General features: G+C 35.4%; 4 protein-coding genes across 4 annotated transcripts; 1 reads left to right on the forward strand and 3 right to left on the reverse strand.

Moving 5' to 3' along the window:
- The first annotated feature begins 11,955 nt into the window (after positions 1–11,955).
- On the forward strand, positions 11,956–15,723 carry LOC133322850 (6-pyruvoyl tetrahydrobiopterin synthase-like). The gene is made up of 4 exons (XM_061531803.1): positions 11,956–12,040; positions 12,354–12,433; positions 15,306–15,451; positions 15,514–15,723. The coding sequence occupies exons 1-4, from the start codon at positions 11,973–11,975 to the stop codon at positions 15,721–15,723; spliced, it is 504 nt and encodes a 167-aa protein (XP_061387787.1). The 5' UTR covers positions 11,956–11,972.
- Positions 15,724–17,901: 2,178 nt separating this feature from the next.
- LOC133322848 (argininosuccinate lyase) lies at positions 17,902–20,805 on the reverse strand. The gene is made up of 3 exons (XM_061531801.1): positions 20,058–20,805; positions 18,245–18,645; positions 17,902–18,183 (listed from the first exon to the last, which is right to left on the reverse strand). Exons 1-3 carry the CDS (start codon positions 20,803–20,805, stop codon positions 17,902–17,904), a joined length of 1,431 nt encoding a protein of 476 aa, XP_061387785.1.
- Positions 20,806–24,825: 4,020 nt separating this feature from the next.
- LOC133322843 (tetraspanin-6) lies at positions 24,826–28,444 on the reverse strand. The gene is made up of 4 exons (XM_061531798.1): positions 28,345–28,444; positions 25,619–25,807; positions 25,135–25,551; positions 24,826–25,059 (listed from the first exon to the last, which is right to left on the reverse strand). Exons 1-4 carry the CDS (start codon positions 28,423–28,425, stop codon positions 24,826–24,828), a joined length of 921 nt encoding a protein of 306 aa, XP_061387782.1. The 5' UTR covers positions 28,426–28,444.
- A 10,141-nt stretch (positions 28,445–38,585) lies between these two features.
- On the reverse strand, positions 38,586–47,766 carry LOC133322844 (CD63 antigen). The gene is made up of 4 exons (XM_061531799.1): positions 47,671–47,766; positions 39,074–39,439; positions 38,762–38,992; positions 38,586–38,695 (listed from the first exon to the last, which is right to left on the reverse strand). Exons 1-4 carry the CDS (start codon positions 47,737–47,739, stop codon positions 38,618–38,620), a joined length of 744 nt encoding a protein of 247 aa, XP_061387783.1. The 5' UTR covers positions 47,740–47,766; the 3' UTR covers positions 38,586–38,617.
- Positions 47,767–68,430: the final 20,664 nt, after the last annotated feature.

Genomic DNA, 68,430 nt, shown 5'->3' on the forward strand with positions numbered 1-68,430 from the left:
TGGCGATGCTGGTGAACCGCCCACAGCTACAGAAATTGAATTACTAAATGACAATTTGTTGTTTCGTAAACGTGGCAGTCGACCTCAGAAGCTGGACAAAATGTTATCCGACGCCGAGAAACGTAAACGTATTAGTAAAATTGATGAGGAACTTATTAGCCTGAGTTCGGAGAGCGACAATTCCGATGTTGAAGAAATTGATGCCGAACCCAGTCAGTCGACCAAGCCAAGGGCCATAAAACCCATGTTACGGCCCGATCAATTGGCCGGCGAGACTTTAAAGGCCCAAAAGCAAGAAAATGAACGCATCGCACGACTTGAAAAGAAACATAATATGTTGGATAAGGTGCTCAAGGAGCGTCCCGATGTGGATAAGAACAAGGATCTCATTTTGGACTATATCAAGGAGAAGCAAACCTTCATCAGAGTTGATCCAAGTCTTGTGAAATTACTCAAACCGCATCAGTTCGATGGTGTGCGTTTCATGTACGACTCATGTTACGGTGGGGTGGATGCCCTCAAAAAAAGTCCCGGTTCTGGTTGTATTTTGGCACATTGTATGGGTCTTGGAAAGACGCTGCAATTGATTGCCCTCTTACACACTGTGATATCCTATAAGGAATTAAAAACCACAAAAATTTTAGTTTTATGTCCTAAAAGTACGGTTATGAATTGGGCCGATGAAATCATACGTTGGCTGGGTCCACTAAGGCAAAAGAATCTGAAAGTTTATACCTTTAATGATACCTCGGATATAAATGAGAAGTTGGGGATACTACATGAATGGTCACAGGCCAATCATAATCGGGCGGGATGTTTGCTAATTGGTTATGAGGCATTTCGTACGCTGGTCTTCTATCATTCCTACAAGAATCGTGGTAATATAAGTGCACATCGTTTGGAGGATATAAGACAGAAGGTTAATAATTATTTACTACAGCCTGGTAAGTGGGGAAATTACTTTAAAATTTTGAAAAAAACGTTTTAATATTTTTTATTTCTTGCTTAGGTGCTGATTTGGTGATTTGCGATGAGGGGCACATTATTAAGAACAGCAAATCGGCCATTAGTATGGCCGTGGCACAAATTGTGACACCACGACGTATTGTACTAACCGGTACTCCGATACAAAATAATCTAAAGGAATGTAAGTTTAGTAAATATTTTAAAAATATTTTATAATTGTAATCGAACATCTTTCTCCTAGATTACAGCATGGTGAACTTTATAAAACCCCTATTTTTGGGTACGGAAAAAGAATTTGCCAACCTCTATGCGAATCCCATTAAAAATGGTCAACACAAAGATTCGGGCAAGACCGATATTAAAATTATGAAACAACGATCATTTGTTCTACACAAAAAATTATCGAAATTTGTACAGGTAAAGAAGAAGGGCAGCATGATTAAGCAAGAAAATAAATTTCTAATTTATTTTTGTTTATTTGCAGCGCAAAGAAGCCGAGTTATTGAAAACATTCTTGCCACAAAAATTCGAATATGTTTTATTTATACCCATGACAGAGGTGCAAAATAATCTATATCAACATATTTTGAATGCCATTAAGAATCGTGATGAACATTATCGTGGTAAAGGTCTTATTACCGATTACACTTGTTTGCGTAAAGTAAAGTTTTTTAGATATTGAAATTTAATGAAATAATAAAATTAAATACTAATATTTTTTTACAGATTTGGACGCATCCAAAAGTATTAGAAGATGCCTGGAAAAATGCTGTATCGGTATGTATTTCAAGCAATATTAATATACACAATTTTTGAGATGTAGACCCTTATGTAGTTGTCCCCGAAAAAAATTATTTAAAAAATCTAGGCCTTTGAAATATTGTTTCCAATATTATTATTTTTTCTTTTATTATTCAGCAACGCAACAAGAAAGAGATTCGCCAAAAAGGCAAGGACCATAATTCCGATGATGATCAACCCGATGATATCTATGACAGTCAAACGGGCCAAATGTCGGTGACAAATGATTGGTGGCGCAGCCTGTTAACCAAAAACGATTTGGAATCAATAATGCCCAGTAATAAGTTGCGAACCATGTTTAAAATTTTACAAATGTGCGAAGAGAAGCGGGAGAAATGGTAGGCAAAAAAGAAATATTTATTTTTTTAAACCAAAAATTAAAATTTCCTGCTTTTTTCAGTTTAATATTTTCCGCTTTTGTTGCTGTGCTTAATGTGGTGGAATATTTCTTTAAGAAAATTACCGAAAATGATGAAACTGTACGCAAGGAATTAAGTTAGTTTGTTTTTTCTCCCAAAGAAGGAAAATGGATTTAATGTTGGTTTTATTTTCTCTTACAGATATTAACACCCCCACCCAATGGCATTTGGGCAAAGATTATTATCGTTTGGATGGCAAGACACCCAAATCAATACGCCATGCCATGATCAATGAATTCAATAATCAACTCAATGAAAGGGCTAGGGTATTTTTAATTTCCGCCAAGGCCGGTGGCCAGGGTATTAATTTAATTGGTGCTAATCGTGTTATCATATTGGATACCTCATGGAATCCTTCAAATGATCAACAGAATATATTTCGTGTTTTTCGTCTGGGACAAAAACGAAATTGTTATATTTATCGGTTGTTGGCAATGGTGAGAATTTGTTGTTTTTGTTTTTGATAACCCCTAACAAGGAAGGATTTAATTTTCTATTTTGTTTTTTTCATTAAAGGGTACCATGGAGGAAAAAGTCTATTCACGTTCGGTTACCAAACAGGCCATGAGTTTCCGTGTTGTGGATGAACAACAAATTGATAGGCATTATAATATGGCGGAATTGGCAGAGTTGTATATGTAAGTCAACAGGAGGTCCGCTGATTAAATTACAAGATAATAATTTTTATTTTTCTCTGCCTCTTTATAGCCTCACCATACCCGACAAAAGTAAACGACCCACGCCCATTTTACCCCAAGATAATATATTGGCTCGTTTGCTGCGTTCCTATCCAGAATTGGTTTATAAATATCATGAACATGATAGCTTGTTGGAGAATAAAGTTGAACAGGAACTTAGCGAACAGGAAAAGAATGAAGCCTGGACAGCCTACGAGAGGGACCTGCAAATGAATTCGGAATTGAATGAAAAACCAAATATTGAAGAGTAAGTTTTTTCCAGCCCTATTTTTCCCTTTTGGGAATTTTAATAATTTCTTTGGGTTTTTTTTATTTTTCAGTTTACAAAATAAATTTAATGCACCAAACTTAGCCAATTATATGTCACCATTTTCTGGTCTAGACGTGAGTACAGCTAATACAAATATTAATAATAACAATAACAACAATAAAAATGTGAGTATTTTTTGGTTTTTTATTTTCATTTTTTATTATTTTAAGTTTTTTGCAAAAACAAAATTTTATATTAATATAAATACTAATGAAATATTTTTATAAGAAGCTCTAAGGTATATATGTATAAGTATATTTAGCCCTGATTCAGTCTATTTTCGCTGTAATTCAAAATCCGTAAGGTTGAAGTGATTATCACAAAAAAATGTGCCGCTCTTGATTGATCATGAAGACAATATATTGCATAGAAAATTAAATCGTTCTAAGTTCCTGTTCAACTTTATTTACAGTCATTAGAGGACTGCCTGAAGGTTTGGACGACTTGGGAACACCTGTAATAGCTTTGGGGACGTTTTACAATATTCCAATTACAAGTGCTGATATAAACCAAATGTGCTATATATAAATCGAAGAAATTGTGAAACGTGATTGTCTTATGAGAGAGTATTATAAGACTCGCAATTTAAAGGTCTCTGACATATTAAATGGTCTGGGTGGAAATCGGAATGCCCGCGTGTTTCTTAATGATCATTTTTTTACCAGCAGCTGCAAATTCTAATTTTATGTGCAAAAAATTACGTCGTTTCAACGTTGTGAAAAAAATTAAAATTTTAAATACCGATAATCTCAAAGGCTTGGTTGTCAGTTTGTTGATGGTATTTATGACACATGTAATTTATCCGGAATGATCGTATAGACTCAAAGGTGGTAGGTGGTGTTGGCATGTATATTGGTTATGAAATAGTATTCAAATATTCGGTGCTGGGAAAATGCGAATCCCTATTCATTGAATTAGTATCAGGTGATGCAAAGATTTTAGTTGGAGTGGTATATTTACCTCCGCCTGGCGACTTTTCCTTTTTTTGAACATTTTCATAATAATCTATTTTTGGATGTGAATTTGGCTGCGGATTTATGGTTAATAGGAGAATAAAAGACCTTGTTGCTATAATCCGTATAAAAGCGATGTTCTTGTACAACAGTTTTATTTGCGGCCATGCTCCGACGAAAGTCAAAGATAAACAGACCAAAGACATTTTTATGAGCGTCTAGAAGCTGCATATGACCGCTGCCCTGGCCATGACATTAAAATTCTGCTGGGGAAGGGAATATATTTTTGGTACCACAGTCGGAAAATTTAGCCTTCATGAAGAAACATCCGACAACGGCATGAGGTCGATTGACTTCGCGACAGCAGCAAAAAACATGGTAGTTAGCAGCACCAGATTCAAACATCTCGATATACACAAGGCCACCTGTATTTCTCCTGATCAAGCAACGAGAAATCAAATTCATCATGTTTTGATAGACGAAAGGCATTCATCCAGTGTATTAGACGTTCGATCGATCCGAGGAACGAATATCGATTCGGACCATTACCTTGTGGGAGCCAAGGTACGCACCCGTCTTAATGTAGCAGCAAGGATGCGATCTAATGTAACACGGAAATTTGACGCCGAAAAGCTGCAAACACAGCAGATAGCAGAAGCCTACTCCGCTCAACTTGCCCAACTGCTTGACGAAAGCACCCCTTGTCCCGATAATAATATAGAAGCACAGTGGCAAAGAATTGCCCACTCCATACAAACTCCAGCAAAAGCAACACTCACGATCAGGAGTGTCGTAATGCTACCGATGTAAAAAACGCAGCGTATAGGGCAACCCTGCAGCAACACGTAATGTGATGGAGAATTATCGGGTGAAACGGAGGTAGGAGAAATGTGTTTTCAGAAAAAAAGAAGAAAGAACAAGAAAAACGTGAGCAAATCGAGATGTACAGGAGTGAGAATGAAGTCCGAAAATTTTAACAACGAGTAAAACACCAAACCGAAGGCTTTGGTGCAGGCACATCCTCCTGTAGAGATGAAGAAGGAAACCTGGTGACAGATACAGACAGCGTGCTGAGGATCTGGAAGGAACTTTTTAAAAAGCTTCTGGTATCAAGTAGTGGCGATGAAGAAGATAACCCAGAACCAATAAGAGATGACGGTATAGAGTGTATACCACCTAGCCAACATGAGGTCAGAGTAGCAATTAATCGGCTTATAAATTAATCGGAACAATAAAGCAGCAGGTGCCGATGGGTTACAAGCCGAACTAATCAATACGGCTATGCAGGATAACATTAACTAGCCTACGCCGATGACATCGATATAATGAGTCGAACATTGCAAGCGGTAACAGCTACATTTGAACGAATTGAGAAAGAGTCTGCCAAAGTAGGATGAAGATGTCCCAGCTCAAAATGCATATAAAAGCGATCCAAGTGATGGTTCACGCTGAAGGAAAAGGCCACGAATCCGATGGAAACATCATGTAGAGGACAACATATCGGAAAATGATCTTTTATATTATTTAATGAAATAAAAAAATTATATTTCATTTTTAATTATTTTAGTTTTATTTTTTAATTAATTTTTTAGTTATATATATTTTATTTTTAATATTTTTTAATATATATATATATTTTTAATATTTTATTTTTAATATTTATTACTTTTAATTAATTTATTTTTTAATTATGTTATGTTCATTATTATTTAATTTTTAATAATTTTTATTTTCAAATATTTATTTCTATATTAAATCCCTTCCCAAATCCTTCATATTAACTTTTAATATTTAAATTTTTTTTTAATCTACTTTTCTTTCAATAGATGTCCAGTCTATTTGGCGGCCGAGGCGGCTTTGCCCAACCCCTGCAACCTCTACTGCAATCGCTGTTGGGACCAAATAGTACGCCCTCCACAACCACCCAACAATATTTGGAAATGTTTCAATATTATAAAAATCTAAATGCTTATGCTGATCTCAATTCAACCTATTCAACACTGTCGGCGATGGGTGCGGGTCGCATGCCCACCTCTGCAGGGCCATCCTCCGCAAGTGCTGCAAATCCTTTGGCTGCCTTGGGTGATCTAAGTATGTATGGTCTGCCCTCGAGTGCATTACAGGGGTTAAGTGCCAGTTCGGCGGGTAGTATGAATTTGGCAAGTAGTGTTTTGGCAGGAGCATTACCTCCACCACCGCCACCACAGCCAACACCATCCTCTGCAGCAGCAGCAATTGCAGCGGCGGCCGCAGCAGCAGCTGCTAACTCATCAATGTATACCTCTGCCGCCGCTGCCTCCTCGGCATCATCTTCTTCTACACCATCGTCCATGGTAAATGCGGTTCTATCATCAGCCGCAGCAGCCTCCAGTATGACCAACACCACAAGTTTTGAACAATATCAACAATCGTTGCGGAATTCCTATCCCCAGCTGCCCAATATGTATAGTTATGCTGGTGATTTTGGTATTGGTTCGTCGGGTTCGACCATATTGGATAAATCAAAGTCGGGGAAAAACAATAAACATCATTCGTCGTCGTCTTCGGGACATAACAGCAATAAAAATTCTAGCAATTTACCAGGGGGTAAGGGTAATAATAATACCACTCCAACCCCAGTTAGCCTGTACTCCTCGGCCTCGTCTTATTTAAATCAGCAGCAACAGCAGCAACTACAGCACCCATCCTCACATCATTCTCATTCAAGACCCAGTTCTAGAAATACTCCAACAACGGCGGAATCGAATAAAACGAAAAATAATACAGCGCCCAATATCGCTGCTTCCTCGTCCACGCAATCCTCATCTGCCTCCAGTTCGACATCCAATACAACAAAGTCTACAATTTCGACATCATCTACAAGTTCGTCTGCTTCCTCTTCCACAACAACAAAGTCGAATAATAGTGGTCATGATTCGCCCAGCAATACAAATAGTTTAATAAATTATCGGCGTTCCGAATCTTCGGCCAGTGGTAATCCATCGACAAAATCCCAACAAAGGAGACAGGGAAATACGGATCAAACAAAGGGTAATAATAATACAACTAGTGGAGGTGCGAGTTCGAGTTCGGTTATTGCTTTGGGTACTCCACAAAAATCCTCAGTGTCGCAGAATCAGAGTTCAGCATCAGCAGCATCCCACTCTACAAATTCTAAACCTTTATCCAAACCAAATACTTCATCGGCTAATCAAAAATCTCAACAAAAACAAACCACCACTTCATCAACCTCATCCTCCACCTCCTCATCGATCTCCTCCTCATCGACGTCCTCCTCCAATTCACATAATCTGTCTAATAATTCCGGCAAGTCATCGTCAGCTAGTCTGGGTGGTGAAACAAGTCGGACCATGAACATGGGTATTTTATATCCCAAAAATCAGGACAAATCCTCCACCTCCTCAAAACCCAATTCACCCATGAATATGGGTATTGTTTATCCCAGATCCTCCGGCTCAACAAAATCCAATAACAACACCACCACGAGCGCATCATCATCTTCATCCACCACCTCTGAAATGCAAATAATACCCACCTCTTCGCCGCCCGGAACCACCAGCATATCGAAGCAATTAAATGATCTGTCACCCAGTATATCATTAACAGCTGTTACCAAACAAACGACGCCAGCGGGAGGTACAAATAAATCTGGGTCAGGGGGTGGTGGGTCAGGTGCAATAAATATCAAAAGTCTAAGTGGTAGCTCCACCACCTCCTCCGCCTCCTCGATACAAATTAATAAGGTTTTACAAAACAATACGACCATACGTAGGACCTCAAGTCCAGTTCAGGTGGCTGGGGGTTCAAAACAACAATCAGGAAACCCCACCAACGCAACGGGTCAAAATGCCAGCAATATTTTGGCCCGCTTCAAGGCCAAATTACCACAAAATAACAGCAGCAGCAACAATCCACCACCCCTACATCGGGCCAATACCACATTGGGAATTACACAAAAAACACCCACTGTCAACCTAACCTCCAAAACTCCATCGGGTCTAATTATTACCAATGTAAAAACGCCCATCAAACAACAACAAAATTTTGGCAACAACAAAGGAATAACCCCTACAACAACAACAAGTGGCAGCAGCAACCAGGCGGCCGTATCCACCCTGGCCAAACAACAGGCTGCTGTATCAGTGGCCAAATCCAATAGCCAACAAAGGATAACCCCCACCTCCCCCTCCATAAATTTACAAAAATCCTCCTCTAACAATAACCTGACCTCCATATCCTCCCTTAAGGGTGGCACAATTATCAAGAAAACCAATCTAACCCCAGCTGGACGTCACAAACTACCCGTCTCTCTCAGTAATTCGCCCTCGTTGACGGTGACCTCCAGCAATAAATTACCCATAATTAGCAGTGTCAAATCGATTTCACCTGCCATGGCGGCCAGTATGGCCGCTGCATCATCGTCCTCTGGGAAATCGACAACAATTTCCAAAATCACAACATCCTCCGGTTTGGTCAATAAACCCTCGGTGGTAAATGTGGCCAAAACATTGGCCCAAATGCAAAAGCGAATGTCCTCCTCAATGTCCGCCACAATGGTGGCGGCCTCCTCTTCATCATCACAATCATCGACGACGGCAGCAGGAGGGAGTTCAATGCGTAACACAGTCAACATACGACCTGTGGTAATGGATTCTAAACAGAATTCTGCTAATATAGCGGGTGGTGGGGGTAATGCTGCCGGCAGCGGGGGTGGTGTCTATATTATTGAGACAAATATCAATGATAAAAAAGTGGCAATAGGAGCACCGACCAAAAGGTAAGTCAAATAATATTTAAATCTACAAAAAATATTTTTCCACGGCCTACATTTTTTAAATAATTTTTTTGGTCCGAGTCTACTAGACGTCTTGCGCGTTGATACCATCAGCTTGGTCTTCTCGCCGTTTACTGCCAGACCCACTTTGGCAGGTTTGAAGCCGCATTGGTATGGTCCAATGATGTCATTGACCATTGGCTTCAGTCGTTCACCACATAGCACACTGGATAGCATTTTATATGCGATGGGAAGGAGACTTATTCCTCTATAGTTGGCACATATTGTCTTGTCTCCTTTCTTGTGCACGGGACACAGGATACTGAGGTTCCAATCATTGGGCATGCATTCCTCTAGCTAAATTGTACTAATCAGCTGGTGCATGCTCCTGACCAGAATCCGACCACCAGTCTTGAATAGTTCGGCTGGTAACCCATCGGCTCCTCCTGCTGCTTTATTGTTCTTGAGCCGATTAATTACTTTTATGACCTCATCTTGGCTAGGTGGTATACACTCTATACCGCCATCTATTATTGGTTCTGGGGTATCCTCTTCGCCGCTAATATTTGGTATCAGGAGTTTTTCAAAATGCTCCTACCAGATCCTCAGCACGCTGTCTGTACCCGTCACCAGGTTTCCTTCTTTATCTCTACAGGAGGATGTGCCTGCATCAAAGCCTTTGGTTTGGTGTTCTACTCGTTGGTAAAATTTCCGGACTTCATTCTGACTCCTGTACATCTCGATATGCTCACGCTCACGTTTTTCTTGCTCTTGCTTCTTTTTTCTGAAAATACGTTTCTCCTCCCTAGTTTTCTCCCGATAGTACTCCATCGCATTACGTATTGCTACTGTCCGCAGGGTTGCCCTATACGCAGCGTTTTTCATATCAGTAGCATTACTACACTCCTGATCGTACCACGGATTTCTTGATGGTGGTCTTTGGTACCCAAATGTTGCATTTGCTGCAGTTTGTAGGGTGTGGGCAATTTTCTGCCATTGTGCTTCTATATTATTATCGGGACAAGGGGTGCTTTCGTCAAGCAGTTGGATAAGTTGAGCGGAGTAGGCCTCTGCTACCTGTTGTGTTTGCAGCTTTTCGGCGTCGAGTTTCCGTGTACATTAGATCGCACCTTTGCTGCTACATTAAGACGGGTCTGTACCTTGGCTGCCACAAGGTAATGGTCCGAATCGATATTCGCTCCTCGGATCGATCGGACGTCTAAAACACTGAGACTGATGTAGAAGAACTTCACTTTTATATGGATTATAGCAATTCGCTAATCTACTGGAGTGAATCTGGAGACGAGGTCTTTTATTCTCCTGTTAACCATAAATCCGCAGCCAAATTCACGTCTCGTTTCATGGCAGCTATAATATATATATATTTTTTTAATAATTTTTTTTGGGGGACAGGCGTGGGTTTTTTAATAATTTTAAAGTCTTTTAAAAAATCAATATTAACCCAATTTTTATTTGGTTTTTATTTCTTTCCAGTGGCGGTGGTACAACAGTAACCAAAGTATCTGCTCAAAATCCAAATAAACGCAAGAATGCCGATCCTCTGTCTAAGGAAATCACTATCGAAACTAAACGTCTAAAAAATTAATTTAATAGAAATTTATTTAAAACAAAAAATATATATTTTTAAATATATGTTTTATACTTGCTATTTTTTACGATAAACTATAGCTTTCGTGTAATAAGCCGAACGGTAAAAAAATTAACTTAACACAATATTTGAAGTGATTACATTTTGGTTTTATTATATATAAATATAAATTATGGAATAACCTTAGTATTTAAGCTCTTAAAACTATTCACTAAAATGTATTATAAGATTATCGGTTTTTTAAATCAAATTAAAATTAAGCAACTTAGGTGAACAAGGAATTGTTATCTATTTTTGTTTTCTTTATTTCTCTTTTATATTATTAAAATTTTGTATGTATAAACTATTAAAAAAAATACTATTTTTTTTTTTTTTTTTGTAAACGTATCAATAATTTTCGTTTATGTATTACTATATAAATATACATATATTTATGTATAATATTAAGTGTATAAAAAATATGTGCAACAATTTTAACTATAACAAATACCTATGTGCATGAACGGATATATCAATAAACAAAATACACAAATGATCGAATAGTCATTAAAGAAAAAATATTTAAAAAACCCAGCCTGTCCCCGAAAAAAATGATTTAAAAAATCCACGCCTGTCCCCGAAAAAATAAAAAATCCACGTCAGTCCCTAAAAAAATGGTTTAAAAAATCCACACCTGCCCCCAAAGAAATAAAAAAACCCACGCCTGAAAATCTTTTTTAAGCTCGGCTTATGGAACAACCGTTCTGTAACAAGCCAAGTAAGGTCTAAAATCGATCTATACATCCCTATGTGAAACGTCAACAATAGCCATTTGTTGCTCTCTTTCTTGCTACAGCTGTTCTTGTTAGCCAAGACTGGCGCCATTATTCTTCACATGCATTTGTAAACACCGGTTTGTTGGTGGAACGTTTTTCATTTTGTTTGGTTGAACAAAACAAATATGGCAATGTGGCATAATGCAGTCAGCCAGCCAGCCATATGTCAACGTTGGCGACACTATTGAGTGAGAGAGTACCAAACAAAGAACAACGTAAATAAAATTTAATTCTGGAAGCAAAAAAAGCTTTAAATATACAGACAATTTTGCGGTTAGTAAAAAAATAAACCACAATTGCATTAAACCAAGAGTAGGAGGAGAGGTAGGAAGGTCATTTTAAATCGCTTGCGGTTAAAAATAAGAAAAACATGTTTTCCAATTGCAGCTGCTGTGTTGGTCGGCTATTAAACACAAGAATAGTTCCGCGTGTTTCTGTTTAGGCAAAGAGAGGGGAAGAGAGATAGAGCAACAAACCACAAACAAATCAAATCAATAAGCGGTGAATTTATCTGCTTGAACCTATCTAACATTTGTCTAATCAACCTCCAAAGTCCATTAGTGCGTGTGTGCTGACGCTGCTCAAACCGTATATTCCATACACAACGACATTTCATTTCTCTACGACATGTCTCAGCAACCTGTTGCATTTTTAACCCGCAAAGAAACCTTTAGCGCTTGCCATCGCCTGCACAGGTAAGAACGTAAATGTAAACAAAAAATATTTATAAATAAATATTCAGATATCAATTATTCCAAGGTTGCTGGTGGTAGTGGTGTTGTTGATGACGATGATGATTTATTTCCACGGAATTTCATATTTTTAACTTTCCTTTGTTCGGCACGACGACTGCACCACCACATCTAGTATTTATTTGTTAAAGCTCCTTTCACTTTCATTATTTGTTGTTTATTTCTTTGTGTTGATGGTTTTTTTGTTTATTTTATATTATCTCCCCCAATCCCAATGTATACAGTTTTTTCATTTGAGTATTTTTTCCATTTTCAGTAAACATTTGAGTGATGCCGAAAACCGTGAAATTTATGGAAAATGTAACAATCCAAATGGCCATGGCCACAATTATACGGGTGAGTGATAATACAAAGAAACCTACCTAAAAATGCCACATAACTATTAGGTCATGTCAGGTTCAACAACGAAAATAAATCAAGTTCAAAACTCCACATTGATATGGCAACAGGTTTACCAAGCTAATCTAGCAACCATTTAGTGTAGTCAAATATAGATGGCGTCATATGGTTCTAGCACAATGGTTTAGGCTTAACTGAAACAAAGATTTTTTCAATAGGATGTTTTAAAACAATTTTTTTTTCAATGTCCAAATAAGGCATGCATTTTTAAATATTTCTTCAAGGCCCTTAACAGGCGTGGATTAAAAAAAATTCAAAATCCCTAACAAGCGTGGATTTTTTAAAATAATTTGGATATTTTAAATAATTTTTTCAAAGTCCATAGGTTAGGTTAGGTATGTACCGTTGTTAGTAACTACCGTCCACTCGGAGACTAATGTCCATTGTGATCATCCTTTTTACCTGCAAAGAGAATAAAGAGAGACGGGAAGAGCAAGGAGAAAAGATAGCGAGAGAAGTAGAGCGGAGAAATGGTTATTTTAGACATGCCACATTTTTGACAAAGCCTATGATCTGGTTTGGGGCTATTTTAGAGTAGAAAGTTAGATTATCAATTTCATATCTTCCAAACTGTTTATGTCTTCTGCCAAACAGCGATGGACATTTACAGAGGATATGTTCAATTGTTTCTATTTCTTCTTCGTCCTCACATAGACGAAAGTAATCCTATCCGCTGGAGTCCCACTTCGAAGTGAGAGATCTAATCTTGCAGTGATCTGTTATGATCCCCACAATAATTTTGATCTCTCTCTTATTGTGTGCCTTATTGTCTTCTTAAGGAAGTTCGCAGTCTCCTTAGAGGAAGAGGTCTTTCAGATAGCTGTCGACCAGCAACCATTTATCCTCGCTGATAATCCCGTCAGGGTCAGCTCGGTCCATGATTGCTACTCGTAGATCATCCGGAACCTCTTGTGAAGCAGCAGAGTCGCTGAGCTCCGTTGTAGGTTTCTGGCCTACCAGACAGCGTGTTTGGTTTCCACCACACACTCACCGCTCTTGGTAGGTTTCTCGACGCAAACGAAGCAGAGCTTTGTTGTTGTAGCAGCCCTATTGCTTTTACACAATGGGCTGAGGTGACAGACGTTGGCCGAGTAAGACTCGGGTCGTTCCGGATCGTAGACCCCTCTATCGTGGAAACGAAGCAGAGCTTTGTTGTTGTTGTTGTAGCAGCCCTATTGCTTTTACACAATGGGTTGAGGTGACACACGTTGGCCGAGTATAACTCGGGTCGTTTCGGATCGTAGACCCCTCTGTCGTGGATGCGCAGAGCTTTGTGCAGCTGACGACTGAGTGAGTCTCTTCGCAGCAGGTTGTTGTTCCTCCAAGGACCTCATTCTCTTGACAGCTGTGGGTTGTGGTCAAGATTTGCACCCGGGGTTGCAACCACCGCCGACCTGCTTAGCGCTCGCTACCTTCGGCTCATCCACTAGCAACTGCCCAATTGTCACAGACTTGGGTATCGACAGAGGGTGGATTGCCAGATGGTGGTTGTGCCTTATCGGTCTTCTTGGAGGCCTTTTTACGGACTCTCCTTCCGGCCGACTTCGAGAGTTCCCTACCTTTCGTCTTTGTGGATGCTGGTGTCTGGACGTCTCAGTACTCGGTTTGCCCTTGGGAGGTGCTGAGGGCTTAGAAGTCTCAGGCATCAGCTTGCAAAGTGCACTAGAACCCCCGACAGAATTCTCCTTCTTTGAAGGGACTACCGTGGTGGTCTTCGTACTGGGTCGGGGGATCGTTTCAATCATGAAGAACTTCCGTATAAATTTGAGGTTCTTCTCGATTAAAAGGAACTCCTTTCCCGTGATGGAGCCGCTGTCCGGTCCGATGAATCGGTTACAGTAGTACAATGCTCTTCGGTACATCTTCTTGGTAGCGATCTCCTTGGCATCGACTTGCCTAGGAGTTACTGGTACTGATGAAACATCTATCTTATCGACGGGGGTCTCATCAGGACCAGTATCCGTTTCGATAGCCAACTGCCTGATTAATTTCGCGACATCACTACAGGCCGTGGAGATTGAGTGCTGATCTTCAATATCGCCAGGGTGTACTTCCCTAGTCAGCAACTGGGAGGACTCTCCATGGTTCGGTGGGGACACCATGGTCGCTACCGTGTTTGTCACCTTAGTTTTAATCGCTGTAGTTTCCATGATGTCTTCCTCGTCTGACAAGGGCGAGTCATCCCAGAGCTGATTCGGGATGCGGAAGGTGCCGGTTGCCTCTATTAAGTTGAGGAGAAGATCCGACTGCCTCTCCAGCATGATTACTAAAATTCGGCTGTATGTGAGGGATTGAGGTCGACCATGGCATACCCTCTTACCATGACAAAGACTTGGCAGCTAAGCCTGAATAAGCTTGTTGAGGCGCCCAGGTATTAACAAGGCTCCGTTCTAATACAGTCGGGACCCTGACTGCAAACCGTAGAACTCTGATAGGCACGAGGTCGCATGACACCCCAGTATTAGGGAGGTCATTTTAAAAGGTAGTAACCCAGACCTTTGAGATGGTTATTTAGTGGCGCTATTCTCGCCTCGTCGGCCCATGGATCATAGGCACTCGGTCAGACTGCCCCCCTGAGCCCGCTGATTGTCCGTGACTGTTTATTTGTTATTCACAGCTACCCAATGAATAATATTGGGCTTCCAACTATCCGCAAACCTGTGGACGCGTCCGTTAGCATTAAGCTCTGCGGGCGCGGATTTTTTAAATATTTTTTTTTGAGGCTTGAATTTTTTTATTATTTTTTTATTTATTTTGAAAACATTTTTATAAATAGTTCTTTTTTTATGTTTTATTCTTTTCTACATAGTCGAAGTAACTGTCCGAGGCCCCATTGATGTTCGCACTGGCATGGTCATGAACATAACAGACCTAAAATTCGCCATGGATGGTGTCATCTTCAAACAATTGGATCACAAGAATTTGGACAAAGATGTGGAATTCTTTCAAAATACGGTAAGTAAAATGGAGAACCTGTTTTTTTCATTTTCAATTCATGTTGATTAATTTCCTTGCAGCCCAGTACAACAGAAAATCTCAGCGTTTTCATATGGGACAATGTACGTCAGGCCCTCAAACGTCCCGAACTATTGTATGAAGTGAAAATCTATGAAACCGATAAAAATTCCGTTACCTATCGTGGTCCATATTTACAAAATGGCCAGTATATGTTGAATAAACGTTCGGCCAAGACAAGTTGTACAAACATTTCATCGGATTCGGATTAAAAAAGAAAATATACACGAAGACATTTATGTGCAAGCAATTGGATATTAAAAATATTTAAATAATTATCATCACCACAGCAACAACTACTAATTGATATGACATAGCTTTGTTGTTGATATTATTATTACACATTTTTTATATGATTTTTTTGCAATTATTACAGGAAAATATTATTATTATTTTTTTAATTAATGCAAGCAAAGATATGCATGTGATTTATATTGTTATAGAATTACACTTATGATTTATATATATGTACGTTTATCTGTAAAATTAAGGAACCATTTTTTTGTATGATGAGTGTATCATCTCCTTCACCTATTATTCCTATAATAGATATGCTTCTAGAAAAACAAAAAACTACAATAAAACAAAACAAATATATTTTGTGTGCTAACATGAAGAATATAGAAGCCTATGATTTAAACAGCAAATTGTATCCATCCCCCATAAAATTGCAATGGAGATCAAATCACATACTCCTCAAGATTCAGTCAATATCCAAATCAGCCTTCTAACTGGAACTTTTTCGTTTAAAATTTCTGCTGTGTCTGTGCATCGCTGATAAAGATCCACCACTACACGTTCTCTCAGTGTCAAGGTTAATACAAACAGATGCTAAACTAACACCACCGAATGAGTAGTTCTCTGCCATTGCAAAACAAAAACAAATGATCACGCAATGAATTTGATGAAGATAAGGTTTAAAAAAAAAAATCATTTATTATCAACTAAAATTGGAACACAAAATTATGACGCAATATGCATGGCGATTAAAATTGGGTTATAAATGATATCCAAAAGATAAAAATATTTTTTTTTTGAATCGTATATATTTGAGGCGTGGATTTTGTAAATATTTTTTTTAAGGAACCTAACCGGCGTGGATTTTGTAAATATTTTTTTTGAGGGTCCCTATGAATCGTGGATTTTGTAAATATTTTTTTGAGGGTACCCATGAGGCGTGGATTTTATTAAATAATTTTTTTGGGGGTCCCTATGGGGCATGGATTTTTTAAATATTTTTTTTTGAGGGTCCCTATGAGGCGTGGATTTTATTAAATAATTTTTTCAGGGTCCCTATGAGGCGTGGATTTTATTAAATAATTTTTTCAGGGTCCCTATGAGGCGTGGATTTTATTAAATAATTTTTTCAGGGTCCCTATGAGGCGTGGATTTTATTAAATAATTTTTTCAGGGTCCCTATGAGGCGTGGATTTTATTAAATAATTTTTTCAGGGTCCCTATGAGGCGTGGATTTTATTAAATAATTTTTTTGGGGGTCCCTATGGGGCATGGATTTTTTGAGGGTCCCTATGAGGCGTGGATTTTATAAAATAATTTTTTCAGGGTCCCTATGAGGCGTGGATTTTATTAAATAATTTTTTCAGGGTCCCTATGAGGCGTGGATTTTATTAAATAATTTTTTCAGGGTCCCTATGAGGCGTGGATTTTATTAAATAATTTTTTCAGGGTCCCTATGAGGCGTGGATTTTATTAAATAATTTTTTCAGGGTCCCTATGAGGCGTGGATTTTATTAAATAATTTTTTCAGGGTCCCTATGAGGCGTGGATTTTATTAAATAATTTTTTCAGGGTCCCTATGAGGCGTGGATTTTATTAAATAATTTTTTCAGGGTCCCTATGAGGCGTGGATTTTATTAAATAATTTTTTCAGGGTCCCTATGAGGCGTGGATTTTATTAAATAATTTTTTCAGGGTCCCTATGAGGCGTGGATTTTATTAAATAATTTTTTCAGGGTCCCTATGAGGCGTGGATTTTATTAAATAATTTTTTCAGGGTCCCTATGAGGCGTGGATTTTATTAAATATTTTTTTTTGGGGATGATAGATGACGTTGTGGATGGATCGATACCAAGCAAGAGCTCTGATTGGCTTTAACATGGCGAAGTCCAGGCTTATCTTGGTCCCTCTTTCATCTCAATTGTGGACACTGTCCTCCCCGCGGTGCCACCAGGGGAGCTATTTTCGTCACCCGATGAAATAGTGAGCTAATATGTGCCGCGAGTTCTCCCATAAAAAAATGGGTTGAGGCGTCGGGTTAGTTGTCCACACTCTGTAAACCCCTCTTACTATGAAAAAGCAACAAAAAAGAAAACCAAACGCCCCCCTTGAAAAAAATATAAAAAATTGCTTTTAAGAATCTACGTTTTTTTTTATTTCAACTTCTTAAGACCACTCAAGAATTCATGCAACAATTTCAACTGTTCCGTCACTGAAATCGTGGCAGTGCCTCCAATCACATCATAATGTTCCACATTGTCGCCGTAATCGGCCACTTTGAAAATATCCACATCAAAGTGAGGGCATATCTGCTGCAAATCGCCTAAGGGAATTTCATTAATGTCCAAGGACATGCGTTCGGCATGGGCCACCACGGCGCCAATATAATGATGGGCCTTGCGGAATGGTACTCCTTTGCGGACCAAATAATAGGCCTAGAAAAAAATCAAATTAATACCACTTTCAAATGTAGCTCAAAGTTCCTCGCACACTTACCCAATCGGTTGCCAACATATCGGCAGATAGAGCCGATTCCATATGTTGCATTTTCAATGTCATGCTTCTTACCACTCCATTGGTGACCAGCAGCGATTTCTGCAGTTTATCGAAAGCCTCAAAACAATATTGTTTATCGAATTGCAGATCCTTATTATAGGTGGAGGGTATACCCTTGATGGTCATCATAATGCCAGTTAGACAAGAAAATAAATTTCCCGACATTCCGCGCACCAATTCCAAGCTGTCGGGGTTACGTTTTTGTGGCATCAAACTGCTGCCCGTGGAGAAGTCATCGGCAATTTCAATGAAATCAAATTCCTTGGTGGCATAGATGATCAAATCCTCGGCCAAGCGGGAGAGATGCAAGCCAACCATGGAACAACAATAAACGAAGTCAACTATGGGAGAAACGAAAATTATTGTAGACCTTGGAAAAAAATTATTTAAAAAATCCACCCCTATTGTAGACCTTAGAAAAAATGATTTCAAAATTCAGCCTGGCTGAATTAAGATTTTCTTCAATTCAGCTTGGCTGAATTAAGGTTTTCTGTAGAAAATCTACAATTCAGCCTGGCTGAATTAAGGTTTTCTATAGGAAATCTTCAATTCAGCCTGGCTGAATTAAGGTTTTCTATAGGAAATCTTCAATTCAGCCTGGCTGAATTTAGGTTTTCTATAGGAAATCTTCAATTCAGCCTGGCTGAATTAAGGTTTTCTATAGGAAATCTTCAATTCAGCCTGGCTGAATTATGGTTTTCTATAGGAAATCTTCAATTCAGCCTGGCTGAATTAAGGTTTTCTATAGGAAATCTTCAATTCAGCCTGGCTGAATTAAGGTTTTCTATAGGAAATCTTCAATTCAGCCTGGCTGAATTAAGGTTTTCTATAGGAAATCTTCAATTCAGCCTGGCTGAATTAAGGTTTTCTATAGGAAATCTTCAATTCAGCCTGGCTGAATTAAGGTTTTCTATAGGAAATCTTCAATTCAGCCTGGCTGAATTAAGGTTTTCTATAGGAAATCTTCAATTCAGCCTGGCTGAATTAAGGTTTTCTATAGGAAATCTTCAATTCAGCCTGGCTGAATTAAGGTTTTCTATAGGAAATCTTCAATTCAGCCTGGCTGAATTAAGGTTTTCTATAGGAAATCTTCAATTCAGCCTGGCTGAATTAAGGTTTTCTATAGGAAATATTCAATTCAGCCTGGCTGAATTAAGGTTTCTATAGGAAATCTTCAATTCAGCCTGGCTGAATTAAGGTTTCTATAGGAAATCTTCAATTCAGCCTGGCTGAATTAAGGTTTCTATAGGAAATCTTCAATTCAGCCTCGCTGAATTAAGGTTTCTATAGGAAATCTTCAATTCAGCCTGGCTGAATTAAGGTTTCTATAGGAAATCTTCAATTCAGCCTGGCTGAATTAAGGTTTCTATAGGAAATCTTCAATTCAGCCTGGCTGAATTAAGGTTTCTATAGGAAATCTTCAATTCAGCCTGGCTGAATTAAGGTTTCTATAGGAAATCTTCAATTCAGCCTGGCTGAATTAAGGTTTCTATATGAAATCTTCAATTCAGCCTGGCTGAATTAAGGATTTCTGTAGAAAATCTTCAATTCAGCTTAGCTGAATTAAGGTTTTCTATAGGAAATCTTCAATTCAGCCTGGCTGAATTAAGGTTTTTGTGGGAAATCTTCAATTCAGCCTGGCTGAATTAAGGTTTCTATAGGATTGGAGATTTCCATGGAAAAAATTATTTAAAAAATCCACGCTTAATATGGTCCTCGAAAAAAAAAGTATTTCCCTTTCCCTTCCACTCACCCACAAAATCACGATCACCCACAGCATGCATGCTATTCGCTGTGACAGCAGCAAATCCCAATCTCTCCGCCAACCATACCCTATCAATTTGTAGTGGATTACCAGCCAAGGCACCACTGCCCAAGGGCAAGACATTTGCCCTTACCCGCAAATCACACAGACGTAAACAATCTTCACGCAGAGCGAAAGCATGCGACAGCAACCAATGGGAGAACAACACCGGTTGGGCTCTCTGCAGGTGAGTATAGCCCGGCATCAGGACATTCAAATGCTGTTGAGCCTGTTCGCACATCGTTTCAATAACCTCACTCAAACTTTCACATGTCTCTCGTATGGCTTTACGCATCCACAGTTTCATATCGGTAATGACCTGATCATTACGACTGCGTCCCGTGTGCAAGCGCTGTCCTACCTCACCAATTAACTCTGTCAAACGCCTCTCATTGACGGTGTGGACATCCTCATCGGAGGGTAAGAATTTAATTAGACCCTCTATCCAATCGTAACGTACCAATTTGAGGCCCTTTAAAATGGAATCACATTCCTCCGCTGTTAAATAGCCAGCCTTGGCCAAGGCTTCCGCATAGGCCTTACTGCCATCGATGTCATCGGCAAAGAGTCGAGAATCGATGGGTAAACTGCAATTAAGCTCCGCCAGGCATTCATTTATTTTACCAGCATTTTTACCAAAACGTCCTCCCCATAATTGTTGTTGCTGCTGCTGCTGCTGCTGTTGTTGTTGTGCCATCTTATCGTCTTTGCGGCTGCTGTTCTTTTTTCCGGAATATGTAGCTGCCCAACGATCTTGACACTTTGAGATTAAAATCACAACTGTTTCTTTGGGTTCCATTATCTCTCAATTCTGCCGTGTCGGAAAATAATTTCTATTTTTTTTTCTTATCAGTAAAAAAATTAGAATACAAATTGTTTTTGTTGTTGTTGTTGTTGGTTTGTTTTCTTCAAATCCGTCTACAAACAAACAATTATTTACCAGACAGAACAGAAAAATTCTTAAACATAGCATCTCTAATAAACCAACATCTCTAATAATCGAAAAAAAATTATTTCAAAAATCAGCGCCTCATGGGGACTTATTTAGCTGGCTTATGACAGAACTTTCGTTCCATAAGCCGAACTTAAAAAAAGATTTCCACGTGCGTCGGTTTTTTTGCGCAGTTTTTCCAGTTTGAAGGATCATATTCGGCAATGTTGTCCTCCACCTGAAATTTCCATCTAATTCGTGGCCTTCCCCTGCTGCGTGAACCATCAGCTGGTTCGCTTTTATATGTCTTCTGAGCCTCTGGGGCATCTTCATCCATTCTCACAACATGACCTAGCCAACGTAGTCGCTGCAGCTCAATACGTCCGAACAATGTCGATGTCCGAGAATAGCTGGTACAACTCATGGTTCATTCGACGGTGATATTCCGTCCGTCAACGCAGATCGGCCCATAGATATTTCGGAGAATTTTTCTTTCTATCACCCCAAGAGCTGCCTCATCTGCTTGCGCAAGTACCCATGCTTCAGATCCATATAACAGCACGGGTAGTATCAGCATCTTGTAGAGTGTGAGTTAGGTCTAGCGGGAGGTGGCCTTACTTTTGAGTTGTTTGCTCAGACCATAGTAGCATCTGTTGGCCATCACAATCCTTCTCCGAATTTCGAAACTGATGTCATTCGTTTTATTTATGGCGGTACCAAGGTATATAAAATCTTTAACTACCTCAAAGCTGTAGTTTTCAAGTTCCACAGTTGGTCCGAGTCTTCTGGACGTCTTGCGCATTGATACCATCAGTTTGGTCTTTTCGCCATTTACTGCCAGACCGTCTTTGGCAGAATCCTTCTCAATTTGTTCAAATGTGGCTGTTACCGCTCGCAATGTTCGACCCATTATGTCGATGTCCGGCGGGGTAGGCGAGTAACTGGTGTTGTTTGGTGTACAGAGTGCCATTTCTGTTCAACTTTGCTTCTCGTATGACCTTTTCCAGCAGGATGTTAAAAAGGTCACAAGACAAACTGTCACCTTGTCTGAATCCTCGTTCGGTATTATAGGGCTCCGAGAGGACCTTTCCGAATTTAACTGCCGATCTTGTGTCACTTAAAGTTATCCTGCATAGTCGTATTAATTTAGCAGGAATGCCGAACGTATACATGACTTTAAACACCTCTGAACGGATAGGGCTATCGAATGAGGCTTTATAGTCGACGAATAGGTGGAATGTGTCGATGTGTGGTTTCGTGGGGTTTTTTCCAAGATTTGGTGCAGAGTGGAAATCTGGTCAATGGTGGTCTTGCCAGGTTTGAAGCCGCATTGGTATGGTTCAATAATATTATTGACCTGGCTTCAATCGTTCACACAGCACGCTGGATAGCACTTTATATGCGATGGAAAGGAGACTTATTCCTCTATTGTTGGCACATATCGACTTGTCTTCTTTGATTGTGCACGGGACACAGGATGCTGAGGTTCCAATCATTAGGTATGCATTCCTCTAGCCAAATTGTACGAATCAGCTGGTGCATGATCCTTACCAGCATCTGACCACCAGTCTTGAATAGTTCGGTTGGTAAACCATCGGCTCCTGCCGCTTTATTATTCTTCAGCCGATTAAATGATATTCTGACCTCATCTTGGCTAGGTGGTATACACTGTATACCATCATCTATTATTGGTTCTGGGGTATCCTCTTCACCGCTACTATTTGATAGCAGAACCTTTTCAAAATGCTCCTTCCAGATCCTCAGAACGCTGTCTGTATCTGTCACCAGGTTTCCTTCTTCATCTCTATAGGAGGATGTGCCTGCACCAAAGCCTTCAGTTTGGTGTTTTACCGGTTGGTAAAATTTCCAGACTTCATTTCGACTCCTGTACATCTCGATTTGCTCACGCTCACGTTTTCCTTTTCTCCCGATAATTTTCCATCGCATTACGTGCTGCTACTGCCCGCAGGGTTGCCCTATACACTCCTGATCGTACCATGGGTTTCTTGGTGGTGGTTTTTGGTACTCAAGTGTTGTTTTTGCTGCAGGGCAATTCTTTGCCATTGTGCTTCTATACCATTATCGGGACAAGAAGTCCTTTCGTCAAACAGGTGGATAAGTTGAGCGGTGTAGGCCTCGACTACCTGTTGTGGTTGCAGCTTTTCGACGTCAAATTTTCGTGTTACATTAGATCGCACCTTTGCTGCTGCATTAAAACGGGTGTGAACCTTGGCTGCTACAAGGTAGTGGTCCGAATCGATATTCGCTCCTCGGATCGATCGAACGTCTAATATACTGAATGAATCCCTTCCATCTATCACAACATGATCAATTTGATTTCTCGTTGCTTGATTAGGAGAAATCCAGGTACCCTTGTATATATCGAGATGCTTGAATCTGGTGCTACTAACTTCCATGTTTTTTGCTGCCGCGAAGTTAATCAACCTCATATCGGATGTTTCTTCATGGAGGCTGAATTTTCCGACAGAGGCACCCAAAATATTTTCCCTTCCGATTTTTGCATTAAAATCTCCTAGCAGAATTTTAATGCCATGACCAGGGCAACGGTCATATGCTGTTTCTAGGCGCTCGTAAAATATGTCTTTGGTCTGTTCATCTTTATCTTCCGTCGGAGCATGGGCGCAAATAAAACCGATGTAGAAGAACTTCGCTTTTATATGGATTATAATAATTCGCTCATCTACTGGAGTGAATCTGGTGACGAGGTTTTTTATTCTCCTGTTGACCATAAATTCGCAGCCAAATTCATGTCTCGTTTCATGGCAGCTATAATACAGGGCAGCTATAATAGGCGTGGATTTTTTAAATAATTTTTTTTCAGGGTCCCTATGAGGCGTGGATTTTTTAAATAATTTTTTTCAGGGTCCCTATGAGGCGTGGATTTTTTAAATAATTTTTTTCAGGGTCCCTATGAGGCGTGGATTTTTTAAATAATTTTTTTTCAGGGTCCCTATGAGGCGTGGATGTTTTAAATAATTTTTTTTTCAGGGTCCCTATGAGGCGTGGATGTTTTAAATAATTTTTTTTCAGGGTCCCTATGAGGCGTGGATGTTTTAAATATTTTTTTTCAGGGTCCCTATGAGGCGTGGATTTTTTAAATATTTTTTTTCAGGGTCCCTATGAGGCGTGGATTTTTTAAATAATTTTATTTCAGAGTCCCTATGAGCCGAGGATTTTTTTCAAATAATTTTTTCAGGGTCCCTATGAGGCGTGGATTTTTTAAATATTTTTTTCAGGGTCCCTATGAGGCGTGGATTTTTTAAATAATTTTTTTTCAGGGTCCCTATGAGGCGTGGATTTTTTAAATAATTTTTTTTCAGGGTCCCTATGAGGCGTGGATTTTTTAAATAATTTTTTTTCAAGGTCCCTATGAGGCGTGGATTTTTTAAATAATTTTTTTTCAAGGTCCCTATGAGGCGTGGATTTTTTAAATAATTTTTTTTCAGGGTCCCTATGAGCCGAGGATTTTTTTCAAATAATTTTTTCAGGGTCCCTATGAGGCGTGGATTTTTTTAAATATTTTTTTTCAGGGTCCCTATGAGGCGTGGATTTTTTAAATAATTTTTTTACGTTAAGGGTCAACCGAAAAAGCTGCCCACAGAAAGAAGTTTTTTTATTTTATTGATTTAAAATTTTGTTAAAAATAAATGTTTTTTTTGTTACATAATTTGTAGTTGATATATATTTGTTTGTTTGTGTGTGTGTTTGTAAATGACATATATTAAATATATATATATAGAATTAAATCAACATATGCTGCCGAATTCAATTAACACTGGGACTGTTGGGTGTATAGTTAATGGGTTCCTGTTCATAGAATCGTTCGGTTTTCTCCAATTGGGTATACCCAGTCATGGGTGAGTTCATGGGTGGAGCCATTTTACCACCAGAGATCAGAACGCCCAAACTTTGTTGTAACTGCCAGCGGCGAGCTTCGCGTATGGACTTGTTGCGTCTCAGGGTCTTGGCTAACATGAAGGCACACAAGGCACCCAAAAGCTAGGGAGGGAGGAAACAAAAACCGAAAAATATTAGAAATGTGAGCTAAGAAAATCCACCACAAAAATCTCCTACCTGTACAAAAGCCACAGTGGTGGCCCCGGTGGCAATCAACATGGTACTCTGCGAAATAATGAAATCCATGCGTCCGAAACAACCCGTATCGTATTGTTTATCACATTCCCTTGGGTCGTAGGCATTGAAGAGGCCACAGCAGGAGTCGGGTACATTGATGCGATTAGCTTGGCCATTCACTGTGTTGTTGGGTTGTTCAATGAAATTGACCCAGTCACGGGGACCATCAACACCACAGCATTCCAAACCGCTTTGCATGAAATCTACACCGGCCTGGATATATTCGTTCTTTTCATAGTTGGCCAACGAATCGTTCATGGTGCGTACCAACATTTCACGGACCTGACCCTGCATAACAAAGGCGGCGATCGAGGCCGACACCTCCAAAATGAAGACCATAAACAAGCAGACACCATACTGGAAAAAGAGAAGGGTTGATTACTACGTTCCAAGGGTTCTGAATAATTTCGGGTCTACAACTTACCAAATTAATGAGCATCACACTCTCCTTGATGGCACCATAGGCACCCAGGGTGGCAACAAACAACAAAATGAAACCAATGGCAATCAACAAGGCTGGGGGCGAGAGGAAGTGATCGTCCACAAATTGACGGAAATCACCAAAAATGGCTTGGATGGTGGAGCCAACCATTACCAAGAGGATGGCGGTGATCTGGAAGGAAATTACAATAAGTAATTAATTAAAACTAACCACGCCTCATAAGCATCCTCAAAAAAAAAAAAAAATATTTAAAAAATCTACGCCTTTACATAAAATCGGACGAAAATATATATGCGAGCTATATGTAAATCTGAAACGATTTTTACGAAATTTAACACACATCGTTCTGGACTTAATTCAGTAAGCTATGCCAAATTTCATGCAAATCGAAGGATATATAGAGACTTGTGTGTGCCATTTACCTAAAATCGGACGAAAATATATATGGGAGCTATATGTAAATCTGAACCGATTTTCACGAAATTTAACACACATCGTTCTAGACTTAATTCAGTACGCTGTGCCAAATTTCGTGCAATTCGAAGGACATTTAGGGACTTTGGTGCCCCATTTACACTAAATCGGACGAAAATATATATGGGAGATATATCTAAATCTGAACCGATTTTCTCGAAACTTAACACACATCGTTCTAGACTTAATTCAGTACGCTATGTCAAATATCGTGCAAATCGTAAGATATATAGGGACTTTGGTGCACCATTTACATAAAATCGGACGATAATATATATGGGAGCTATATCTAAATCTGAACCGATTTTTACGAAATTTAACACACATCTTTCTAGACCTAATTCAGTACGTTATACCAAATTTCGTGCAAATCGAAGTATATATAGGGACTTTGGTGCACTATTTACCTAAAATCGGACGATAACATATATGGGAACTATATGTGATTTTTCCCAATTCGGGTTCGTCCTTGGGTCAAATAAGTGACTTGTGCCAAATTTCATCCAAATCGGATCATAAATGCGACCTGTATTTTGTTTACAATTTAACATCTGTTAAGGACCTTGAAAAAAATTATTAAAAAAATCCACGCCACATATTGACCCTCCACGGCTGTTAAGGACCTTGAAGAAATTATTCAAAAAATCCACGCCACATATGAACCCTTCACGCCTGTTAAGGACCTTGAAAAAAATCTATTTAAAAAATCTACGCCTCATAGGGACCCTACACGCCTGTTAAGGGCTTTGAAAAAAATTATTTAAAAAATCCACGACTTATAGGGACCTCAAAAAAAATCTATTTAAAAAATCTACGCCTCATAGGGACCCTCCACGCCTGTTAAGGGCTTTGAAAAAAATTATTTAAAAAATCCACGACTTATAGGGACCTCAAAAAAATTATTTAAAAAATCTATGCCACATATGGACCCTCCACGCTTCATAGGGACTTTGAATGAAATTATTTAAAAAAATCTATGCCACATATGGACCTTCCACGCCTGTTAAGGACCTTGAAAAAAATTATTTAAAAAATCTATGCCACATATGGACCCTCCACGCCTGTTAAGGACCTTGAAAAAAATTATTTAAAAAATCTATGCCACATATGGACCTTCCACGCCTGTTAAGGACCTTGGAAAAGAACTATTTAAAAAATCCACGCCTTATAGGGACCCTAAAAAATTTTATTTATAAAATCCACGCCACATATGGACCCTCCACGCCTGTTAAGGACCTTGAAAAAAATTATTTAAAAAATCCACGCCTCATAGGGACCTTGGAAAAAATTATTTAAAAAATCCACGCCTCATAGGGACCTTGGAAAAAATTATTTAAAAAATCCACGCCTCATAGGGACCTTGGAAAAAATTATTTAAATAATCCACGCCACATATGGACCCTCCACGACTTTTAAGGACCTTGAAAAAAATTATTCAAAAAATCCACGCCTCATAGGGACCTTGGAAAAATTATTTAAAAAATCCACGCCTTATGTGGACCTTGTAAACATTTTTTTTATTCCCTTCATTATTATTCATACCTCGTTAATGTTGAGATAAGATACGGAATATCTATGGTGTTTTGTGAAATCGAAATGTGACTCAGCCTAACAAATAGGTCTGAGGAGGAACAAAACAATAATATGAATATCATTTGAGGAAGGAGGCCCAGGGATAACACCGTGATCCTTATTGGGAGCCCACGAAATAATTTTCAAGAATTGAGTTCAAAGATGTCCCACAAAATTAAATGGAGACTAGGCAGGTCTATTTGTCCACCAAAAATGTTCTAAGAATTGAGGTCAGATTCCTTAGAAGAGATCCATTTTTGGAGTGTCTCCCCTTCAGGGTGGGTCACTACAGGTTGCCCTGGCCCCTGACCTTTAAATATGGTTCTCTGGAGTGTTATTGGGAAATGTACATGGATTGTTTTATTATCCACTTATATTTCCCAATAACAAAAATAACCGAGCAACAATTATGAATTATTAATGTGTGTGTGTGTGAGGACGTCACACCAACACACGCATACACACACACACCTGAATGGAATTAAATAAATATAGATAACAAGAACCCATTGAATGACTAGACCAGCCGTACAAAAATCAAGGTAACAAAATGGCGTTAACCAACAACATCTAGAGGAAATATTGGAACAAAAATTCGATACTCGAAGGACCAAAAATAGGACCCAAATGATAAAAAAAATATTTTTCGAAGTGATACTTACAGCAAACATAAAGCTCACAATGAGCAGCATATATTTGGCGCAACGCATGCCGGAATTCAATTGTAAATCCCTGATGGCCATAGTGTACTTCGATCGGTCGTTACGTTACTTCGAAAAAAATATATATTCTGCAACTGTTTATTTTTTTTAATTTTTCACTAAAATATGGAAATGATTTTTTTTATTATTAATATTTGTTGTTGTTGTTTTTTTAGCTATTAAATATATTTTTTTTTCTCTTACAACTCTTTACCTGCCAGGTTACAGAAATACTAAATATTGAAAAGCTTTTTTTACCTATTCGAATAAAAATAAATGAGGAAGAAGAAGAAGAACAACAGTCATAATTTTTGTGTTAACTTTTGCTATTATTTGTTCTCAGTTCGGAATTGAGGCTCGTGATGTTGTTGTTGTAGAGGAAAGGTGTTTTGTGTTCATTATCAGTACAGTAGGGTATGGATTTATGCTATTCGCTTTATGAAGACCTCGAAAAAAAATTATTTAAGAAATCCACGCCTCATAGGGACCCTCGAAAAAAATTATTTAAGAAATCCACGCCTCATAGGGACCCTCGAAAAAAATTATTTAAGAAATCCACGCCTCATAGGGACCCTCGAAAAAAATTATTTAAGAAATCCACGCCTCATAGGGACCCTCGAAAAAAATTATTTAAGAAATCCACGCCTCATAGGGACCCTCGAAAAAAATTATTTAAGAAATCCACGCCTCATAGGGACAGAAAAAAATTATTTAAGAAATCCACGCCTCATAGGGACCCTCGAAAAAAATTATTTAAGAAATCCACGCCTCATAGGGACCCTCGAAAAAAATTATTTAAGAAATCCACGCCTCATAGGGACCCTCGAAAAAAATTATTTAAGAAATCCACGCCTCATAGGGACCCTCGAAAAAAATTATTTAAGAAATCCACGCCTCATAGGGACCCTCGAAAAAAATTATTTAAGAAATCCACGCCTCATAGGGACGTTCAAAAAATTATTTAAGAAATCCATGCCTCATAGGTACTCTCAAAAAAATTATTTAAGAAATCCACGCCTCATAGGGACGTTCAAAAAATTATTTAAGAAATCCATGCCTCATAGGTACTCTCAAAAAAATTATTTAAGAAATCCACGCCTCCTCACCTAATATTACTTATTTACTAAGCTGGCTGTGACAGACCTTTCATTCCATAAACCGAGCTTAAGCAAGATCATATTCGACAATGTTGTCCTCCACTTGGTATTTCCATCTTATTCGTGGCCTTCCCCTTCTGCGTGAACCATCAGCTGGTTCGCTTTTATAAGCCTTTTGGGCTGGGGCATCTTCATCCATGCTTCAAATCCATATAACACAGCACGGGTAGAATCAGCGTGTTGTAGAGTGTAAGTTTGGTCAGGCGTGAGGTGGACTTGTTTCTAAACTGCTTACTTAGACCATGGTAGCATCTGTAGGCCATCACAATCCTTCTCCGAATTTCAAAAATAATGTCATTCATTTTATTTATGGCGGTACCAAGGTATATAAAATCTTTAACTACCACGAAGCTGCAGTTCACAAGTTCCGCAGTTGGTCCAAGTCTACTGGACGTCTTGCGCGTTGATACTATTAGCTTGGTCTTCTCGGCGTTTACTGCCAGACCCACTCTGGCAGACTCCTTCTCAATTTGTTCAAAGGTGGCTGTTACCGCTCTCAGTGTTCGACCCATAATATCGATGTCATCGGCATAGGCGAGTCACATGTGTTGTTTGTGTACAGATTATTCTGTTCACCTTCGCCTCTCGTATGACCTTTTCCAACAGGATGTTAAAATGGTCACGCGACAAACTGTCACCATGTCTGAATTCTCGTTCGGAATTAAAGGGCTCCGAGAGGTCCTTTCCGACTTTAACTGCTGACCTTGTGCCTGTTAAAGTTATCCTGAATAGCCGTAATAATTTTGCAGGAATGCCGAACGTAGACATGACTTTAAACACCTCTGAACGTATAGGGCTATCGAATGCGGCTTTTTAGTCGACAAATAGGTGGAATCGATGTCGATGTGTTTTTCGTGGGTCTTTTCCAGGATTTGACGCAGAGTGAAAATCTGGTCAAAGGTGGATTTGCCATGTCTGAAGCCGCATTGGAGTGGTCCAATAATGTCCTTGACCATTGGCTTCAGTCGTTCACCACACAGCACGCTGGTTAGCATTTTATATGCGATGGGAAGAAGGCTAATTCCTCTATAGTTGGCACATATCGTCTTGTCTCCTTTTTTATGCACGGGGCACAGGATGCTGAGGTTCCAATCATTGGACATGGATCCTTCTAGGCAAATTGTACTAATCAGCTGGTGCTTGCTCCTTACCAACACCTGAACACCAGTCTTGAATAGTTCGGATTTTAATTCATCGGCTCCTGCTAGTATATTATTCTTCAGCCGATTGATTTTTATTCTGACCTCATCTTGGTTAGGTGGTATACACTCTATACCGTCATCTATTATTGGTTCTGAGGTATCTTCTTCACCGCTACTATTTGATACCAGAAGTTGTTCAAAATGCTCCTTCCAGATACCCAAAACGCTGTCTGCATCTGTCACCAGGTTTCCTTCTTCATCCCTACAGGAGGATGTGTCTGCACCAAAGCCTTCGGTTTGGTGTTTTACCCGTTAGTAAAATTTTCGGACTTCATTCGGACTCCTGTACATCTCGATTTGCTCATTTCTGAACATACGATTCTCCTCTCTCCTTTTCTCCCGATAATTCTCCATCACATTACGTATTGCTATTGTCTGCAGGGTTGCCCTATACGCTACGTTTTTCACATCAGTAACATTACGTCACTCCTGATCGTACCACGGATTTCGTGATGGTGGTCTTTGGTACCCAAGTATGGTTTTTGCTGCAGTTTGTAGGGAGTGGGTAATTCCCTGCCACTGTGCTTCTATACTATTATCGGGACAAAGGGTGCTTTCGCAGTTGGGTAAGTTGAGCGGTGTAGGCTTCGGCTAACTGTTGTGGTTGCAACTTTTCGACGTCGAGTTTCCGTGTTACATTAGATCGCACCTTTGCTGCAACATTAAGACGAGTGCGAACCTTCGCTGCCACAAGGTAATGGTCCGAATCGATATTCGCTCCTCGGATCGATCGAACGTCTAAAACACTGGACGAATGCCTACGGTCTATCACAACATGATCGATTTGATTTCTCGCTGCTTGATCAGGAGAAATCCAGGTGGCCTTGTGTATATCGAAGCTTGAATCTGGTGCTGCTAACTACCATGTTTTTGCTGCCGCGAAGTCAATCAACCAGATGCCGTTGTCGGATGTTTTTTCGTGGAGGCTGTATTTTCCGACGGTGCGGCCAAAGATATTTTCCCTTCCGATTTTTTGATTAAAATCTCTTGGCAGAATTTTAATGTCATTGCCAGGGCAGCGATCATATGCTGTTTCTAGGCGCTCGTAAAAATGTCTTTGGTCTTTTCATCTTTGCCGTCCGTCGGAGCATGGGAGCAAATAAGACTGATGTAGAAGAACTTCGCTTTTATACGGATTATAGCAATTCGCTCATCTACTGGAGTGAATCTGGAGACGAGGTCTTTTATTTTCCTGTTAGCCATAAATCCGCAGCCAAATTTATGTCTCGTTTCATGGCAGCTATAATACAGGGCGTAATCATCTGATTTACTTACACCAGACCCTTTCCATCGCATTTCCTGTAAGGAAGTAATATCGGCTTTGTACTTCTTGAGTACATCTGCCAAAGCGAGAACTGTGCCTGTTCTGTACAACGGGCACATATTTCAAGTGCAGATTCGCAGATCGTGGTCCTTTATACGTTTGCGGGGGTCGTCGACATTGGTAGGGGGATTTGGTTCTCTTTTTCTTTGCTTTTTCATAGTAGGTTCGGGTTTCCGAGTGTGGACAACTAGCCCGACGCCTCAACCCATTTTTTTTATAGTTCTTATGGGTGAACTCGCGGCGCATATCAGCTCACTATTTCAACGGGTGATGAAAATAGCTATCCCAGATAGCAACACGGGGACTTCTGTATCCACAATTGAGATAAAAGAGGGACCAAGATAAGCCAGGACTTCGCCATGTTAAAGCCAACCAGGGCCGTTGCTTGATATATATCATCCCCTACGTCACCCATCCACGTCTCATAGAGACCCTCAAAAAATTTTTTTAACGAAAATCCACTCCTCATAGGGAGGTAATAAAAAATTATTTAAAAAAAATCCATGCCTCATTTGTTTACCATATCCAGACCCTACTGTACTTACTTCGCCTGGGTGAAAAATAAAAACAGCTTTCCAACTAGGGTTGAAGTGGGAGTACTGTAGGCTAACTTCAAAAAGAAGAACAACATATGGAATCTCACACTCTTTTTTCGGTTTCTCTCTCTCCCTCAAACCGAAAATAGATAACAACAATTAAAAGCGATATGATAAGAACACGATATTTGTTGTTGTAGTTGTTGTCAACACCACTTGTATATTTTCGCAATATTATTTTTCTTTATGGAATTTACTGGGTCATTTAATAATTATTTTAACCCGAACTTTTTTTGGGAGAAAATCACTAACACAAAAACAACCACGAAAATATTCTGCAGCTTTTTTTTTTTCTTATCAGAAAAAATTGAGGAATTTCAAAATTGTATTTCTTAAATTTTTCACTTCTTTAAATAACAAATAATTTTTTTCCGAACCGTTTAGGGTGAATTGAAAATTGTTTTGTGGTTGGGTATTTGCTTTGCGGCCTAATATGTCGGCCATATGTCTGTCCTATTGACATATAACCTGCTGGCTGGTTTTGGTTGCCTTGGAGATGCAACCCATGCTACCTACCCCTGGGTCTAGGTGGTTGCTTGGACTACACGTGAAGGAAAATTATTGATTTTGTTGAGGGGGAAATATAGGGTAACACCAAAGTTAACAACAAATTTTTGTAATAAAGAAAAATGAATTTGTGTAGGCCCCTCAAAATTAATTTTAGAACATCTACATATTTTGGAGCTATATCGAAATCTGAACCGATTAACCCGAAACTTACCACACATCATTCTAGACTCAGTTCATTACGCTATGCGAAATTTCGTGCAAATCAAATGATATATAGGGACTTTGAAGCACTATTTCCCTAAAATCGGGCGAAAATATATATGGGAGCTATATCTAAATCTGAACTGATTTTCACGAAACATGGCAGACATCAATCTAGGCTCAATTCATTACGCTATGGCAAATTTCGTGCACATCGAAGGATATATAGGGAACTTGGTACACCATTTACATTAAATCGGACGAAAATATATAAGGGAGCTATATCGAAATCTGAACCGATTTTCACGAAATTTAACACACATCTTTCTAGACTTAATTCAGTTCGCTATGCCATATTTCATTCAAATCTGAAGATATATAAGGACCTTGCTACACCATTTACATAAAATCGGACGAAACTATATATGGGAGCTGTATCTAAATCTGGACCGATTTTCACGAAATTTGGCAGACATCACTCCAGGCTCAATTCAGTACGTTATGCCAAATTTCATGCAAATCGAAAGATATATAGGGACTTTGGTGCACAATTTACATGAAATCGGACGAAAGTATATATGGGGCTATATCTAAATCTGGACCGATTTTTCCCAATTTCAATAGGGTACATCCTTGGGTCAAATAAATGAGCTGTACCAAATTTCATCCAATTCGGATAATAAATGCGACCTGTACTTTGTTGACCAACAGACGGACAGACGGACGGACATGCATAAATCGACTCAGGAAGTGATTCTATGCATATTCTTAAAAGGAACCATAGGTCTATCTCGATTCCTTTTGCCTGTTACAAACATATGCACAAAGACATAATACCCTGTACCACAGGGTAGGTGTAGGGTATAAAAATCCACGCCTTGTGTAGACCTCTCAAAATTAATTTTAAAAATCCAAGCCCTGATTTTGTCTCTCAAAAATCATTTTTTTTAAATCCACGCCCTGTTTATTTTGTGCCACCCTGTATTGGATGTGTCCCCTTGATAGTTTCTTTAATGACCTCCACATCGTTGAAACCTTTGCCTCAAAAGTTGTGTGCTTTTTAATAAATAATTAATTATTCCTGCGGACGACTGACTGTCAATCAATTTGTCATGTCAATTGAAGACACGACAGGCGTACGGAAATTTAATGGAATTGGCTTATTTTTCAGAAAAAATTAAATTAAAAATCATTTTACAGGAACATTTAAAATAAAATGGCGCCCAACGTGGGGAATTTAATTGCCCTAAATTATATTATATTATTTAAGTGAGGTTCTAGTAGCAAAAATTATTGAATTTCATCCAAATCCATTTAATAGTAAGTGGCGCCCAACGTGGGGAATTATGAATCGGTCTCTCTAATTTGTGGTAATGGAACCTAGATCGATTTTTCATAAATTTTATGTTAGTACTTATATGAAATTACAAAAATAATTTAATTTATACGAAATTCTTGTTTTTTGTATGTGGCGCCCAACGTGCGGAATTGAAATTCGATTTTCTTTTCATAAAATTATATTTTAGTATTCATGTGAGTTCCCAATAGCAAATATGTATTATTGAATTTCTGCCAAATCCATTGGTTTTTTGGTTTTATAGTAAGTGGCGCCCAACGTGAGGAATTATGAAAAGGCTTTTCTATTTAGTAATAATGGACCCTAGATCGCACAAAAATAATCAAAGTTATACGAAATTGCACTTTTTTGTAAGTGGCGCCCAACGTGGGGAATTGAAATTCCATTTTCTTTTCATAAAATTATATTTTAGTATTCATGCGAGGTCCCAGTAGCAAAAATTATTGAATTTCTTCCAAATCCTTTAATTTCCCGATTTTATAGCAAGTGGCGCCCAACGTGGGGAATTATGAATCGGTCTCTCTATTTTGTGGTAATGAACCCTAGATTAATTTTTCATAAATTGTATGTTAGTCCTTATATGCAATCACAAAAATAATCTAAGTTATATAAAATTGCAGTTTTTTGTGAGTTGCGCCCAACGTGGGGAATTGAAATTCCATTTTCTTTTCATAAAATTATATTTTATTATTCATGTGAGGTGACTCAGTAGCAAATATTATTGAATTTCTGCCAAATCCTTTGTTTTCCTGATGTTATAGTAAGTGGCGCCCAACGTGGAGAATTATGAATCGGTCTCTCTAATTTGTGGTAATGGAACCTAGATCGATTTTTCATAAATTTTATGTTAGTCCGGTTATAAGCAATCACAAAAATAATCTAATTTATACGAAATTTCAATTTTTTGTGTAAGTGGCGCCCAACGTGGGGAATTGAAAATTGATTTTCTTTTCATAAAATTATACTTCATTATTCATATGAGGTCCCAGTAGCAAATTATATTGAATTTCTGCCTAATCCTTTGTTTTCCTAATTTTATAGTAAGTGGCGCCCAACGTGGAGAATTATGAAACGGCTTCTCCTATTTAGTAATAATGGATCCAAGATTAATTTTTCATTAATTTTATTTTAGTTCACATATATGCAATCACAAAAATAATCTAAGCTATACCATATTAATTATTTTTTTGTGAGTGGCGCCCAACGTGGGGACTACATTTTGTTTCTCTTTTTTGAGGTATTGTTTGTATTTTAGGTCACTTCTGGATCGTAGCATTGCATTCTATATATGGTTCCTGCTTTCTTGTTTTTCGAATTTTATGAAAAACTAGCAATGGCCCGCTATATCGATAGCGGATCTTTTTATAGTTAAAATAAATAAACTTTAATTTACTTTTAACTTTAATTTTTAGTGTGGGTTATTGTTGGTGTGTAGGCGTGATATAAGGCTGGGTTTTTGGATATTCGAACTAGAAGGGTACGAAATGTACTAAAATGTACCAAATGTATGGTACCCTTTGTATTAGGCGAACGGGAAGAGCTAGAATTCTGAAATTTGGAATGTTGGTCACCGATGGAAAGTTAGAAAGATGTACAAAAGTGTTTTTAAAATTCGACCTAAAAGTGTACGAAAAGTACTAAACTTTACTAAATTTAGTTCTAATTGTATATATATCGAAACTATCGAATATCTTGAAATTATATAAGGAATACAGGTTGAGAAGTGGGTTTGATGTATGGACATGGTTTAAGAAATTGGTACTTATGTGTATAAAAAGTACAAAATCGTACTAAATTTAGTACTATATTTGTGTTTAAATGAGTGTATAAAGATGGAAGACTGAAAATCGGAATTAGGATTACTATTATAGTACTGGATTGAGGTAATTTTAAAAATCGTACTTATGTGTGCGAAAAGTACTAAATTTGGTGCAAGTTGGATTTAGGTGTACAGATTGAGCTGCAGTCTTCAAATTGGCAGTTAAAATGACTGTTGGAGTTTAGTTTCGTTTATCATTGGCAGAGCTGCATTTCGGAGTTCTACTTCCAACTGTTCCGACGTAATACAGTATTAGTACTTTTTAGTATATTTTAGTACTTATTTCCAAAAAAATATTTTTGCACCTTCAAGGTTCAGATATAAATCGTCATCGACTCCATTCATATGTAATTTTTAGTACTTTTTAGTATCGCTTAGTATCAAATTTCAAATTTTTTTAGTACACAGTAGTACTAATTTCCAAAACTTCCTAAATACCCCAATCTTACACCCCGACAGTGATCCTTAATCCAAGTTTTAGGATTCCAACACTATCGTTTCACTCATAATTCAAATTGTACCAAATTTAGTACACAGTAATACGAATTTCCAAAACTTCCTATATAACACAATCCTACATCCCCACAGTGATCTAAAATCCATGTTTCAGGATTCAACCATAATTCAAATTGTACCAAATTTAGTACTACTAATGTGTACTAAATTTCCTAAACTTCCTATATACCGAAGTCATACACCTCCACAGTGATCCTAAATCCATGTTTCAGGATTCAACCACAATTCAAATTGTACCAAATTTAGTACACAGTAGTACCAATTTCCAAAACTTCCTACATACCCCAATCCTATTCAAACTCTATCGCTTAATCCACAACTTAAATTGTACCAAATTTAGTACATAGTAGTACCAATTTCCAATCCTACACCCGACAATGATCCTAAATCTAAGTTTCAGGATTCCAACTCTATTGGTTCACCCACAATTCAAATTGTACCAAATTTAGTACACAGTAGTACTAATTTCCAAAACTTCCTAAATACCCCAATCCTACACCCCGACAGTGATCCTTAATCCAAGTTTTAGGATTCCAACTCTATCGCTTCACCCACAATTTAAATTGTACCAAATTTAGTACACATTAGTACAAATTTCTAAAACTTTTACATATCTCAATCCTACACCTCCACAGTGATCCTGATTCCAAATTTCATGATTCTAGCTCTATTGGTTCACCTAAAATTCAAATTGTACCAAATTTAGTACCATTTAGTATCCATAAGTATTAATTGCTTAAATTGAATCCTGACCCCAATCCCACATACCCAACAGTGATCCTGACTCCAAATTGCATTGTTCCAGCTATATCGGTTCACCCAAATCCAAATTTGGTACCAATTATAGTACGATTTAGTACTTTTCGTACACATAAGTAAAAAAAATTCCAAAACTACGTATATATCCCAATCCTACACTTCGACGGTAATATACTTTAAATTTTCAGGATTCCAGCTCCATTTGTATCTCCAAATTAAATTTGTACCAAATATAGTACCATATAGTACTTTTCGTACACATGAGTAAACGCTTTCAAAACCATATACATACTTAAATAGACCCTATATCTCAACCCTTTCTCGCATTCCAAATTTCAAATTTTTAGCTCTATCCATTCACATGCTTCGAAATTGTACCAAATTTAGTACATTTTAGTACTTTTCGCATACTTATAGTTCGAATGTCCCAAAAACCCTCTGCTATATCTATTCCACTCCATCAGTAACCCTCATTTAAAATTTCAGAGTTCTAGCTCTACCGGTTCGCCAAGTACAAATGATACCATATTTAGTACTTTTCGTACTTTTTTGTTAGAACATTGTAATTTTTACCCCATTTTATGGCAACTGGGGACATAGCGGGAATTTTCATATTTTTGGGGATTTTTTAAATCTGTTTATTTTTTGTTATTTAAAAAAAATAATTACAAAGCTGAAAATGTTTGCAGATAAAAACAAAAAAATTACAACTACAAGGCACTAAAACTTCAACTTCTCTACTCTTCTTATCCTCCTTCTCTTCTTCTTCTTCTACCTTCCTTATGAGGACTTCTTAACCCATAAAACCGGTAATGCCATTGCGTATTTTGATTTCACGGGCAATGTAGCAGGCAAACAAGACACCAAAGAACTGTAAAGAGAAATAAATATCGGGAGGTTAGAATTGATTTGAAATTCTTAGCCGATCGGATCCTACCTGTATGATGGCAATGACAACACCGGCGGCGCCCAAGCTCACAGCATGGGCAGCAATGTAATTGGAGAATTCACTCAAGCAGCCCAAACTGTAACGATTGACATCTTCATTGTTGGTGGTACAGGTGAAGGCGCCAACATGGCCGACGGGAGTGCGGCAACAGGACAAAGGCAATTCACCCTTCAGAATGGGATCCCAATCTTTGTAACTTTCCACACCACAACAGGTGAACTATATGACAGAAAAACAAAAATGGAGGGGAAAAGGGAAATTATTCACGGCGAAAAAAAAAATTTCGGGAGATATACTTACAGTCCTTTGAACATAATCCCACAGGATGGTAACATCATTGGTGTGATTCGAATTGTATTCCTTCATCGAGTCGGTTAGGGTAACCTTAATCAGGGATTCGGCATCCGAACGCAAAACATAACCACTAATACCGGCGGCCAATTCCAAAATGAAAATCATACCCAACAGCACGGAGAAGGTCAAGACGAGGCAGTAGTTCTCTTTCAAGGCACCCCAGCAGCCGAAGAAGGAGATGACAATGATGAAGGAGCCAATGACAATCAGGAAGGTGGGAATCGAAAAGAATTTCGATACCAAAAAGGCTTCATATTCGGTGTAGATGGCAGCGACGCCAACACCAACGGCAATTAAAATAATGCCAGTTAGCTGGAAGAGAGAGGGAGAGAGAGGTAAAATATAGATAAAGAGATTAAAAAAATCCAAGAGATTCTAATAAGAATGGGAGAGTGAGCAAAGAAATACTAAAATAAAATATTGAGACTTAAAATACAACTCTGATCAGCTGAGATGAAATCGAAGAGAGAGAGAGGGCAATATATTTTTGACAGATTTGTTTTTTGTTTACATTTTGTTGACGTCACAACGCATTGGCGTAAATGAGATAAAATATATCGTCTTTTTATCTTTTGTCTGATAAAAATTTCTTTAAGCCAAATTTATGGTGAAGTTATTAAAAATATTTTTCTCTTTAAAGTTTTTTTTTTGTTTCAGAAATGTCAAAATGAGATTATTGTTTTGACATTTGTGTCAATGTGGTGACATTTTGGTGGGGATTATAGGATGTTTGTTTATGTATGGGAAAAATATTCCTAAAACTATTTTTAAAAATTTCAAAATATTTTTGGCTTACATTTTGACAATTTGGGCGAAAGTGGGGACATTTTGAGGGGATTTTGGGTATTTGTTTACAATTTAAAAATTCGACAAAAAATTGACAGTTCAAAGTTCAGTTGCACCATAAAATTGATGTTTAAGAATTTTCCGTGTAAAAAATAATAATTTTTAAAATTTTTTTAAAACTGGGGAAAATGAGGGAATTTTTTGTTTTTCGTATTACATAACCTAAAAATGAGTTCATTTCAATTATGAACATCTAGTGATACTATTCAATTATTTTTTGTGTAATTTTTTGTAAAAAATTGCATATTTTTGACATTTTTAAAGAAACTGGGGAAATTTGTGGGGATTTTCGGCATTTGTTTACATTTTTAAAATTCGGAAAAATTGGCATTTCAAAGTTCAGTTGCACTCTAAAAATGATATTTAAAACTTTTCCATATGAAAAATAACGATTTTTATAATTTTTATAAAACTGGGGAAAATGAGGGAATTTTTGATTTTGGTAGTTTCTTACACAAAAATGAATTCATTTCACTTATGAATATCTAGGGACACTATTCAATAATTTTCTGGACAATTTATTGTAAAAAATTGCATATTTTTGACATTTATAAGGAAATCGGGGACATTTGAGGGGATTTTCGGCATTTGTTTATATTTTTAAAATTCGGTAAAAATTGACAGTTCAAAGTTCAGTCGCACCATACAAATTATATTTAAGAATTTTCCGTGTAAAAAATTATATTTTTACAATTTTTATAAAACTGGGGAAAATGAGGGAATTTTTGATTTTGGTATTTCAGTGACCAAAACTCAGTTCATTTCAATTATGAACATCTAGGGACACTATTCAATTATTTTCTGGACATTTTTTTTGTAAAAAATTGCACATTTTTGACATTTATAAAGAAAATGGGGAAGTTTGAGGGGATTTTCGGTGTTTGTTTACATGTTAAAAATTCGGTCAAAATTGGCATTTTAAAGTTCAGTTTCATTATAAAAATGATATATAAGAATTTTTAATTTGAAAAAATTATAATTTTTACATTTTTTATAAAACTGGGGAAAATGAGGGAATTTTTGAATTTGGTAGTTTAATGCCCAAAAATGAATTCATTTCACTTATGAATATCTAGGGACACTATTCAATCATTTTCTGGACAATTTATTGTAAAAAATTGCATATTTGTAGACATTTATAAAGAAAATGGGGAAGTTTGAGGGGATTTTCGGTGTTTGTTTACATGTTAAAAATTCGGTCAAAGTTGGCATTTTAAAGTTCAGTTGCATTATAAAAATGATATATAAGAATTTTCCATTTGAAAAAATTATAATTTTTACATTTTTTATAAAACTGGGGAAAATGAGGGAATTTTTTGATTTTGGTATTTTATTACCCAAAAATTAATTTATTTCAATTATGAACATCTAGGGACACTATTCAATCATTTTCTGGACAATTTATTGTAAAAAATTGCATATTTTTGACATTTATAAAGAAACTGGGGAAATTTGAGGGGATTTTCGGCATTTGTTTATATTTTAGAAATTTTGGCGAAAAAAACAGTCAAATTTTCAATTGTAACATAAAAATTAAATGTTAAAATTTTTCATGTAAAAAATAAATAATTTTTAAAATTTTTTAAAAACTGGGGAAAATGAGGGAATTTTTTGTTTTTCGTATTTCATAACTTAAAAATGAGTTCATTTCAATTATGAACATCTAGTGATACTATTCAATTATTTTGTGTGTAATTTTTTGTAAAAAATTGCATATTTTTGGACATTTATAAAGAAACTGGGGAAATTTGAGGGGATTTTCGGCATTTGTTTATATTTTTAAAATTCGGTAAAAATTGGCAATTTAAAGTTCATTTGCACCATAAAATTGATATATAAGAATTTTCCATGTAAAAAAATATTATTTTTTAAAATTTTTATAAAACTGGGGAAAATGAGGGAATTTTTGAATTTCGTATTTTTGTGACCAAAATATAATTCATTTCAATTATGAACATCTAGGGACACTATTCAATTATTTTCTGGACATTTTTTGTAAAAAATTGCACATTTGTAGAAATTTATAAAGAAAATGGGGAAGTTTGAGGGGATTTTCGGTGTTTGTTTACATGTTAAAAATTCGGTCAAAATTGGCATTTTAAAGTTCAGTTTCATTATAAAAATGATATATAAGAATTTTTAATTTTAAAAAATTATAATTTTTACATTTTTTATAAAACTGGGGAAAATGAGGGAATTTTTGATTTTGGTAGTTTAATGCCCAAAAATGAATTCATTTCACTTATGAATATCTAGGGACACTATTCAATTATTTTTGGGACAATATATTGTAAAAAATTGCATATTTTTGACATTTATAAAGAAACTGGGGAAATTTGAGGGGATTTTCGTTATTTGTTTATATTTTAGAAATTTTGGCGAAAAAAACAGTCAAATTTTCAATTGTAACATAAAAATGAAATATTAAAATTTTTCATGTAAAAAAATAATAATTTTTAAAATTTTTTAAAAACTGGGGAAAATGAGGGAATTTTTTGTTTTTCGTATTTCATAACCTAAAAATGAGTTCATTTCAATTATGAACATCTAGTGATACTATTCAATTATTTTGTGTGTAATTTTTTGTAAAAAATTGCATATTTTTGACATTTTTAAAGAAACTGGGGAAATTTGTGGGGATTTTCGGCATTTGTTTACATTTTTAAAATTCGGAAAAATTGGCATTTCAAAGTTCATTTGCACCATAAAATTGATATATAAAAATTTTCCATGTGAAAAAATAATAATTTTTACATTTTTTATGAAACTGGGGAAAATGAGGGAATTTTTGAATTTGGTATTTCAGTGACCAAAACTCAATTCATTTCAATTATGAACATCTAGGGACACTATTCAATTATTTTCTGGACAATTTATTGTAAAAAATTGCATATTTTTTGAAATTTTTAAAGAAACTGGGGAATTTTTATAAAACTGGGGAAAATGAGGGAATTTTTGTTTTTTGTATTATATTACCCAAAAAGTAATTAATTTCAATAATGAACATCTAGGGACACTATTCAATCATTTTCTGGACAATTTATTGTAAAAAATTGCATATTTTTGACATTTATAAAGAAACTGGGGAAATTTGAGGGGATTTTCGGCATTTGTTTATATTTTAGAAAATTCGAGAAAAATTACAATTTAATTTTCAGTTGTAACATTAAAATGATATTTAAGAATTTTGCATATAAAAATATGATATTTTTTTAATTTTTATAAAACTGGGGAAAATGAGGGAATTTTTGATTTTGATATTTTATTACCCAAAAATTAATTTATTTCAATTATGAACATCTAGGGACACTATTCAATTATGTTGTGAACAATTTTTTCTAATAAATGGCACATTTTTAGAGATTTATAAAGAAAATGGGGACATTTGAGGGGATTTTCGGTGTTTGTTTACATGTTGAAAATTCGGTAAAAGTTGGCATTTTAAAGTTCAGTTGCTCTATAAAATTGATATATAAGAATTTTCCATGTGAAAAAATAGCAATTTTTACCATTTTTATAAAACTGGGGAAAATGAGGGAATTTTTGATTTTGGTATTTTATTACCCAAGAATTAATTTATTTCAATTATGAACATCTAGTGACACTATTCAATTATTTTGTGGGCAATTTTTTGTAAAAAATTGCACATTTTTAGAGATTTATAAAGAAAATGGGGTCTTTTGGGGGGATTTTCGGCATTTGTTTATATTTTTAAAATTCGGTAAAATTGGCATTTAAAAGTTCATTTGCACCATAAAATTGATATATAAGAATTTTCCATATACAAATTTGATATTTTTTTAAATTTTTATAAAACTGGGGAAAATGAGGGAATTTTTTTGATTTTGGTATTTTTGTGCCCAAAAATTAATCCATTTCAATTATGAACATTTAGAGACAATAACCATTTATTTTGTTAATTTTTTATAGTAAAAATTTCACAATTTTTCCTTTTTATAAAGAAACTGGGGAAATCTGTGGGGAATTTCGGCTTTTGTTTACATTTTCAAAAATCGGTAAAAATTGGCATTTTCAGGTTCAGTTGTATCATAAAAAATATATAAATATAAATATATAAATTTATATAAATATATAAATTTATATAAATATATAAATTTTTCCGTGTGAAAAATAATGGTTTTGAAATTTGTTATAAAACTGGGGAAATGGAGGGAATTTTTAGAACTGGGAATTTAATACCCAAAAATGTGTACATTTCATTTGGAAGCTTCCAGACACTACTTTTAACTATTTAATTAACAATTTTTGCAAAAAAATATAAATATTACGCCACTTATAGAGAAACTGGGGAAAATGTGGGGATTTTCGAATTTGTGTTTAATTAGCCCAATTAATATTATGACTGGCATTATATAGCCTCTATAGTTCCTTAGAGTACATTTACATCGATTTCTGTTGATAAATATAGATAATTCGATATTTATGGAAAATCTGGGGAAATTGAGGGAATTTTTAGAATTGTGATTTTATTACACAAAAATGCGCCAATTTCATTTGGAATCTTCCAGACACTACTTTTAACAATTTTAAAAACAATTGTTTGTAAAAATGTAAATATTTAGCCATTTATAGAGAAACTGGGGAAAATGTGGGGATTTTCGAATTTTTGTTTAAATCGCCTATATGATATTATGAGTAGCATTAAATAGCCTCTATAGTCTCTTAATGTAAATACATATCGATTTCTGTTGACACATATAGTTATTTTGACATTTTCAGGAAATCTGGGGAAATCGAGGGAATTTTTAAATTTACGATTTTATTGCCCAAAAATAATTTTATTTTAATTGGCATATATTACTAATGATCTCTAATTACTTTATTAAGAACTTTTTTGTGAAAAATATCAATATTTTGAAATTTAGGAGAAAACTGGGGAAATCGAGGGAATTTTTTATTTTTGATTTAATTGCCAGAAAAATATGCCAATTTTAAAGAAAAGCTCCTATGTGTATCTAAAAACCATATTGACACTGAATTTTTCTTAAAAAATCGCTATTTCTCAATTTTCGAAAAACTGGGGAAAATGAGGGAATTTTTAGATATTGCATTTTTATGCCTAAAAATGTGTCGAATTCATTGAACTTCTACTAGAGATAGCTTCTAAGCATTTTCGTTAGCCATTTTTGCTAAGACTTGTGTTTTTTTAAATAATTTTTGGAAACTGGGGAAATCGAGGGGATTTTTAAATTCATGTTTTTTAATTGTAAAATAACGGTAATTTTAATGGAGAACTTCTAAATACAAACAGCAACTATTTTTTCACAAATTTTTGCCAAAAAATTATCGTTATTTTTACATTATGGAAAAACTGGGGAAAATGAGGGAATTTTTAAGATTTTGCATCATTATGCCTAAAAATGTGATAAATACAATTGAAATATTCTAGAGATAGCTTCTAACTATTTTTGTTAGCGATTTTTGCTAAGACTTCGGGTTTTTTAAAAACTTTGAAAAACTGGGGAAATTGAGGGGATTTTTAAATTTATGTATTTTTATTGTAAAAAAATCGCCAAATTTTAAAGAAGAGCTTCTAAAGGCAACTAGAAACTGTTTTGACACTGAGTTTTTGCTAAAAGAATCATAATTTTTTACATTTTGCAAAAACTGGGGAAAATGAGGGGATTTTTAGATATTCGATTTTTTGGTAAAAAAATGTGCCAAATTCATTTGAGATTTTGTAGAAACAACTTCTCTTTCTTTGTTTTAAAAATTTTTGCTAAAAATATGGTTTATTTATTAATTTTGAAAAACTGGGGAAATTGAGGGGATTTTTAAATTTATGTATTTTTATTGTAAAAAAATCGCCAAATTTTAAAGAAGAGCTTCTAAAGTTAACTAGAAACTATTTTGACACAAAGTTTTTCTGAAAAATATAATTATTTTCACATTTTTAAAAAACTGGGGAAAATGAGGGAATTTGAGGGGATTTTTAAATTTATGTTTTATTATTATCAAAAAATTGCCACAATTTTAACGAAGAGCTTCTGAAGACAAAGAAATTGATTTCTTCAAAAAAAAAAAAAAAAAAAAAAAAAATCCCTAACTTCATAATTTTAAAAAAGCTGGAGAAAATGGGGAATTTTGGGGATTTTGGATTTTATTGCCAAAAAATGTTATAAATTCATTTGAGAGCTTCTGGAGATAGATTCTATTATTTTCTATTTAGATTCTAGGATTTTTTTGGTAGGAATAAGAGTTTTTTAATGATTATAAGAAACTGGGGAAATCGGGGGGTTTTTAAATTTATGTCTTTTTATTGTTAAAAAATCGCCATAATTTTAAAGCAGTGCTCCTAAAGTTAACAAGAAACTATTTTGATACAAAGTTTTTCTGAAAAATATAATTATTTTCACTTTTTTAAAAAACTGGGGAAAATGAGGGAATTTGGGGGCATTTTTAAATTTATGTTGTTTTATTAACAAAAAATTGCCAAAATTTTAACGAAGAGCTTCTAAAGACAAAAATAAATAAATTTAACATTGATTTTTTTCTAAAAAAAGTCCTTAACTTCATATTTTGGAAAAACTGGGGAAAATGAGGGAATTTTGGGGATTTTGTATTTTATTGCCAAAAAATGTTATAAATTCATTTGAGAGCTTCTGGAGATAGATTCCATTATTTTCTATTCAGATTCTAGGATTTTTTTACTAGGAATAAGAGTTTTTTAATGATTATGGGAAACTGGGGAAATCGAGGGAATTTTAATTTTCTTTTATTTTTGATCGAAAAATGCGGTATCTTTAAAAGGATAAATTCTAAATAGATGGCGAAACTATTTTTCACTGAGTTTTGCTTAAAAATGACAATTTTTATAATTTTGGAAAAACTGGGGAAAATGAGGGAATTTTGGGGATTTTGTATTTTATTGCCAAAACATATTTTAAATTCAATTGAGAGTTTCTGAAGACAGATTCTATTACTTTTTAAGGTTTTTTTTTGCTAGGAATAACAGTTGTTTAATGATTATGAAAAACTGGGGAAATCGAGGGGATTTTTAATTTTTTTATGTTTGGTCGAAAAATGAGATTATTTTAAGGGATAACTTCGTTTATTTTAATGGAGAACTTCTAAAGATAAGGAGAAACTTCTTTTTCATTGAGTTTTGCTGAAAAAAATTATCATTTTTACAATTTTGGAAAAACTGGGGAAAATTGTGGGGATTTTTCATTTTTGTTGTTTAGGTCCTAAAAGTGCAAAAAATTTAATTTTTAAAGCATTTTCATGAAATAAATGATATTTTAAAAATATTCGAATTCCATTTTGATAACAAATCGGAACCTCCAAAAATCGAAGAGTTTTCTTATCAGAAAAAAACCAAACTTCTGCTTCTTTCGATTTCCAATCAAAAGAAAAGTTATATTCAAATGAACTATTTATCGCAGAATTTGGAAATCACCCCCAGAAAAAAATCATTCCTAAGTATGACAAATAGAATTCTAAAACTTTGGACTTAAACGTCAATCCCATGGCCAGCAACAACAGCAAGGGTGATTAAGTGATTCACCCACTTCGTGTTGTTTTTTGATTTGCCAACCAACTTATTGGTTGGATTTTTATAAGTTTACCATTATCAGGGAAATGATAATGGGATATCGAAATCTTATCGCGAAAAATAATAAATAGGGAATGGAAGAATGAATGAAAAATAGAAAAAAAAAAATATTCGAACTTACCATAAAAACTAAATTGAAAGCAAATAAAACATATTTAATGCAATTTGCACTTCCCGTTAGCAGAGACATTTTTGTTGTTTTTTTGTGTTGATGTTCTTCTTGAATTATTATTGGTATCTGGAGATTTTCGGATTCTGCAAATAAATCGAAACAGAAAAAAGAGAAAATATTAAATTAATATTAAAAGAAAAATAATTCAATATAGGGAGCGTATAACTAATGACAGCACGTATACGCCACAGTTTGCCGAAAGTTAATAAATCCACGCCTAGGAGGCTACCGAAAATGTATTCTTTAATAAATCCACGCCTAGGAGGCTACCGAAAATGTATTCTTTAATAAATCCACGCCTAGAAGGCTGCCAAAAAATTTTCTTTAATAAATCCACGCCTAGAAGGCTGCCTCAAAAATTATTCTTTAATAAGTCCACGCCTAGAAGACTGCCTCAAAATTATTCTTTAATAAATGCACGCCTTGAAGATGGCCTCAAAAATTATTCTTTAATAAATCCACGCCTAGGAGGCTACCGAAAATGTATTCTTTAATAAATCCACGCCTAGAAGACTGCCTCAAAAATTATTCTTTAATAAATCCACGCCTCAGTTGGCCCTTGAAAATTATTCTTTAATAAATCCACGCCTCAGTTGTCCCTTGAAAAATATTCTTTAATAAGTCCACGCCTCAGTTGGCCCTTGAAAATTATTCTTTAATAAATCCACGCCTCAGTTGGCCCTTGAAAAATATTCTTTAATAAATCCACGCCTCAGTTGGCCCTTGAAAAATATTCCTTAATAAATCCACGCCTCAGTTGGCCCTTGAAAAATATTCTTTAATAAATCCTTGAAAAATATTCTTTAATAAATCCACGCCTCAGTTGGCCCTTGAAAAATATTCTTTAATAAATCCACGCCTCAGTTGGCCCTTGAAAAATATTCTTTAATAAATCCACGCCTCAGTTGGCCCTTGAAAAATATTCTTTAATAAATCCACGCCTCAGTTGGCCCTTGAAAAATATTCTTTAATAAATCCACGCCTCAGTTGGCCCTTGAAAAATATTCTTTAATAAATCCACGCCTCAGTTGGCCCTTGAAAAATATTCTTTAATAAATCCACGCCTCAGTTGGCCCTTGAAAAATATTCTTTAATAAATCCACGCCTCAGTTGGCCCTTGAAAAATATTCTTTAATAAATCCACGCCTCAGTTGGCCCTTGAAAAATATTCTTTAATAAATCCACGCCTCAGTTGGCCCTTGAAAAATATTCTTTAATAAATCCACGCCTCAGTTGGCCCTTGAAAAATATTCTTTAATAAATCCACGCCTCAGTTGGCCCTTGAAAAATATTCTTTAATAAATCCACGCCTCAGTTGGCCCTTGAAAAATATTCTTTAATAAATCCACGCCTCAGTTGGCCCTTGAAAAATATTCTTTAATAAATCCACGCCTCAGTTGGCCCTTGAAAAATATTCTTTAATAAATCCACGCCTCAGTTGGCCCTTGAAAAATATTCTTTAATAAATCCACGCCTCAGTTGGCCCTTGAAAAATATTCTTTAATAAATCCACGCCTCAGTTGGCCCTTGAAAAATATTCTTTAATAAATCCACGCCTCAGTTGGCCCTTGAAAAATATTCTTTAATAAATCCACGCCTCAGTTGGCCCTTGAAAAATATTCTTTAATAAATCCACGCCTCAGTTGGCCCTTGAAAAATATTCTTTAATAAATCCACGCCTCAGTTGGCCCTTGAAAAATATTCTTTAATAAATCCACGCCTCAGTTGGCCCTTGAAAAATATTCTTTAATAAATCCACGCCTCAGTTGGCCCTTGAAAAATATTCTTTAATAAATCCACGCCTCAGTTGGCCCTTGAAATTCTTTAATAAATCCACGCCTCAGTTGGCCCTTGAAAAATATTCTTTAATAAATCCACGCCTCAGTTGGCCCTTGAAAAATATTCTTTAATAAATCCACGCCTCAGTTGGCCCTTGAAAAATATTCTTTAATAAATCCACGCCTCAGTTGGCCCTTGAAAAATATTCTTTAATAAATCCACGCCTCAGTTGGCCCTTGAAAAATATTCTTTAATAAATCCACGCCTCAGTTGGCCCTTGAAAAATATTCTTTAATAAATCCACGCCTCAGTTGGCCCTTGAAAAATATTCTTTAATAAATCCACGCCTCAGTTGGCCCTTGAAAAATATTCTTTAATAAATCCACGCCTCAGTTGGCCCTTGAAAAATATTCTTTAATAAATCCACGCCTCAGTTGGCCCTTGAAAAATATTCTTTAATAAATCCACGCCTCAGTTGGCCCTTGAAAAATATTCTTTAATAAATCCACGCCTCAGTTGGCCCTTGAAAAATATTCTTTAATAAATCCACGCCTCAGTTGGCCCTTGAAAAATATTCTTTAATAAATCCACGCCTCAGTTGGCCCTTGAAAAATATTCTTTAATAAATCCACGCCTCAGTTGGCCCTTGAAAAATATTCTTTAATAAATCCACGCCTCAGTTGGCCCTTGAAAAATATTCTTTAATAAATCCACGCCTCAGTTGGCCCTTGAAAAATATTCTTTAATAAATCCACGCCTCAGTTGGCCCTTGAAAAATATTCTTTAATAAATCCACGCCTCAGTTGGCCCTTGAAAAATATTCTTTAATAAATCCACGCCTCAGTTGGCCCTTGAAAAATATTCTTTAATAAATCCACGCCTCAGTTGGCCCTTGAAAAATATTCTTTAATAAATCCACGCCTCAGTTGGCCCTTGAAAAATATTCTTTAATAAATCCACGCCTCAGTTGGCCCTTGAAAAATATTCTTTAATAAGTCCACGCCTCAGTTGGCCCTTGAAAAATATTCTTTAATAAATCCACGCCTCAGTTGGAGCCTTGAAAAGTATTCTTTAATAAATCCACACCTAGAAGGCTGCCTCAAAAATGATTCTTTAACATAGGGAGCGTATAACTAATGACAGCACATATACGCCTCAGTTTGCAAATTTCTAAATTAGCTTATCTAATTATTTTTTAAAAATATTTTATCAGGGCCCTATATTAAGCGTGGATAAGGGCCTATATAAGTCGTGGATTTTTAACTTTTACTTTTTAGAGGCCTATAGAAGGCGTAGATTTTTAAAATATTATTTTTAAGAACCTATAGAAGGCATAGATTTGTAAAATATTATTTTTAATAACCTATCGAAGGCGTAGATTTTTAAAATAACATTTTTAAGAAACTATCGAAGGCGTAGATTTTTCAAATAATATTTTTATGGACATATAGAAGGAGTAGATTTTCTAAAATAACATTTTCAAGAACCTATAGAAGGCGTAGATTTTTTTAATAATTTTTTTCGAAGTACCTATAGAAGGCGTAGATTTTAAAATATTATTTTTAAGAACCTATAGAAGGCTTAGATTTTTAAAATAACACTTTTTAGGAACCTATAGAAGGCGTAGATTTTTAAAATAATATTTTTTTTCAATGGCCTATAAATTTCTATTCAGATCGATTTTACAAAACAACATAGAGAGCGTATAAGTAACGACAGCATGTATACGCCAAAGGTTCCAAATATCTAAATCAACTAATTTGCCGTGGTTTTTAAAACATATTTTTGCAGGACCAACACAAAGCTTGAATTTTTAGAGAAAATATTTTCAGAGGCCTATAGAAGGCGTCTATATAAGGCGTGGATTTTAAAAATATTTTTTTCAAGGGCCTACATAAGACGTGGATTTTTAAAAATATTTTTTCAAGGGCCTATGTAAGGCGTGGATTTTTAAAATAATTTTTTCCAGGGCCTATATCAGACGTGGATTTTTAAAAATATTTTTTCAAGGCCCTATATAAGGCGTGGATTTTTAAAAATATTTTTTCAAGGGCCTATATAAGGCGTGGATTTTTAAAAAATATTTTTTCAAGGGCCTATATAAGGCGTGGATTTTTAAAAATATTTTTTCAAGGGCCTATATAAGGCGTGGATTTTTAAAAATATTTTTTCAAGGGCCTATATAAGGCGTGGATTTTTAAAAAATATTTTTTCAAGGGCCTATATAAGGCGTGGACTCTCAAAAATATTTTTTTCAAGGGCCTATATAAGGCGTGGACTCTCAAAAATATATTTTTTAATCCCCACGTTGGTGTAGGTCCTCAAAAATATTTTTTTGAATCCTCACCTTGGTGTAGACCCTCAAAAATAGTTTTTAATAAATCCACGCCTTGCTGTAAATTTATTTAAATCCATTATTTTAAACAAGCACATGTGACGTATACGTAGTGTCGTTACTAATACGCAACCTAGGTCAAAATTATAAAATATACAAAACTATTACACTTTTTTTAACTTCGACATACATTTTGTAATTATTTTTCTTCAAATTAATGGCACTTCTTTCTTTCCACTTATTTCTAAATAATTTTCGTTTAGATTTCTTTCACCACACACGAAAAAATGGTGGTCCGTTTATGTCAAGTATTAACCGTTATACTAACTTCGCGTTCCGCCTAAATGTTAATCGAAGTCGTAACTAAATACCAACAATAAAAATATCCATCAAAGTCAATGTTGTCGATAGAATTTTCTAATCATTTCGATTTTATTTTTGTTTTCCTTCTTATCTTCATTTTTTGGAAGACGAAAGAAAAAAAATATGGGGGGAAATAAATAGAAATCGAAGAAAACATAAATGGCGGATAATGAAAGAACCGTAAAAGGTAATGTCCATTCAGTTTCGAAAAGCCTTTGTTTATTTCTTTTGAACAAAAGCATTTCGTTTTGGATTTGTTAATGAGGAGCAGCAGCTGCTGCTAGTGCTGCAGCTGATATGATATCGCCGATTCGTAGGATCGCCAGACAATACCTTAATTGTTTTGTTTGCCTAAAAAAATCAGATATTTTCGGTATGCCATTGATGGACAGGTGTCTGTTTATCTATTGTAATTAAAACCGCCAAGATTTATTTACGATTTCCCCAGATATCGAAGCAGAATTAAGGCAAGACCTTGGAAATGGAATAATTTGGAAATTTTTTAAGAGACTATAGTCCAAAGCAAGACGTGGATTTTTCTAATATTTTTTTCAGGACCTACATAAGGCGTAGATTTTTAAAATAATTTTTTCTAGGACCAACATAAGGCGTAGATTTTTAAAATAATTTTTTCTAGGACCTACATAAGGCGTAGATTTTTAAAATAATTTTTTCCAGGACCTACATAAGGCGTAGATTTTTAAAATAATTTTTTTCCAGGACCTACATAAGGCGTAGATTTTTAAAATAATTTTTTCCAGGACCTACATAAGGCGTAGATTTTTAAAATAATTTTTTCCAGGACCTACATAAGGCGTAGATTTTTAAAATAATTTTTTCCAGGGCCTATATCAGGCGTGGATTTTTAAAATAATTTTTTCCAGGGCCTATATCAGGCGTGGATTTTTAAAATAATTTTTTCCAGGGCCTATATCAGGCGTGGATTTTTAAAATAATTTTTTCCAGGGCCTATATCAGGCGTGGATTTTTAAAATAACTTTTCTAGGACCTACATAAGGCGTAGATTTTTAAAATAATTTTTTCCAGGACCTACATAAGGCGTAGATTTTTAAAATAATTTTTTCCAGGACCTACATAAGGCGTAGATTTTTAAAATAACTTTTCTAGGACCTACATAAGGCGTAGATTTTTAAAATAATTTTTTCTATGACCTACATAAGGCGCGGATTTTTTCAAATAAATTTTTTCAGGGCCTACATAAGGCGTAGATTTTTAAAATAATTTTTTCCAGGACCTACATAAGGCGTAGATTTTTAAAATAATTTTTTCCAGGACCTACATAAGGCGTGGATTTTTAAAATAATTTTTTTCAGGACCTACATAAGGCGTGGATTTTTAAAATAGTTTTTTCTAGGACCTACATAAGATGTAGATTTTTAAAATAATTTTTTCTAGGACCTACATAAGATGTAGATTTTTAAAACAATTTTTTCCAGGGCCTATATCAGGCGTGGATTTTTAAAATAATTTTTTCCAGGGCCTATATCAGGCGTGGATTTTTAAAATAATTTTTTCCAGGACCTACATAAGGCGTAGATTTTTAAAATAATTTTTTCCAGGGCTTATATCGGGCGTGGATTTTTAAAATAATTTTTTCCAGGGCCTATATCAGGCGTGGATTTTTAAAATATTTTTTTCCAGGGCCTATATCAGGCGTGGATTCTTAAAATAATTTTTCCCAGGGCCTATATCAGGCGTGGATTTTTAAAATATTTTTTTCCAGGGCCTATATCAGGCGTGGATTTTTAAAATATTTTTTTCCAGGGCCTATATCAGGCGTGGATTCTTAAAATAATTTTTCCCAGGGCTTATATCAGGCGTGGATTTTTAAAATAATTTTTTCCAGGGCCTATATCAGGCGTGGATTTTTAAAATAATTTTTTCCAGGGCCTATATCAGGCGTGGATTTTTAAAATAATTTTTTCCAGGGCTTATATCGGGCGTGGATTTTTAAAATAATTTTTTCCAGGGCCTATATCAGGCGTGGATTTTTTAAATATTTTTTTTTCAGGGTGCCTATGAGGCGTGGATTTTTTAAATATTTTTTTTTTCAGGGTGCCTATGAGGCGTGGATTTTTTAAATATTTTTTTTTCAGGGTGCCTATGAGGCGTAAATTTTTTAAATATTTTTTTTTTCAGGGTGCCTATGAGGCGTGGATTTTTTAAATATTTTTTTTTCAGGGTGCCTATGAGGCGTGGATTTTTTAAATATTTTTTTTTCAGGGTGCCTATGAGGAATGGATTTTTTAAATATTTCTGAACTTGACCTGTGTAATGTCCGTAACCCATAGCGACCAGCAAATAACCTTTAGACTTTGTAATTGTTGAAAACCACCACTCCCACCCAACCTGCAGAGTGTGTGGAAGTGGTTGACAGATATTTAGTGAATATTTTTTTCTGTAGGGCCTTCGGAAAAAATCGTTTAGTTTTTTAGATTTTTTTTTGAAGCCTTTGCAATAATTTTTTTCTCGTTCTTCTTCTTCGTTTAATTTCCAAACAATTTCACCATAATTATCAAGAGATAATAATCAGAAAAAAAATAAACAATACCCTTTATTACCCTGGCCATGGCTTCGAGCGACTCGACTCGTCTCGTCAATATTGATAAATTCGAATAATTTTCATTACTCCCTTTTGAGCATGAAATATTGGTCAATATAACTAAACACGACGACAACAACAACAACATCGACAACAAAAATAAATACTAAATATCAGACTACTCACATCGAGGTCTACTTTTGCCTCTCCAACCTCATTTTCTTCTGATTAGTAAATATTGACGTGTGAATGTGAAACACTTGTTGTGCTAATAAATAGATAACAACAACAACATCAATGATTATGATGAGGGGTAAATGCCTGATATAGGCCCTGGAAAAAAATATTTTAAACATCCACGCCTGATATAGGCCCTGGAAAAAAATTATTTTAAAAATCCACGCCTGATATAGGCCCTGGAAAAAAATTATTTTAAAAATTCACGCCTGATATAGGCCCTGGAAAAAAATTATTTTAAAAATACACGCCTGATATAGGCCCTGAAAAAAATTATTTTAAAAATCCACGCCTGATATAGGCCCTGGAAAAAAATTATTTTAAAAATCCACGCCTGATATAGGCCCTGGAAAAAAATTATTTTAAAAATACACGCCTGATATAGGCCCTGAAAAAAATTATTTTAAAAATCCACGCCTGATATAGGCCCTGGAAAAAATTATTTTAAAAATCCACGCCTGATATAGGCCCTGGAAAAAATTATTTTAAAAATCCACGCCTGATATAGGCCCTGGAAAAAATGATTTTAAAAATCCACGCCTGATATAGACCCTGGAAAAAATGATTTTAAAAATCCACGCCTGATATAGGCCCTGAAAAAAATTATTTTAAAAATCCACGCCTAATATAGGCCCTGGAAAAAATTATTTTAAAAATCCACGCCTGATATAGGCCCTGGAAAAAATTATTTTAAAAATCCACGCCCGATATAGGCTCTGGAAAAATTATTTTAAAAATCCACGCCTGATATAGGCCCTGGAAAAAAATATTAAAAAACCACGCCTTATAAGGAGCTCGAAAAAAATGTGTAGCTCGAAAAAATAATCCTCTTTTATTATTGACCCTCAAAAAATCCAATTTATGTACTCACCACTTCTTCTTCTCCTATTTGATATTTTTTCCAAAACTTATAACGACCTCTTTTTCAAGTTTTTGCTTCCGCCACAAATATCCGATTTTTTTTGTTTGTCTATTTATTTTCTTTAATTTAAAGTCGTAAATAATTTGAACTTATTTTGTTATCTTGTCAAATAAATTTTATTCTATTTTCACAATCGATTTGTTGAGTTCTGGGTTCTGTGTTCTATTTTTTTCCGATGGTTTTTTTCGGGGCCAACCAACAGTCAGGTGGTGGTGGTGAGACGTTTAACTGCATTCACACATGAATATCAACTAAACCGCAATTGTTACCTGGCCCGATTTGTTGAGGAGTCACACGAACTAGCAGATACTATCGCTAGCGGTAAATAGAGCGTGTGTGAAAATGCAAAAAGGGTTAAGTCGCATTTTTATTAAAACACGAACATATTTGTTTTAAAGTTCTCGCCTTCTAAATGGCCTTGAAAAAATATTTTTTTTTAAAATCCACGCCTACTATAGGCCCTTGAAAAAATATTTTTTTAAAAATCCACGCTTTTAATAGGCCCACGCCTACTATAGGACCTTGAAAAAATAATTTTAAAAAATCCTCGCCTACTATAGGATCTTGAAAATAACATTTTTAAAAAATCCACGCCTTAAAAATATTTTTTTTAAAAAATCCACGCCTTGAAAATATTTTTTTAAAAAATCCACGCCTTGAAAATATTTTTTTAAAAAATCCACGCCTTAAAAATATTTTTTTAAAAAATCCACGCCTTAAAAATTTTTTTTTAAAAAATCCACGCCTTAAAAATATTTTTTTAAAAAAATCCACGCCTCAAAAATATTTTTTTAAAAAATCCACGCCTCAAAAATTTTTTTTTTTAAAAAATCCATGCCTCAAAAATTTTTTTTTTAAAAAATCCACGCCTTGAAAATATTTTTTTAAAAAATCCACGCCTTATGGGTATGCTTTAAAAAATCCCTGCACCTTATGTGTATGCTTTAAAAAAAAACAACGCCTTATGAGTATGTTTTAAAAAATCCACGCCTTAAAAATATTTTTTTAAAAAATCCACGCCTTAAAAATATTTTTTTAAAAAATCCACGTCTTGAAAATATTTTTTTAAAAAATCCACGCCTTAAAAATATTTTTTTAAAAAATCCACGCCTTAAAAATATTTTTTTATAAAATCCAAGCCTCAAAAATATTTTTAAAAAATCCTCGCCTCAAAAATATTAAAAAATCCACGCCTCAAAAATATTTTCTTAAAAAATCCACGACTCAAAAGTATTAAAAAATCCACGCCTCAAAAATATATTTTTTTAAAAAATCCACCCCTCAAAAATATATATATTTTTAAAAAATCCATGCCTTTTTTTAAAAAATCCACGCCTCAAAAATATAGTTTTTTAAACAATCCACGCCTTTTTTAAAAAATCCACGCCTTTTTTTAAAAAAATCCACGCCTTTTTTAAATAATCCACGCCTTTTTTTTAAAAATCCACGCCTTTTGTTAAAAAATCCACGCCTGTCTGTAGGTCCACGCCTTTTTTAAAAAATCCACGCCTCAAAAATATATTTTTTTAAAAAATCCACGCCTCAAAAATATTTTTTTTTTAAAAAATATATATTTTTTAAATCCACACCTCAAGAATATTTTTTTTAAAAAATCTATATTTTTTAAAAATTCGATATTTTTAAAAAATCCACTCCTCAAAAATTTTTTTTTAAAAAATCCAAGCCTCAAAAGTATTTTTTTGAAAAATCCAAAAATATTTTTTTTAAATCCACACCTCAAGAATATTTTTTTTACAAATCCTCGCCTCAAAAATATTTTTTTTGAAAAATCCACTCCCCACAAATATTTTTTTAAAAAATCCACGCCTCAAAAGCATTTTTTTTTAAAAAATCCATGCCTCAAAAATATTTTTTTAAAAAAAATCCAGGTCTCAAAAATATATATTTTTTTAAAAAAATCGACGCCTCAAAAGTATTTAAAAAAAATCCACGCCTCAAAAGTATTTAAAAAAAATCCACGCCTCAAAAATATTTTTTTTAATATACCACTCCCCAAAAATATTTTTTTTTAAAAATCAACGCCTCAAAATTTTTTATATAAAATCAACGCCTCAAATTTTTTTTAAAAAATCCACGCCTCAAATAGTTTTTGAAAAAATATTTTTCAAAAATATCCACGCCTCAAATCCAATCCTCAAAAATATATTTTTAAAAAATCCAAGCCTCAAAAATATTTTTTTAAAAAATCTACGCCTCAAAAATATATATTTTTTAAATCCACACCTCAAGAATATTTTTTTTTAAATCCACGCTTCAAAAATATTTTTTGAAAAATCCACGCCTCAATAATATTTTTTTAAAAATCCTCGCCTCAAAAGCATTTTTTTAAAAAATACATGCCTCAAAAATATTTTCCTAAAAAAAATCCACGTCTCAAAAATATTCTTTTTAAATCCACGTTTCAAAATTATTTTTTTTAAATCGATATTTTTTAAAAATTCGATATTTTTAAAAAATCCACTCCTCAAAAATATTTTGTAAAAAATCCAAGCCTCAAAAATATTTTTTAAAAAATCCAAGCCTCAAAAATATTTTTTAAAAAATCCAAGCCTCAAAAATATTTTTTTGAAAAATCCAAAAATATTTTTTTTTAAATCCACACCTCAAGAATATTTTTTTTTAAATCCACACCTCAAGAATATTTTTTTTAAAAATCCACGCCTCAAAATATTTTTTTTAAAAATCCACGCCTCAAAAATATTTTTTTAAAAATCCTCGCCTCAAAAGCATTTTTTTTTAAATCCATGCTTCAAAAATATTTTTTTAAAAAAAATCCACGTCTCAAAAATACATTTTTTTAAAAAAATCGACGCTTCAAAAGTATTTTTTAAAAAAAAAATCCACGCCTCAAAAATATTTTTTTTTATTGCCACTCCCCAAAATATTTTTTTTAAAAAATCCACGCCTCAAAAATATATTTTTAAAAAATCGCCTTAACTCCCCTCATACATCTGACGTCATCATCACTCTCCCATGAAAATTTCGTTTTTTTCCTTAAAATTTCTGAAAAATACCAGGCGCCCAGAAATTTATGCCCAGTAGTAGGTTGACAAAAAATTCAAAAATAATCACGCTCCTGAAAGTATTCTCTGCATTTTGTAACGGCAACTTTTAGTACGGCATTGCCAGAATGAAATTTCCGTTTAGGCGAATAAAAATAGGCGCCTGAAAGTATGCTTTGATTTTTTTGTTTGCACGGTGTTGCCAGACCAAATTTTTTTTGCAATTAATTTTTTTCGGTTCTGGCTACTTACTATTTTATGCTGGGCGCCTGGTATTTTTGGGAAATTTGAAAGAAAAAAGCGATTTTTTTGTTTTGATTTTTTGAGTGACGTCACAAAGAGAGTGACTGACCTACCAGATGGACTTGCCCTAACATTTCCTTGGTAAATAAAAACACAGTTTTTTTTTTAGATTTTCATTCTAATATTTTTGTTTTTAATGTAGATTTGAAAATTTGACTATTTAATTTTAAATTATATTCAACAAATTTAAATGGGGGAAAAATGTAATCGGAATCTTTATCCAAAATGGAGGCTCCGTTCCCAAGTGCTCCTCTGTATAGTTCACTCGACCAGACCACGCATCATATTCTTGCAAGCTTAGTAAACTTAGTGATATGAGCAATGAAATCTGAAAAGAAAATTTTGTAAAAAAATTTATTCTAAAAATAAAAATTAAATAAAATTTAAAAAATTAAAAAAAAGTGTTTTTTTAAGGACTTTTAATAGGGAATTTATTAAAAAAATATTTTTGAGGGCCTATAGCAATGCGTGGATAGGAAGGCGTGGGTTTTTTAAAAATATTTTTGAGGGCCTATAGCAAGGCGTGGATTTTTTAAAAATATTTTTGAGGGCCTATAGCAAGGCGTGAATTTTTTAAAAATATTTTTGAGGGCCTATAGCAAGGCGTAAATTTTTAAAAAATATTTTTGAGGGCCTATAGCAAGGCGTGGATTTTTTAAAAATATTTTTGAGGGCCTATAGCAAGGCGTGAATTTTTTAAAAATATTTTTGAGGGCCTATAGCAAGGCGTGGATTTTTTAAAAAATATTTTTGAGGGCCTTTAGCAAGGCGTGGATTTTTTAAAAAAATATTTTTGAGGGCCTATAGCAAGGCGTGGATTTTTTAAAAAAATATTTTTTGACGGCCTATAGGAAGGCGTGGATTTTTTAAAAATATTTTTTGACGGCCTATAGGAAGGCGTGGATTTTTTAAAAATATTTTTGACGGCCTATAGCAAGGCGTGGATTTTTTAAAAATATTTTTGACGGCCTATAGCAAGGCGTGGATTTTTTAAAAATATTTTTGAGGACCTACAGCAAGGCGTGGATTTTTTAAAAATATTTTTGACGGCCTATAGCAAGGCGTGGATTTTTTAAAAATATTTTTGACGGCCTATAGCAAGGCGTGGATTTTTTAAAAATATTTTTGACGGCCTATAGCAAGGCGTGGATTTTTTAAAAATATTTTTGACGGCCTAGAGCAAGGCGTGGATTTTTTAAAAATATTTTTGAGGGCCTATAGCAAGGCGCGGATTTTTTTTTAAATATTTTTGAGGGCCTATAGCAAGGCGTGGATTTTTTAAAAATATTTTAGAGGGCCTATAGCAAGGCGTGGATTTTTTAAAAAATATTTTTGAGGGCCTATAGCAAGGCGTGGATTTTTAAAAAACATTTTTGAGGGCCTATAGCAAGGCGTGGATTTTTTAAAAATATTTTTGAGGGCCTATAGCAAGGCGTGGATTTTTTAAAAATATTTTTGAGGGCCTATAGCAAGGCGTGGATTTTTTAAAAATATTTTTGAGGGCCTATAGCAAGGCGTGGATTTTTAAAAAACGTTTTTGATGGCCTATAGCAAGGCGTGGATTTTTTAAAAAATATTTTTGAGGGCCTTTAGCAAGGCGTGGATTTTTTAAAAAATATTATTGAGGGCCTATAGCAAGGCGTGGATTTTTTTAAAAAATATTTTTGAGGGCCTATAGCAAGGCGTGAATTTTTTTAAAAAATACTTTTGAGGGCCTATAGCATGGCGTGGATTTTTTTTTAAATATTTTTGAGGGCCTATAGCAAGGCGTGAATTTTTTTAAAAAAAATTTTTGAGGGCCTGTAGCAAGGCGTGGATTTTTTAAAAATATTTTTTGACTGCCTATAGGAAGGCGTGGATTTTTTAAAAATATTTTTTGACTGCCTATAGGAAGGCGCGGATTTTTTAAAAATATTTTTTGACTGCCTATAGGAAGGCGTGGATTTTTTAAAAATATTTGTTGACTGCCTATAGGAAGGCGCGGATTTTTTAAAAATATTTTTTGACTGCCTATAGGAAGGCGTGGATTTTTTAAAAATATTTTTGAGGGCCTATAGCAAGGCGTGGATTTTTTTTAAAAATATTTTTGAGGGCCTATAGCAAGGCGTGGATTTTTTAAAAATATTTTTGAGGGCCTATAGCAAGGCGTGGATTTTTTAAAAATATTTTTGAGGGCCTATAGCAAGGCGTGGATTTTTTAAAAATATTTTTGAGGGCCTATAGCAAGGCGTGGATTTAAAAAAAAAACATTTTTTGAGGGCCTATAGCAAGGCGTGGATTTTTTAAAAATATTTTTGAGGGCCTATAGCAAGGCATGGATTTTTTAAAAATATTTTTGAGGGCCTATAGCAAGACGTGGATTTTTTTAAAAAATATTTTTGAGGGCCTATAGCAAGGCGTGGATTTTTTAAAAATATTTTTGACGGCCTATAGCAAGGCGTGGATTTTTTAAAAATATTTTTGACTGCCTACAACAAGGCGTGGATTTTTTAAAAATATTTTTGACTGCCTATAACAAGGCGTGGATTTAAAAAAAATATTTTTTGAGGGCCTATAACAAGGCGTGGATTTTTTAAAAATATTTTTGACTGCCTATAACAAGGCGTGGATATAAAAAAAATATTTTTTGAGGGCCTATAACAAGGCGTGGATTTTTTAAAAAATATTTTTGAGGGCCTATAGCAAGGCGTAGATTTTTTAAAAAATATTTTTGAGGGCCTATAGCAAGGCGTGGATTTTTTAAAAAATATTTTTGAGGGCCTATAGCAAGGCGTGGATTTTTTAAAAAATATTTTTGAGGGCCTATAGCAAGGCGTGGATTTTTTAAAAAATATTTTTGAGGGCCTATAGCAAGGCGTGGATTTTTTAAAAAATATTTTTGAGGGCCTATAGCAAGGCGTGGATTTTTTAAAAAATATTTTTGAGGGCCTATAGCAATGCTTAGATAGCAAGGGCCTATAGCAAGGCGTGGATTTTTTAAAAAATATTTTTGAGGGCCTATAGCAAGGCGTAGATAGCAGGGGCCTATAGTAAGGCGTGGATTTTTTTAAAAAATATTTTTGAGGGCCTATAGCAAGGCGTAGATAGCAGGGGCCTATAGTAAGGCGTGGATTTTTTTAAAAAATATTTTTGAGGGCCTATAGCAAGGCGTGGATTTTTTAAAAATATTTTTGAGGGCCTATAGCAAGGCGTGGATTTTTTAAAAATATTGTTGAGGGCCTATAGCAAGGCGTGGATTTTTTAAAAATATTTTTGAGGGCCTATAGCAAGGCGTGGATTTTTTAAAAAAATATTTTTAAAAAAAATTTTGAGGTCCTAACACAGGTCGTGGATTTTTTTTAAATATTTTTTGAGGGCCTAACACAAGGCGTGGATTTTTTAAAAATATTTAGAAACATACTTTTATCCCACCTCATTGTCTGTGTTAAATAATCATCTGTCACATGGAGATTTTTTTGTTAAACAAATAAATCTTTTTTTATCTTATAAAAATACGCATAGCTTCTTCATTGTGATTTTCGGCTTATCAGCAGGTCGTTACATCAATGCCATGATAATTATCAAATAGTGAAAAATTACTTTCCAAAAAAATATTGCCAAAAAGTCCCTTCAGATGATTCAGTTTCTAAAAATTTGAAGAAAAAAATTTATCGAAATAAAATCTAATCGTCTGTGAGTAATACCCGCTTTTTTGGGTAATACGAATTAACCATCACCTGCCTATATCGGAGCTAATATTTTCTGTTATAAAAATATAGTTAAAGAACAAATGTACGAGTATCTCTTTAACTACATGGATTCCAATACAAATACAGTATCTCGAACTTTTTATCGCTGCTGAACTGATAACAGCAGGCTTTACGGACTGCCAATGGCCGGGGTCTGATAACAAAACCACAAAAAGAAAAAAAAAATGAATACCTGAAAGGCTAAAACTGATAACAGCAAAACAATAACAAAGGTGGCTAGTTGTTGGCTAAATATTAAGGTTATGTTAGCTATGAGATTGAGAGAGAGTGAGTGTCTCCGATCTTCTCTACAAAAAATGGGTTCTCTGATTTTGCCACATTTTGGGCATTTTTGATTTGTGATTCTAGCCTTAAATATTGTTGTTGGTAACATATAGTATTCATTGTTGTTGTTGTTGCTATTCTATATCATATAGTTATTAATTATTTGATTTTGTTTTCATAATTTTGTTGTGCATTCGAGATAAAAAGGAAAATAGCATAAGTCACAAAATATAATAAAAAAAACCTACGCCTTATATAGCCTTGCCTGGGACCTTGAAAAAATAATTTTAAAAAATCCACTTCGTTGGGGTCTTTGTAATGGCCGACTTCAGACCATAGACATGCTCATGGGTTTTGCTAATGACCTCTGGGGTCTTTGGGGCCTTTTGCTTTCGTTCTCTGGCGGATTTGTCCTTGGAATGTTCTCGGGAACGATCTTTGGATGGTGATGACTATGAGGTGGCCGAGGCAAGAGGTTGGCGACGATGATAATGTTACTGCTGCTGCTGTTCTTGATCTTTTGGGGAATTTTTTTCTCTGATTTCTCAGATGATTTCTCACTCTAAAGACTTAACTACTTAGAGAAGTTTATTTCGATGAGAGGGGCCGGTAACAAATGTTATTTTTACTACTGACTACATGGAGGACAAGAAAAAGAATGTCAAAACAAAAGTTTTCAGTTATTCTACCATACAGAAGAGCTAGAAGGATTCGACGAAGATAAAAATTGTAGGCATCTCTAAAAGTATCAAGTTTTTCGATACTATATAGGCAAAATATTCATGTTCATAGATGTATTATTATAAAGAATTAATTTTTAGTATTTTTTAAGGTTAAAATAATGAAATATTGTGTATGGCGCCCAACGTGGGGCACATCCATAGATTGACAAATTATATCATATATTACCATATAATAATAAGAGAAATAGCCCCTGAAACTTAACCCTAGCTTTGCAATTTTGATGAAAAAAAAACATTGGCGCCCAACGTGGGACTCAATTAATTTAATTTTTTTGTTTGCGATACAATATAGGCCATATACAACATTAGGCATGGTTATATTAATTTTTTATTAATATTAAGAAATAGTTTTCGTCAAAATTTTCCAAAAAATCGAAATGGCGCCCAACGTGGAGCGCATTATATATACTCCAAAAATTAACATATTAAAAACCAACATGTATTTTAATATTATTAAGAACTGATTTTTAGTATTTTTTGAGTTAATGTTATGAAATATTGTAAATGGCGCCCAACGTGGGGTATGTCCTATCTTCCTATAGCTAAACATATTAACTAACAAAGAAAGAAATATCACCAAAAACTTTACCCTAGCTATGCAATTGAGATGGCTATGCAATTGAGAGGAAATATAAGTTGGCGCCCAACGTAGGCTCTAAATTCAATTTTTTTTTCAATTCTATATAGGCTACATGATCATAGGCATGGTTATATTAATTTTATAATAGAAGAATTATTTTTCGTCAAAATTTTCCAAAAAAATCGAAATGGCGCCCAACATGGAGCACATTATATCTATATATAAAAGACAGTAGGCATGAGATAAGGCTGGATTTTTGGAAATTCGAACTAGAAGGGTACGAAAAGTACTAAAATGTACCAAATATGGTATCCTTTGTATTAGGCGAACGGGAAGAACTAGAATTCTGAAATTTGGAATGTGGGTCACTGATGGAAAGTTAGAAAGCTATATATATATATTGAACATATATACCTATATACCATGTCTCATCCTGCAATCCAATCCTTACTGTGTACTTATGTGTCCGAAAAGTGCTAAATGGAAATAAATGTGGAACCTGTACGAATTTGCTGAAATATATAATTCGAATTCTGACCTATTTCATTGTAATGGAAATAAGAAAGATATTTCGGAAAATAGTGAAAATAGATACCAAGCAACGGCTCTGATTGGCTTTAACATGGCGAAGTCCAGGCTTATCTTGGTCCCTCTTTCATCTCAATTGTAGACACTGACCTCCCCGCGCCGCCACCTGGGGAGCTATTTTCATCACCCGATGAAATAGTGAGCTAATATGTGCCGCGAGTTCACCCATAAGAACTATAAAAAAATGGGTTGAGGCGTCGGGTTTGTTGCCCACTCTCGGAAAACCCGACCTACTATGAAAAAGCAAAGAAAAAGAAAACCAAACCCTCCTAATGTTGACGACCCCCGCAAACGTATAAAGGATCACGATCTGCGAATCTGCACTTGGAATGTGTGCACGTTGTACAGAACAGGAGCAGTTTTCGCCGTGGCGGATGTACTCAAGAAGTAGTTAGCAGCACCAGATTCAAGCATGTCGATATACACAAGGCCACTTGGATTTCTCTCGATCGAACAACGAAAAATCAAATCAATCATGTTGTGATACACGGAAGGCATTCTCCCGTGTTTTAGACGTCCAATCGATCCAGGGAGCGAATATCGATTCGGACCATTACCTTGTGGCAGCCAAGGTTCGCACTCGTCTTAATGTAGCAGCAAAAGTTCGATCTAATGTTAGACGGAAAGTCGACATCGAAAAGCTGCAAACACAACAGGTAGCAGAGGCCTACTCCGCTTAACTTACCCAACTGCTTAACGAAAGCATTCCTTGTCCCGATAATAATATAGCAGCACAATCGCTGAGAATTGCCCACTACCTACAAACTACAGCAAAAGCAACACATGGGTACCAAAAACCATACATACAGACATACAGACCATACAGACAGCATGTTGCGGATCTGGAAGGAGCACTTTTAAAAGCCTCTGGTATCAAAAAGTAGCGGTGAAGATGATACCCCAGAACCAATAATAGGTGACGGTATAGAGCCACCTAGGCAATATGAGGTCAGAATAGCAATCAATCGGCTGAAGAATAATGAAGCAGCAGGTGGCAATGGGTTGCAAGCCGAACTATTCAAGACTGGTGGTCAGATGCTGGTAAGGAGCATGCACCAGCTGATTAGTACAATTTGGCTAGAGGAATGCATGCCCAATGATTGGAACCTCAGCTACCTGTGTCCCGTGCACAAAAAAGGAGACAAGACGATATGTGCCAACTATTGAGGAATATGCCACCTTCCCATTGCATATAAAATTCTATCCAGCGTGCTGTGTGGTGACCAACTGAAGCCAATGGCCAATGACAGTATTGGACCATAGCAATGCGGCTTCATACCTGGCAAATCCACCATTGACCAGATTTTCACTCTTTACCAAATCCTGGAAAAAACCCACGAAAAACACATCGACACATACCACCTATTTGTCGGCTATGAAGCCTCATTCGACAGCCCTATCCGTTCAGAGGTGTTTAATGCCATGTATACGTTTGGCATTCCTGCTAAATTAATTCGGCTATGCAGGATAACTTCAACTGGCACAAGGTCAGCAATTAAATAAAAGTAGGAAAGGACCTCTCAGAGCCCTTCAATAGCGAACGAGGATTCATCAGACAAGGTGACAGTTTGTCGTGTGACCTTTTTAACATCCAGCTGGAAAAGATCATACGTGAGCCAAAGGTGAACAGAGATGGCACCCTGTACACCAAACATCATATGTTACTTGCCTACCCCGCCTGACATCGACATAATGGGTCGAACATTGCGAGCGGTAACAGCCACCTTTGAACAAATTGAAAAGGATTTTGCAAAAGTGGGCCTGGCAGTAAACGCGAAGAGGAGACCAAGCTGATGGTATCAACGCGCAAGACGTCCAATAGACTTGGACCAACTGTGGAACTTGAAAACTACAGCTTCGAGGTAGTCATAGATTTTATATACCTTGGTACCGCCATAAATAAAACGAATGACATCAGTTTTCAAATTCGGACAAGGATAGTGATGGCCAACAGATGCTACTATGCTCTGTGTAATCAGTTTAGATACAAGACGCTGATACTGCCCGTGCTGTTATATGGATCTGAAGCATATATACTTGCGCTAGCAGATGAGCCAGCTCTTGGAGTGATTGAGAGAAAAATTCTCCGAAAGATCTGTGGGCCGATCTGCGTTGACGGTGCACCAGCTATTCTCGGACATCGACATTGTTAGACGTACGTTGGCTAGGTCATATTATGAGAATGGATGAAGATGCCCCAGATGCCCAGAAGGCATATAAAAGCGAACCAGCTGATGGTTCACGCAGAAGGGGAAGGCCACAAATACGATGGAAAGATCAAGTTGAAGACAACATTGCCGAACAGGGTCTTTCAAATTGGAAAAACTGCCCAAAAGACGCGCCTGGAAATTTTTTTAAGCTCGGCTTATGGAACGAAAGTTCTGTCACTAGCTGGCTTGTGAAGAAGAAGAACTAATTTTATAAATGTCTTAATATCGATATACATGAAAACTACAAATTCTTCCCTAACATATAGTGAAAATCGCATGCCAATACCTGCATTCATTACGGAGCTATGGCTATTTAAAGTTTACCTTGTGTCAAAATATAGCAGCTACACGATTCTGTTTGCCTAGTACCACAGAAAAAAATTAAAATGAAGAAGTTCCAAGTTTTCGAAGAAACCGCATGAAGTACATACACAGTCAGTAATTGTTGCCAGATCGTTTGTTCGGTTTGTTGTTGTGTTTCACTTTTAGTCTACAAATAATGAGCATACTTTTACATGCCCTCAGTCCAATAAGATTTCCATTACACATTGGTATGCGGCATGTTGTTCATGCGACGCCTAAAAGTATGCTCAGAATTTGAAAAATTAGACAGAGAAAACACACACAACGTAAGTATTAACCAATCTGGTAACACACATACCTACCTATCCTCGCCATTTTTCTGTTTTTGTGAAGATGCAATTTTTCAATTTGAGGTAATAGGCGAACAGAATTGTGTAGCCGCTATATTTTGACACAAGGAAAACTTTAAATAGCCATAGCTCCGGAATGAATGCACGGATTGGCGTGAAACTTTCACTACTGGTAAGGGGAGAATTTGTAGTTTTTATGTGTATTTTTAAAAAAATCCACGGCATTGCCTGGTAGCTTGAAAAATTAATTTTAAAAAATCCACGCCTTATATAGCCTTGCCTGGTAGCTTGAAAAATGAATTTTAAAAAATCCACGCCTTATATAGCCTTGCTTGGTAGCTTGAAAAATGAATTTTAAAAAATCCACGCCTTATATAGCCTTGCCTGGTAGCTTGAA

This window comes from Musca vetustissima, unplaced genomic scaffold (genome assembly GCF_032173495.1).
Source record: "Musca vetustissima isolate MV318-11 ecotype Yass unplaced genomic scaffold, APGP_CSIRO_Mvet_v1 utg4338, whole genome shotgun sequence".
Taxonomy (NCBI): Eukaryota; Metazoa; Arthropoda; class Insecta; order Diptera; family Muscidae; genus Musca; species Musca vetustissima.

Coding starts and splice junctions, on each gene's coding strand:
- LOC133322850 (XM_061531803.1), top strand. CDS start 11,973: ATGTCTCAGCAACCTGTTGCATTTTTAACCCGCAAAGAAACCTTTAGC. Junction 12,041..12,353: donor GCTTGCCATCGCCTGCACAG/GTAAGAACGTAA, acceptor TTCCATTTTCAG/TAAACATTTGAGTGATGCCG. Junction 12,434..15,305: donor CCATGGCCACAATTATACGG/GTGAGTGATAAT, acceptor TTTTCTACATAG/TCGAAGTAACTGTCCGAGGC.
- LOC133322848 (XM_061531801.1), bottom strand. CDS start 20,805: ATGGCACAACAACAACAGCAGCAGCAGCAGCAGCAACAACAATTATGG. Junction 18,646..20,057: donor GGGTGATCGTGATTTTGTGG/GTGAGTGGAAGG, acceptor TTTCTCCCATAG/TTGACTTCGTTTATTGTTGT. Junction 18,184..18,244: donor ATATGTTGGCAACCGATTGG/GTAAGTGTGCGA, acceptor ATTTTTTTCTAG/GCCTATTATTTGGTCCGCAA.
- LOC133322843 (XM_061531798.1), bottom strand. CDS start 28,425: ATGGCCATCAGGGATTTACAATTGAATTCCGGCATGCGTTGCGCCAAA. Junction 25,552..25,618: donor GTGTGATGCTCATTAATTTG/GTAAGTTGTAGA, acceptor CTCTTTTTCCAG/TATGGTGTCTGCTTGTTTAT. Junction 25,060..25,134: donor CCACTGTGGCTTTTGTACAG/GTAGGAGATTTT, acceptor CTCCCTCCCTAG/CTTTTGGGTGCCTTGTGTGC.
- LOC133322844 (XM_061531799.1), bottom strand. CDS start 47,739: ATGTCTCTGCTAACGGGAAGTGCAAATTGCATTAAATATGTTTTATTT. Junction 38,993..39,073: donor GGGATTATGTTCAAAGGACT/GTAAGTATATCT, acceptor TCTGTCATATAG/TTCACCTGTTGTGGTGTGGA. Junction 38,696..38,761: donor TTGTCATTGCCATCATACAG/GTAGGATCCGAT, acceptor TTCTCTTTACAG/TTCTTTGGTGTCTTGTTTGC.